The sequence below is a fragment of the Epithele typhae genome, assembly GCF_022376455.1.
Source record: "Epithele typhae strain CBS 203.58 chromosome Unknown BXZ73scaffold_142, whole genome shotgun sequence".
Taxonomy (NCBI): domain Eukaryota; kingdom Fungi; phylum Basidiomycota; class Agaricomycetes; order Polyporales; family Epitheliaceae; genus Epithele; species Epithele typhae.
This window is the reverse complement of record NW_025954333.1, coordinates 1-64651: the sequence shown is the minus strand read 5'-3', so window position 1 is coordinate 64651 and position 64651 is coordinate 1. Positions and strand designations below refer to the sequence as shown.

Sequence of the window (64651 nt, the reverse complement as noted above, 5' to 3'; positions counted from 1 at the left end):
TATCCCATCATCCTGGTTAGAGGGCGACCAATTTCTGACGTCGTAATGCGGCAGGCGGAGACGAGACCGAACCATCTGTGTTCCGCGCACGTATGCAGCATTGCATCCGTCTCAGCAATATATACAGGCTGGCGCTTTCGCTCGTATCTGCGCGTCGAGCGGATTGGGCACGACCAGCCCGCCGTGCATGCCTTGCGCGTCGTCGCTCGTCTTCGGCGGACTGCTGTCGGCTGCGCGGTGAGGAGCGGCTTGATCAGTGAGCAGGGTTTCCAACAGGTCCGTCGATCGGGAGACTCGCACTGCGACCACGCACCTCCGCTGTGGACACCAGGGGTCCACGAGATGAGGCTCCTTCGCCGTCCTCCACAACCGTACACGGAAACCGTGGGCCGCAATAGCGAAGGGGCGCTTTGGGGTAGATGTTTCCGGGTATGGACCACTCGGACCAAAGCTCAAGAGCGGTGGGCGCCGTGCGGCGTGGAGGGGGCGAGGACGGCGGGCACGAGGGGATAGCGACTTGACGAGCGGGGACCTGCCGGGACCTGTAGGGGCCCACGACCGTCTCAGGTCGGCCGGCCGGGGAGACAGCCAGAGGGTCGTGGTAGGACGGGCGCCCAGAGGCGTGAACGGATCTCTAGGGCAGGAGGTGCAGCAGTGGCCCGAGCGAATGTCGCGGGGGACCTCTTGACGAATCGTCGCGGGATAGTAGCCTTGTGGGAGGGAAGAGAACGGGGCCGAAGGAATCTTGCGCAGGAAGGGTTGGTGTCGGTGTGGAGGATTGGGACGTACAAATGTAGCATGGTCTTCGTGGGACGGCGTCGATCGAGGGCGGTGAGCGCCGTGCGGCGTGGAGGGGGCGAGGACGGCGGGCACGAGGTGATAGCGACTTGACAAGCGGGGACCTGCCAGGACCTGCAGGAGCCCACGACCGTCACGGGTCGGCCCGCCGGGGAGACAGCCAGAGGGTCGTGGACGTAAGACAGGCGCCCAGATGGGGACGGAGGCGTGAAAGAATATCTAGGGCAGGACGCAGCAGTAGCCCGAGTGAATGTCGCGGGGGACCTCTCGACGAACCATCGCGGGGTAGCATCCTTGTGGGAGGGAAGAGGACAGGGCGGAAGGGAACTTGCTCAGGAAGGGTTGGGACGTACCAATGTAGCATGGTCGTCGTGGGACGGTGTCGAAGAGTGCGTACTGCTCAGTGGGTGCGCTTTCCGGAGAGAAGTTGGCAGTGTGTTGCACCCCCATCTGGTGGGTGACACGTAGATCACCGGACGTCCTTGAAGGCCCTCGTCGAGTGTGGTGGGGTGAGGGCGATCTGTACAAACGACGGCAGGGGCAAGCATAGATCGTCGAGCTCGCGAACAGGGTATGGGATGCACTTGAAGCGAGAGTGCAGACGGGGGAATAGAGGGAATGCAGATGCGAGCATCGTTTTATTTGTTTTGTACTAAGAGAAAAGTCCCAACCACCCTCGCAGGGGCACACCGCCAGTCAGCGACAACCCCGGAGAGACATCCCCGACGAACTCCGCCAATATTGTGATTGTCGAAATCAACGTACCACGTGCTGAGCCGGTCAATCTGAGAGCAGGCGTGGTGCCTGGAGAGCGATGAAAGCGAGGGCTTCGTTGTGCAATGTTTTTCTGGCGGCCTGTAGTCCGTCGCGACTGCTGTGCTGCTCGGGCACTCTCAACATGTTGTATGGAATCAGCCATCTGCTGCGCCGTAGATTTCGAAGATGGACATACCACGGACAAGCACGCTCGCACCGCGCGTGCCTCGCGTGTAGGTCCAAGCGGGATGATGGGTCTCCAGCGCCCAGAACTCCAACGCCCGCGGTGAATATCGCACCTTGGGACAAGGCGTACGGGTCAGGACAAACGAAGCTCATGCCGATCACATACACGGGGTCAGTGCGCGCAATGAATGGCCCTCGCGTGCGCAAGAACGTACACAAAGCCGCCGCACCATCGATGTTGTCGGCCGCAAGCCGTCTGAAGATATCCCGCTGGGTGCATCGACAGCCTTGACCTCGAATCCTTGGTCGCCAGCGCGGTGAGCTTGCCGAATATCCTTGCGGTAGGGTTAGGGTTTATGCGGCTGGGACATCTTCGATCGCCATCGATGTAGCTCAACCAAAGAAGAGCAGGACACCTGAACTTCGATGAGCTCGTGTTGGGCGGCCCGGCGGGGGACATGCCGGCATTTGCGCGGCCGGGTGACGAGCGGAGGACGGGGAGCGGTGGAGGAATGGGTTGGGAACAGTGGCGAGCATCCGAGTGGCGGGGATTTGGTGAGTGCCCAGTCCGTGAGGAGCGACGGTTCAAATGGGTGGATCAGAAAGAAGATCGAGGGCGGTCGACGAGACCTCCACGAAATCCAGGGCGTCAAAGGCGGCGCGCGTCGCCCCGAGCGAATGCCTGGGCGTGCTGCGACCCATAAGCTGGGCGATATCTTTTCATACATGAGTGCTCAGGGGATAATACGTTACTTAGACAAGAGCAACGCACCTGCAGGAAGTTGAGGTCGTGTGGACATACAGAGCGCGGCAGTCCGGAAGCGAGCCTCGCGAACGTGCCCAAGCCGCGGGAGCGAAAATGCACAGAAAGCGTGCGTCGCAGGGTCCAAAAGCGCATTTGCTCGCAAACTTCGTCGTTCCAGCGCGAGAAGACTGTCGATGTCCCGCGAGTAGAGTCTGAGAAGAGGCTCGAGTAGGCCAAAAAAACGCGCGCATACATAAGGTGTGCCAGATACATATACGAACCTACGATGTGGGCGGGTCTCCTATCTTGCGCGGTGAGGCACATCCTCCGTTGGGTGCGCGGAGTTGTGTGAACACTGTCATAGTGGGGCTTCGTGGATGGGATCGCCCGATGTGCTCGAAGGCTGGTTCTACGTGCCGTCGGGAATGCTTCATGCGTGTATGGAGCATCGGGACGCGGAAAACAAACGAAGAGCAGGGAGCGTGGTGAAGCGTTCAAAGTCCTGGACGGGCGGAGCTTCGCGGCGGATTCGCGCACGCAGCACTCTGGAGGGTCCGGTCGGGTGAGGGTGATGGCACTGGATGGAGGACAGGCGACGATCCCCTCTGGTTCGCTGGTTCAACCTTCATGGCAGCAGCAGCGACACGTAGAGGCAGCAGGGGGATAGCAGACAGGAGACAGGGGGATGTGGGCGAAAAAATGCGTATATTGCAAGAATGCGGCTGCTACAGGTGTGCCACATACCGGCCCCGACCACATGCCTTCTCCGTCCTTTCCATGGCGTATGCATATGTGAGACGCTCCTCCATCCGGCCAGTCCAATGATTTGCAGGGTGGGAAGTCGGATAGATGGCCAGTCGGTGGTGCTGGCAGTGGGAGACTCGGGGCGGTGGCGGAGTGGGGGGCAAAGGATACAGTCGGCAAGGAGAGCGAAGACGAGAGAAGGGCGCGGGGGGGCTCCAGGAGGCAAGCTCGAAAGCCACAGCCGGAGGTGGAGGTGGTGGTGGTGGTGGTGGAGAAGGAGGATTTGGCGGGGCAGCCGCCGTCGGAGGCTTCCGTTCCGACTAGTCCCGACGCCCGTAGCGCGTCGCGGATGTCGCCTGTGTCTTGTACTTCGACTCGAGCCATCGTGCTTGCCGTGCGCAGCGTCCCCCGAGCAGTGCGTCGTCGTTGTGTGCATGCAAGATTGATGCTCCGATAGGGATTCGGCGGCCATCGAGTGCCGGTGGGTGCTTCGGTGTTGGCAATTGCGGCGTTGCATTTTTAGTGCTAAAGCTCTTCGTCCACAGCGCAATCACTAAGAAGGCAGGGAGTATCGCGCAAAAGAGTTCGCCTATGTCCTTTCAAGTCTTCGGTGACATTAATCATGCCTACATGAATTGGAAGACATGAATTAACTCCTTTGGTCGCCGAAGGCTGGAAGGTCGGTCGTTTCGATCAAGCTTAAGTGCGGGCGACTGCGTGTGTGAGCGTTCCCTTCACCAACAGCGATATCTGATTATGCTCTCGAGATTCCGTAGGTTGAGTTGGCTGAGAAGATGGATCAGCCCATGTGGTCCGGTACGGAGTAAGGAGTCTGAGGAGGTGTACCGGCGAAGAGTTCCGATCAGTTCATATATGTATACATTGGCCAAAAACCTGACGTACCTCTCTCTCCGCAGAAGCTCAACGGAACGGAGGGAGCTCCGCAACTCTTTGCGCCCGCTGTCTAGGGTGCGGGGGCATCCCAAGGCAATGCATCTGAAAACACGGTAGAAGGTTAGCACGTCCTCCACTGAAACTGCACGGAAAACTCTCACTTGCAGGTGGAGCACAGACATAAGCAATCGTATGGCTGTGAATACAGCCTCCAGTCAGAAGCAGGCTGACGATATTCTAGCCTGCAATTCCGACTTGCCCCGGTGAGCTCGCCGCGCGGTTGGGAACCCGCAAAGAGCTTACCTAGCGCAGTACGCCTCGGGCGTGGAAGCCACAGCGCACGCACGTGCATCGTTGGAGGTGAGTGGCACATCGCACTTCCGTTCCTGATATATGGGAGTGGCGAATGGTTCCGCAACCTCGGCCGTTGCACCTCGAATCGTGGTAGGTGCATGCGTACCAGATCTCCCTGCCTCCAGAACTCCGTAGGAACTCCATGGGATGTTCTTGAGGTTGTCGAGGTTGGCGATCGGCATGGGCTTCTCCACGCTTCGAGAGGCAACTTGCGACCAGTTCTTGGGTGCCATTCCAGAGGCCATTTGTGGACGAAATGTGGTCATTGGTGGCCTCCAGAGTGCGCTCAGCAGGACTGGGGCAGGAGCATCAGGAAAACCCCAAAGTGCGAATTCGCACTAATGGCACTAATTTAGCTGATTATCAGCTATTAGCGTGGATTATCGATTAGTGTCTAATTAGATCGGTCCCCTGCGAATTCGGACCATTAGACAGAATAGCTCGACAATTAGCCATGTGCTACTCCGGGTATTTGGGCATGTAGTGGGGAATTAGACACACATTGGGCAGACATTAGGGGTGATTATCACCCTTAGACACACAATTAGACGGAATTTAGAGACAATAAGCACACAGGTAGTCACGCATTTGGAGAGCTCAAAGCAGATATATTCAAATGTAGGGATATAAGTACTATGCTACGGTGATGCGGGCACGACGGGCGAGGTGGACAAAGCGCCATGTGGGGACAAGACGTGGGTGAACACGGGCAACGCGGGGGCAGATGGACAACACGCCAGACAACGCACCGGGCGACGCAGCGCAGGCGACGCAGCGCAAGCAACGCGGGGGTGAACGCAGGTGATGTGGCGACATGGGGGGCAAGACGCGGGCGACGTGAGGACGAACGCAGGCAAGATAGGCGACACAGGCGATATGGGGAAGAAATGTCGGCGACGCGGGGGTTAGACGGGGTAAGGTGGGCGACGCTGACCAGGCGGTGATGCTGACACGAGGCATGCGAGATCAAGGTGGGTGACGTGGGCGACGCGGGAGGCGAGGGAAAGACGGGCGAGGTGAGTGACGCGGGCAAGGGCGAGACAGGCAAGGGCGAGGCGGCGGAGGTTGGTGACGCGCGTTAGGGGGAGACGGGCAAGAGCGACGTGGGTGACGCGGGGCCGGGCAAGGTGAACGAGAGCGAGACGAGCAAGAACGAGGGCGAACAGATGAGAGGGACACGGGCCAGAGCGAGGGCAAGGTGGGCGACGCGGGCCAGGGCGAGATGGGCCAGGTGGGCGACACGGGCAGTGCAGGCAAGGCGGACGGGGCGGCGACGAAGGCGAAACAGATAAGGGGGACGCGGGCGACTTGGACGACACGGGCAAGAATGCATGAGTGGGTGAGCGCAGAACAGGCGAGACGGGAAAGGCTCACCTCTGAGCACTGAGGTTGTGCCCTCCTCCGTACCCTGTCGTCCGAGGGCGTGAACCTTCACGCGCGTGACCGCTGCGGCGCAGGCCTCTTTCCCCTTCATGACCCACTCGAGACGAGGAGACCACCAAGGTTGCATACGGGGCAAGCGCAGGTGAACGGCGTTGCGGTAGACGGGGGCTAACGACGGCGTCCTACGATCACATCGTGAACGAGCGTCCCAAGCATGTCTGTTGGGACGCGCTGGTTGCGGGGACGGGGACGATGGCGCGGGCAGGACCTGGGGAGGCGGTGGGTGAGGTAGGAAGCGCAAGAGGGTGGAGCGGGGGACTCACCGGGGCGGGGCGTGACCACAGACGTCGTTGCGGTTGCACATTGTGGGGTCAGGAGGTTGAGACAAAGGGCGCAGAATATGGGCTGGGGAGACGAAGGGGTCCGGGATGTGGAGGACGGGGAGGACGAGCTCGGTGTCAGGGAGACGACAAAGGGAAGGACGACGTGCTGGCAGCCCCGGACGCGTGGGAATCGACGCGCGTCGCGTGGACTCCGGCGCTTGGCACTGGCTCTGCCAGCACCATTGTCGTCCTCATCGTCCTCACCTCTCCCCACTCGTCTCTCCCCACTCGTCTCGCCCGTCTCGCTCTCGCCCGTCTCGCTCTTGCCCGCGTCGCTCACCTCGCCCGTCTTTCCCTCGCCTCCCGCGTCGCCCACGTCACCCACCTTGTCACCCACCTTGTCCGCTGCGTTGTGCTCGCCCTGCTCACCCGCGTTGCCACCTCGCCCACCTCGCCCACGTCACCCGCGCACCCACATCACTGACGGCACGACGCACAGCCCTCCCTTATCACTCTCCATCCCATCGATTACGAGCAGGACTCCCAGGATACGCGTATTCAAGCACTATCGCGCCGGCATAAGCGGGAAGCAAGCTCCCGCCTGCGACGCCGACGTTCAGCCTGTCTTTCTAAGTGAGTATTCATTCCGTCTCTGTTTTGTTTGCCACAGGAGTCACCCGCCTCCTTTTGCCCGTCTCGCTCTAGCCCACGTCGCCTTGTCTCGCCCTTGCGTCGCCTGTATCACCAACTTCATCTGCCTCACCTATCACCCACCGCGCTCTCGTCGCCCCCATGTCGCCCCCGCGTTGTCTGCGTTCGCCCCCTTGTCGCTCTCCTCACCCAACACGCCCGCGTTGCCCACGTGTCGTCACCACGTCGCCCGTGTCTTCTGCGCTGCCCCTGCATCAACGTCTCTGTCACCCCCGCATCGTCCACATCTCGTCCTGCGTCGTCTATCTCGCCCTCATCTACCGGCGTGTCTCTCACCACCCTTGCGTTCACCTACGTCTCGTCGCCTCGCCCGCGCGTCGTCCACGTCTCACCTACATTACGCCCTCATCAACATTGCCCGCGCGTCACCCGCTCGTGTCGCCCGTGTCCCCGTCACCCACCCTACCCCCGTCTCGGCCCCGTGTTTGTATCGTCCCCGCCTGCGTCGCCCCCACATTGCCCACCTCACCTGTTTTGCCCGTTTTGCCGGTGTGTCGTACCTACGGCGTCGTCCATATGGTCCCCTATGTCGTCCTTTCAATGTTACTCTAGTTAGCTGCAATATATCTGTGTGACGTTCAAATTAGTGACATGGGAGATCAGATACCAGTGAATTACACCAATTAGTGAGAGAGCCGCTAGAATTATTGAGAATAGATGATCAATTGTACTGCTAGTACCCAACTATCACACATTAGTTGTGACTAGATCCCCCGATTCTGTTAGCCCGATTAGACGAGCCATTAGGACTAATTTCACGCTGTTAGTGCTAATTCGCATTTTGGGGTTTTCCTGATGAGTTGTGCCTTCAGAATGCAATCGTCAGCGCGGAGCGCTGTGGGAGGAAGAGAGCAGATGGGACTGTTGACTCTGCCGGAGTCCACCACGCGGGTAATGATCCTCGCGGTCTCCGTGTACGACCCAGAAGGTCCTTCGGAGGCTCAGAGGCGCGGTAGATTCGCGCAGAACTCGCCGAGTCTCTGTGAGACACTTCGGGCGTAGGGGGAATATGTGCGAGAGACAGACGGGAAAACGCACCGTGAAGGATCCGCGTCCCTACCGCCGTCTCACTCCGAACCACTGTGATGAGATAGTTGAGGAAAGTCGTTGGATACCGGGCGGTCGCATGACAGTATGAGGAAGAGCGGAGATAGAGTCCTGCGTCGCTGCAACAGCGCCCTTGTTAGTTTGCATGGGCGATCCGGTGGACACGGGTTCCACAAATCCCCACAGCGCTGCGCCACTGTGTGGTACGTAGTCTGGGGGGCAGTGATTGTGGTATCTGAGCTTGCTGTATCTTTCTTTGTCGGTCCTTTTTTTGTGGAAGGTGTATGCACGTAAATGGGGAGGTCAGTGTGGTGGGAGCCATGAACGCCCTGGCGGTGCGGGACCTCACGGCCTCGATGTCTTCCCCACTTCACGTTCTATCTGCGCCGCGAAGTCAGAAACAGCCTCGTCCTCGTCTTTGAGCTTACGTGGATCGATTAGCGGATGAAGTACGTGTTATCGGAGTAACATAAGGTGCGAGACGTGTTTGTATGCTCCTATTGATGGCCTCGTGCAGGTGCAGACGCCGGGCGAAGTTCAACTCGCGGGCGTGGGTCCCGCGCTCTTCCTTCTTCCATCCTCGCGTCGTCGCCCCGTAGTTCACACTTCACTAGCAAGACCTCGCTACAATATCCAAAAACTACTCTGGTTATCTTCCCGTTTCGTAGGCTGTATACTGCGACGCCGTCGATTCTCAGGTGAGTACATGAGCTTCACTTCACCTTGCCATGATCGCCGACCTCTGTGGAGTCCCCCCGCGTTTTTTGTGTTAGAGCGCACTTCTGAAGGCCACGAAACGTCAACGCGGCTGAAGATGAGGAAGTCCACCGTGCAGACCGCCCAGGGATTCGCCAAAACAACGACCAACTACGACAACTACGACAAGGAGCGAGGGCGACTTGCACCCTACCCCTCTGAACAGCCAGCTCACTCAAGCGGATGCACACTCCCCTTCGTCCACGCATATTCTGTTGCCGCTTCCACCACTAGTACTGCCGTACCTGCACCACACGCTCACAACCACACGTTCCACAACCTCAATCTCCACATTCTCGCTCCGCCGGAGCCTCCTACGGCATGTGTAGCTCCCGCTCAAGGCTATACTACTCTCTTCCATAACAGTCCTGATGACTTCCAGAGGGCTGTATCTGTGGATCAGTGGAACGTGATAGTTGGACATGCGGACCAGGGCGCGCCCGCGTTGTACACGCCGAACGGGATCGAACTCTCCGGCTCAAGCACTATCGATACAACCGAGCAGCTTCCACTCGACTTCTGGGAGAATATCGTGCAAGAATCCACGCAACGTATGGCTGAAGGAGGCGAACAGCACACCGTGAACGTCCTCAACGATCCCATTCAGGAATTCGCGTTTTCGTCAGACTCTTTCGTTCCGTACACTCTCCCGGCACCTCCACCCGCACAGTTCTTCCCCGAGTTTCCGTCGATCTCCTTCCACCAGGAAACCTTTCCTCCTGTTCCATCCACGACGACAACACCCTCTCTCTCGACATCGTCGTCCTCTCCCGGATCCTCCGGCATTCCTTCACCCGCCCCTGACGCTTGGGAAGCCCTCACCGCGGCTCAACAGCTCCCCCCGCCCTCTGTCAAGACCGCCACGCGCACTCCCCGCACAAGCCGGAAGAACATCAGCACCATCGCCTCCAAAGCGATCCTCGACCCATACGTGATGAACATGATGACGTGCACCTGGCCGGGCTGCTCCCACAACGGCCTCCTTCTCCCGGAGCACCCCAAGCACGCGCTCAGCCACGTCAAGTCGCACTTTCCCGGGGGCGCGACGGCGTGGACGTGCATGTTCTCCGGGTGCAAGGTCGAGCGGCCGTTCGAGTCGCTCAAGGGGATCATGGACCACATCCAGATCGTGCACCTTGGCTGGCGGTTCTGCTGCCCCGGGTGCGCGCGGCACTTTTCCCTGCCGGGCCATGTGACGACTCACGTCAAGAAGGGGGAGTGCGTGCTTTCGCGTGAGTGCATGCGGTCGCTCGAGGCCTGCGACTGCCGGCTGACGTGCTTTCAGTCTCGGAGTACACCCAGAGGATGAACGAGCTCAGGAGGGACGCCCTTGAGCGTAGGATGCGGCGGTGAATGGGATGAATTGCCTTGGAGGGCGCAGGAATGGTGCGCCATTCTCGCCATGACTACTGGTGTTCAGCACTGACGTATCGATCTGAAGGGATGAAGTTGTGTGGGAGCTTCCGGCCCCTCGGGCAAAGGCTCGATCGCGTAGAGGTCGACAATAATACACCGCGGCCACGCTACACTAACTTTGACGTCTCCACTCACGTCCTGGACTTTGTTCCACGTATAATCCTCACCATCTTGACCACAACGATCCCACACATACCAAGGATTTCGGTCACATAGTGTACATATAATATAAGAGTATCTGTACTCCCATATCTCTATGCCTCCACTCGTGTATACTACTCTGAAATCCCACATCTTTGAAATACCCCACTCCCATTCGTGCCGGTTAACAGCTCTGCACATTCGAACCGGCGAGCACGAACCGTCTCGCGTGCGCTGGCTGCTGTGAAATCTACAACAGGCTCGTCCGGCGTGACCTGGGCCAGCATCTCTGAAGATTCTTTCAGTTAGTTTCGAACGAAAGCGCAGTTACAGAGCACGTTGGCTAAGTCTCGCTGTCCAGCGCTCGACGACTGATCAGGGCGCCGGGCCGGTAGCCGGCACGTATATCCCGCAATTTTCGAAGCCCATCCTCCGACTTCTCGTGCGCAGCATGTCCCTACAGCCCAGGCCTCGCGTCAGACAGGAACGATTCAAGAGGTACACCCGCTCCGAGGTCCGAGAGTGGGGCTCTGACGCAAGAAGGCGCGACGATTGAAATATTGACCCCTGTCCTGCGGATGGGACGCGAGGTGCACGACTTCCATTCAATTTAGCGTGCGCGCAGGGGAAACTATGTGCGGGTGGGACTGTAGTCTCGGCGTGCCAGCGAGGAGCAGTTGTTCGGCGGTAGTAGGTTCGCAGTGACATATGCCCTGCGCGTGCGACGACCTGACAAAGAAAGCTCGCCGATAACCAAGCGACGCACTCACAGTGCCCCAATGCCTACGTGCCGGAACGAGGCGGATGGAGAGAGAGCGACGGAGCGTATGCGGCTAGGTCGGCTTAGAGGCACAACGACGGGCGGGGACGCAGGTGTCGCTGGACCGTCTGTGAACAGGAGGGTGCTCATGCGGGAGAGCATCAGAAAAACGCTATGCAGTCACGATGTCGACTCTACTCGTGGGCCAAAAGGACGGTGCTACTCGAAGCACAGCACAACACGGGCTATATGCGGGGAAGATTGGAAGAGAAAATGCACATATTGGGGGGAACGGGCTACTACGATAGCAGTAACGATGCGGAACATACCGGTTACCCATTATCCTCCACTGTATTCTTTCGGCACCCGAGCACATCTACCGATTGTGAGAACGTCCTTCCTCTAGATATGATGGGTGGATTGCCTTTGGTGAAGGGAGGGTCGGTGTATACGGGGGTGGCGAAAACAACGGTGTCCGGGACAGAGGGTGACGTGGCGAGGAAGACGAGCACGTCGGCGGCGAAAGGGGGAACCATGCAGCGCAGATGGCGTTCCAGATGTGGTGAGGTTACGCCCGGAGAGAGAGAGGAGGAAACGAGGACAGGGACGGGGGATATCCGGGGTGGTGGTGGTAGGAGGACAAGCAGGTTGGCGCTGCCGCTTGTTGGCACGGCTTGCCCCGCGACTTCTCATCCCTCTCCATCCGGTCCAAGTCTGCCTTCTGAGGATCCTGTGACATATCTACCTCATACGTGCGTCGTAAGCGGGTTCTGAGAACGAGAAGGATCAGGTGAGTTTTCGAAATCGTCTCTCTGGGCGCTACTTACCGTCTGCGTGAGCCGTTGCAGTTTGCAAAGCTGAGCAGACCTTGGATGCAGCTAGGAGGTGGTGCACTTCTGCGGCGAACGAGCAACGTTGACGGTAAGATGGGCTGAGTTACTCACAGGACTCCGACATCCCGAAGGAATCCCAACAAAACATGACCCATTCCACACTGAACGGCCTGGAAGCTCGGTGGAACGGGTTCGCTCGGGCATGTTCATTGTGGCATAACGGGGAAATTACTGTGGGCATTGTCGTCAGCTGTTCGTTCTTTCGGTAAGCTATATTGACATTCCTTCGGGTTTCTGGCCTCCAGACTAGACAGCAAGAGCCTCTGCTCGAGATCTGGCCTGGCTCTTCGGCAACAAGCGTCGAGTTGAGAGCCGTCCGATGCTTCGGTCGAGACAGTACTCACAGAATACTTTGCAGATACTGCTCCTCCGGCGCGGTCTGATGCCACGCCACACACCCCTCGATGCTATCTTCTGGTAGCGGGCAGTGTTGTTCAATGATGTTCGATGTAGATGGTGAGAATCTGCTTTCCGCTATTTAACGGGAGGAAGATGCGAGTTGGCTCAATGGGGCTCTGTGCAGAGGCAGCGGTCGAGAGACCGCTGTGTCTGCTCAGCGAAAGGTCTAGAGTCTGGAGGCGACATACCTCGCTTAGGATCCCGCACATGTGGGTCTCCCGAGATTGTACGCCAGTCGAGTTCTATGTGCCCTATGGTCGCGACTTCGGGAGGCGGCGGTCGCGGCCGAGAGGAAGGGCAGAATCTGTGACGCGACGGCCCTGTGCGCGCGTGTCCGGATAAGGAGAGGCGGGTTCGCCGCACCACGAGGCGGAGAACAATGGTGAATTTACGCACTGGGAACTCCGCCACTCGCCTCTTCCGTTGACTCATTCGTCCCTGATGTCATGGAGTAACAGGATTTTGGGTGTACGTCCGGATGGGGAAGCTGGAGAGGCGATGACGATAGGATGCTATTGTGGCATGACATCGTCATTGTCCTCTCGGGTGGGCTGGTTGGTGCGGGGTCCACGCTGCTACGACAGTTGTATCCGTGGCCTCGAGCGCACTCGAGGGTGAGAAGATGCGAAAAGATCGCAGGAGTAAGGCGGGGCCACCGAGAGGAACCATGTTTTTGGTGTTCATGATTGTGGTCTCGGAAGTCGTGTACCCATTTTGATGTGGTACGGTCTGCTTTGTGACAATGTTGTTTGTCTGGAGTAAAGTGGAGGCACAGCTGGAACTCGCTCAGTAAGGCGCACAACACCAGCGCAAAGGCGCAGTCTAGAGCGGACGTGAATATGTGAGTCCGTCGATGGTCATGTGAAGAGGGCCCCCTTGTCGTCGATATGCCACTTCTAGGCCACAGTTTCTATCCATCGGAATGATGTAATAAGTCGATGTGGGAGTTCTATTAGAGTTTTCACGTTCTTCTCTACTTTGAAATGCGAAGAAATGGTCATTGAATGGTCATATCTTCACTAAGAAGTGGTCGAAATATTGTTCGAACACTGCACGTGTATATTCGGTCAGAATGGCCCTGATGGCACTGTGCTAGACAGTTGGAACTTGGAACGATCACGTTACTGGACGCTCCTCGACACGCGTAAGTTGGCAGGCTTGACGCCCTTCGTCGCTATTTAACCTTCTCTCCCACCCCCACTCCCCAGTACCCGACGATTTCCACCGTTTACCATGCCCTGCGACTTCTACCGCCACCCCGGTCACGAAGCAACGCCTGACTCTAGGATCAATCATCCTCAGGACGACGTCGACGGGTTTCCCCACATGTCGGGAATCGATAGCGGCGGGTACATTGGCACTTCTATGTCAGAATGGAAATTTGGTACGCCGTCCATTGCCTCATCAACCTCTCCCGTTAACGTCAGTCACCACTCGACTAGGCCAACCCTTCCCCTCCCCTCCTCCCTCCTTTGAGCCATACCTCACGGATTCCGAGCTCGAAGAAATCCTCAACTCCAATTTTGACGAACCACCCATTGGATCGGTCGGACCGCTCTCCCCAACGCCCACAGAAGTCCTCACTGTTTGCCCCCGCGACCTCATGCTATACAGCCCACCACACTCCTCAGAGTCTCCACAACTGTCCCCAACCCCTGCGCCCACGACGCCGACCCTCCGTCCTCGCCCTCCCCAGAAACCACCCCACCTTCACCCGCGCCCGCCACCCCCGTCCAGCCTCCTCGCGCGCCCACTCCGCCTCCACCAGCCGGGGCGCAGGCGCGACGTTCCCGACGGAAGCACACCGCGGACAGCGACGACGAGGAGTGGGTGGCCAAGCGTCCGCGAACGGCGCTGACGGACGTCGACACGAACTTCGTGCGCCGTTCCTCCCGGTTCGTGCGCCGAAGCATCCCCCCGCGAGTGGCCGCGAGGTCGTCGAGCTCGAAGGCGGGACCGTCTCGCGTGCTTGACGCGCCGGTGGTCTGTACGTCCCGGTGATCACTGCGGATGACTGGGAGGGGTTCGGGGAGGACGAAGAGAAGGAGAACGGGATCGATGAGCAGGAGGATGATAGCGAAGCCGAGGTCAGTTGTTTTGAATCTTGGTTCGTCTGGGCGGTCACTGACGAAGGACACAGTACGGGGAGCCTGATCCCGCCGACAAGAAGGGAAAGGGAGTGGCGCGCGGGAGTGCGCGCGCTGCCGCGGCCACACGCGCGTTCAAGGGTAAAGGAAAGGTCACAAGCACCGCAGCGAAAGTGGTGGTGAGTGTCGAGTTTCATCACCGAATCCCATCGAGGCTCATACACGCATCAGAACAAAAAGAGTCGCAAGACGCACACGATCTGCCGCGACTGTGCCGTGGTGGGTGATGTAGAGTGCCCCTTCTACGGATGTAACTTCGTCAACTCCGTCAAGAACATGGTCGACGTGCGCAAGCACCTCGCCTCGCACTACGGCGCGAAGGAGGGCATGAGGGCGCCGCCAACGATCCAGCAGTCGGCACCGAGCGCTCCCTCCCAGAAGAAGACCAAGAAGACGAAGAAGGGGACGCGAAGAAGGATGCGCCGGCACCAAAACCACTCTGGCCGTGCAAACTCGAGGGCTGCCAGCGTCAGTCGAGGCCCTACTCGGGCTACGAGAGCTTGCGGCGGCACCACGAGGAGGTCCACCTCAAGTGGATGTTCTTGTGCCCAGTCCAGGGCTGTTCCGTCACCTGTACCCGCGAGGATACCCTGAGGCGACATGTCCTTCTAATCCACAAGGAGCTAAACCCGGAAGGAGAGAACCCGGAGTCGCCCGAGGATGACGAGAATCCTACTGCGGGGAAGAAGCCGCCGCGCCGCACTGGGCCGTCGAAGAAGTGATGCACGCCCAGCAGATCTCCAAACACGCATCCTGGAGTTAAACGTGAGTGGTAAGCTCGTTGGCTCTGGCGGCGGTCAATTGACTTCAGAAAGCTTACAGATCCAAGTTTCCGTCATTTACTATACCGGCTACCTACTTTGTAATGTCGTTGTCAGGTTGTGTACCGCTTTCCTTTCTACGATCATACTTATTCGCCGCACGTACTTTATTTCCCTCTCCTCAGCGTTGGCCTTCGGTGTATGTCTTTGTAGTTTCCACTGAACGTTATCCAAGTTATTTGAGAAAATGAAGCGCGACTACGAGCCGCGAACACGGGCCCATTGTACCGTCGAGTCACTGTGCACAACCGGCTCCGAATTGTGCTCGGAGTGCTCTCGCACCTTCCTCTCGTGGCGCAGTGCGGAGGCACTGTGCCCGAACGCCTCAGAAGCGGTACCGCTAAAGCTTCTTTGGCTCATTGTCACGGGCGCGGTAGTCGCCAAGGTGTTTGAGGGCGAAGCCGGAGTTGTCGACGTGCAAGCTCGCCGGAGTGATGTTGGTCGCCGTAGGCGGGAGCCTCCACACTCCACTCGCCTCTTCGCTAGAGGATCATCCGGGGCGATGGTGTGGCCGGCCGTGGTGAGCGGTGGACGGGCGGAACTTGGTCTGACGAGTAGCCATGGCTGCGAGTCTGAATAGACATGATACCAGCGAGCCTTTGTGTACGTGCTGCGTTAAAAGGTGGATCTTGCACACCTCGAAATCGCAGTGCTGAACGTCCGATGATACGCTGATGAGCACCGCGTGAACTTACACTCAACAAAGGTCGTCGCCGCCGTCGAAGGCGCCAACAACGCAAAACGCCTTCGCAGCGGCCGCGTGAGGGAAATCGGGCTCGAGGCGTGCCGAGCGCGCGCGGACCCTTGCTCTGCGCGCGCACGCATCCCGGCGCGCGCGCACCAACCAGTACGCGACCTTCGAGGCTTTGAGCCCCACCGCAATAGAAGTGCATGTACAGAGTTCCCGGTGCCTCAGAGGCATCCCTGCTCGGTATCGAGACTCCACGCACGGCGAGCAAAGGCTTGTGCACGCCAAAGAAGCGTTTCGCCGATGAGACGTGGTCGTAGCATCGCATGTGAAACCAACCTGCAAAGAGCAAGCTCTGGGTCAACTTCGCGGAACAGAGCTGAGCAACCGGGGCGTTACTCACCGATGTCCAACTGATGCCCTCGTAACGCGGCGGGGAAGTGTACGCTGCAACATCCACTGGCCTGGGCGCGCAGCTGGACGCAAAATGGGACCATGATATGAGGGAGATGTTCTTGATGCCGTGGCTGGGGACAGGACCGCCTGATCCAGCTCTGCATAAAGACCCAGGGCATGCTCGGCCAAGGCCAGGGGCAGGGAAGTCGCCGTGGAAACCACAACGACCAACTCCATCCATACCCAACAGACCATAGTCTGCTTGGCATGGCCAGGAACTCGAGGGGCGGGGATTGAAAGGGGCAAAAACATATATTTGGGATGACGAACTCCACAAGGCGTAGACACACCGGCTTCCCGCTCTCTTCCACAGTACTCTTCCCCATCCGGGTATCTCCACCCATAATGAAGGCGTCCATCCCCTCGAGAGATTGGGAGAGGTGGCCTTGGAGATGGGCTGGTGGGTAGGATCCAGGGGTGACGACGACAGCGAGGTCTGGGAGTAGTCTTGATGTGTCGAGCATAACTAGCACGTCGGCGGGGAAAAGGAGGAATCCGCGGAAAGAGGGCGTACCGGAGATGTACAGACAGCGCTGGGAGTAGGAGAGGAGGACGTGAGAACACCGGGAGGAAGGGGATTCGAGATGGTGGTGGTAGGAGGCAAGCATTGCGGTGCCGCGGCAGGCCGGCAGCGCGCGAGTCATCCGTCTTCTTCCACCCGCCTATGTCTGATCGTCGCGCCTACCTTCTCTTGAACGGCGCACGCATAGTTTTCGATGTCATAGACGAGTCTTAGACAGGAAGAGGCTCAGGTGAGTCCGCCAGAAGTCGTATCTCCGGGCGCTACTCACCACGGTGTACGCGCGTCGTCCTAGTCCACAAAGTCGAGCGTGCTGTCGGTGCAGCACGAAGACGATGCCTCTGAAAATTTCACGGTCAGCTGGATATAGAAGAGGGCGAACTTATGGAGGTGCGTACTGACCCCGCGCGACGCTGGACAGCGAAGCTCAGTGCCAAGTGGCGTCGCTTAATCGAACCCATTGCGGGTGTCGCGACCTTCGGTCCTTTCATCTCCGAAGGAATGATTTCGGCTTAGGCAGAAGCCTGGTTTCTCCCTGCAGGTGTTCTCGTCAGCTCATCCTATGCTTTATGAACGACCCAACATACCTTTCATCAAGCCGCCAGACACTCCCGTCCTGCAATAGGAGAACAAAGTCGGTAAGCATACAGTCATTTCATCACAAGAAGATTGATCGATACTCACTGGAGTGCACCTGAAGCATCATGTTCTGGGGCAACATTGCGTCGAACCTTCATAGGCCATCGGTCAGCGGACCGAGGTATAACTCATCCGCTGACAGTGCAGGTACGTACGTACTTCGAAAGGCGATACGGTCAGAGTCTGTTTCCCCAAATAATCCGAGTGAGCCCACCTTGGTGTTTGTGTGTATCAAGAGGCGCACGCAATGACGACGACCGAGGCGAAGGTTGCATGTGTCACCATTCCCGCGGTATGAGATCTGAATATGCGCTGGCACCGATGAAGGTGGGATAGAGTCTCCAGCTGTCCCCGTCGTTCCATCAAGAGGCGGTGGACTGCACTCTGGTCAGGAAGATAGCGCTTCTTGCACGTCACAGAGGTTTTAGCGGGTGATAAAAGATACGTTCGAGCAGCGGTATACTCACTACAGTTTTTGCAGAAACCGCGTCTAGATCAGGCGCGTTTTGCGTTGCTATGCGCCACGCCACGCCAAATAAACGCTACCCACCGATGTGTCATGCACAATGTGAGTATCCTTTTCTTCAAATCAGAGAGAAGAAGAACGCACCGGAACTCTAAGCAGACGCAGCGGTGTCGTCGCCACCCGTGTCCCCCGCGCTTGTGCGAGCCCGGTGCATCTTCATTAAGACCTAGAAAAGTCGCCAACCAGACGGACGACGTGCTTGTGAGTTTCGCGCCGGTCAGAAGGTATGACGTGCACTCACCGTGGATCGGAAGCAGGACCAAACAGCGCACTGTGCGTGACTCTACGCGCACGGGAGAACAGCATGGTGAGTGCCACGCTCATCGCGTCCCGGCACCGAGCTTCAGACTGTAAGATGAGGGGGCGTAGCTGTATTTCTTTGCCTGCGAGGGAGATCGGGGACCGTCCGTTGTGTTGCAGCTCGAGTACCGGTGTGCGGTTTGTTTGGGTTTGGCCATCGTTGCGGGCGCGTTCGCGGTGGAAAACCCGCCACGCACGCCTCCGCACCAGTTCCATGAACGACCGCGACTCTGCTGGTTCGTGGGCTTGTCGGTGGTGGTTGCGCGCGATGTGGCGGGAGAGAGAACGATCAGCCGACCTCCTCAGTGCAGAGGCGAGTCGATCTGCATGCGGAGACGTGCATCATCAGTACGCGTTTGACGAACCGTCCTCCGCGGGGTTCCTCGGTGGTCTGGCGGACCGCGTGGCGCAACAAAGAGCGCGCGCAGTCCGCCCCAGACTTACAGAGTCGCGTGCGGGGGATCAAAGAGCCACTGGACGAGGCCAGACGGGGTCGCCTCGAGGTTGACCGTCTCGCGTCGCTCGCGTATGAACGCCGCGGGTGCATTAAGACGGACCGAGGCGCGTTGGTTTCAGGAACGCGCACCGGAGATGAAGGCGGGGTGTACGCGGTTGCCGCGTCGGTAGGGTGGCTCGAGCTAACCGAGCCGACGCCATACCGCAGCACCGGTGCACGCTCGTTCCCCGGCTTACGGTCCATTGGCGGAGATATCGTGGTCGAGGAATGTCGCGGGCATGTGCGAGTCGTTCGCGGGGGACGAGACGGCGAAGATGTCGCCGCATCGATGTTGGTGGATACGGTGAAAGCAGCTTGAGAGCGACGAAGTGCTGTTCTTCCCCGCGGTAAATGCGCCACTCGCCGTGGTATACACCACAGTGGCTGTGGAAATTTTGTGCGTGACGTGCATTCGGGTCGTGAGAGGAACAATGGACCATGCACATCAGGCGAAGAGCACCCTTCTTTGCCATCCACCGCCGGCATGAGGGCAGGACCTGGTGCGCAAAGGCACTCCGTCCTCGGCGGCAAAGGCCATCGATATCGCCGTGCCACGTTGTTTCGTTGGGGCAAAGTGTTATGTTGATGAATATTCCATTTTTTTCGCTTCCCCTTTTTTGGAATGAGCAACCTGTACGCGATAGCGCCAAGCGGAGTTGAAGTAGCCTCTGGCGCTCTCCTCCCCACCACCCACCACCTCCCCGCTCCGCTCCTCTCTCTTCTCTCTGCTCTGTGGTTCACCACGAGTGCTCCAGCACCACAAAGTTCCCTGGACACATCGCGGACCACAATGGCATACCAATCCACGTGAGTACCTCTGCGCTCATCCTCCCCCTTCTCAACCACCGACGCCGATCATGCAGCCCCCTCAAGCGCACCCGGGAAGAGTCGTTGGGAGATGTGGAAGAGAGGCCATCGAAATCGCTGCAGGAGCTCGCTGTGGACGCGATGCTTCAAATCATGGAAAGCGGCGAGGAAGGGGTCGAGACGGTAAAGGGTCTTCTTCTACCCGTCCTGGAAGCGTCTCTTGAGTTTCGCAACGCCGTCATTGCCATGCACATCGAACATCCTCTCATTGCACCTGCTCCCCCCGTCGCCCCTACTCCCCCCGTCGCCCCCCCCCCCCCCCCCCCCCCCCCCCCCCGCCCCCCCCCCGTCGCCCCTACTCCCCCCGTCGCCCCGGAGTCACCCGCGTCGTTGACCCCGAGGAATTGGTGGACTGGACCAGTGCGCGCCTCCCAAGGACAGCGGCGTCCTCGACCAAGATCCCGTCGGCACCCCCACAATCGCGACTGCGCGCCCGACCTCTCCCCAGCCACCCGTTCTTACGTTTGACGACATTGCTTGATGTCGCCCGAGGAGTTATCGCAAATTTTCCGGCAGCTCCCTCAGCCCAACACCACCACCATCTCCCCCGACCAAATGCACCTCACCACCCACCCCCTACGTCGACCATCCGGAGATGCCAGGTAGCGCGCCGTGGAACGCGGGACCACAAGAGATCTTCCAGTCGCCACCACAGCCGCGCTCTTCCCCCGTTTCGCCCTGGACGACGCGGGGACTAACACCCCGGCGACCTCGGCCGGCCCCTCGCCGGCGCTCACGGACCTCGCCTGCTTCGAGGCCCCGCCGCGCCGCATGCGCTCTTGGCTGCGCCCCCGCAAGTTGCTCCCCCGCGTATCCGACGGAGTTCACCTTCACCTATCCCGTGCACGCTCCCGCGGCTCCCGAGGCGACCTACTTCCTGCCCTATCTCATACACGCGGCGCCCTACTACCCCGCCATCGCGAACGCGCCAGCTCCGGCGCCCTCCCGATGCACATGCCCATCCACTTCCCCTTCCCCACCACGCACATCGGGCCCGCACCCGCCGCGCCGCTCCCGCTCTCGTCACGCCTACCCACTGGCACCCGGCGAAATCCCAGCAAGGTACCAGGGCTCCACGAGCACTCCACCGTCAGCACCTCGCCTTCCGCATGATCGCCCGGGGGAAGCGCACTGCGGCTGGAGCGGGTGCACGCGCGCGAGCCCGCTCCGCGCAGAGCACCTCCCGGAGGCGCACAAGCACGTCCGCGCGCACTGGCCCGGCCTGCGGCGCAACGGCGGCGGGCCGCGCGAGGTGCGGTGCGCGTTCGAGGGGTGCGATCACAGACATTGTACACGACGATGCGGGGCTCCTCAAGCACGTCCAGAAGGAGCACTTGAGGTGGCAGTTCGAGTGCCCCGGGTGCGGGGAGCTGCAGGCCCGCTCGACGTTTGTGACGAGGCACGTTGACCGTGGGGAGTGCCGCATTTCGTGTGAGTGCACGCTTCGCTCGGTTCGTTCGAGCGTCGTTCGCTGATGTGTTGTTGTATGGTGCTTTCGCAGCGTTGGAGTACCGGCGGATCATGCGCGACTACGAGCTGGCGGTCGGGCGGGCGCAGGGGCAACGCCAATGAACGGGCCACGGCGGGCATGGACGTTGCGTAAGTTGTTATTCCTAACTTGATTGTGCATCCGTTGCACTTTGGACTTCTTGTATGTCGTCATTGCTATCTACTGTACAATCTCTGGTGTCGCATATGTTGTTGTTCCCGGCTCGATTGTATGTTCCTTGCTCGTTGAACTTCTCGTCGCTATCTACTGTAAATGCTCTGCTCGCCCTTCTGTGCAACTCGCTGTTTTACGACTCACGCCGTTATTCATGGACTTCGATCTTACGAACTGGATGATGAGTGCGAGCCGCGCGGAGTGTCTGGTTGTCACACCCACCGAAATCGCGGAGGTTGGACGTGGCTGGCAAGGATGCGCGACAGGCAGAAAATGTGATGGGGCGCGCTGCGATTGCGCTTCTGCGCGCGCGTCAGCGTACGGGTTCAAGGAAGAGACACGCTCGCGCGGCCGTCCAGCAGGCATGGCAGTGCGTGCCTGGAATGGGTGACGGATGCGCAATGTACAGTTGCTGTTCTGCGCGGCGCGCGACGTCGCTTGCAGGGTGCGCGCTATTGTTCGTGCGCGGGGGTCGGGACCGAAAGCAGGAGAACAATGGGCGGGACTGAATGCATCCGTGACAGCGCGGACCAAATGCGGGACCAAGGCTGGACGAACAGAGTGATGGGGCGCGTCGCGATCGCGCCGCCGCGCGCGCGTCTGGGCAGGGAAGCACGCTCGCGCTCCTGCGCAGCAGTAACGCGTAACGGCAGTGCGCGCCAATGGAATGATGAGGCGCCGCGCGACGTGGCCGACGGGGTGCGCGCCAGTTTTCGTGCTCACCAGCCAGGATCCGAAACAGGAGAACAATGGGCGGGATGGACTGGTCCAGGCGACTTACCGCCGACCGCTTCGCGCGTCGGGACGGAGATCTGTCCGAGACTCCGTCGCTCCAGGCGCGCGTACCTGCGGCCCTCCACGCGCCGCCAGACTCACACAACGTTTACGTTTCGATCGGCGCGATCGCCGCCGGATCTCGTGCGTGCGCCAACTCTCCCCGGGCGCGCGCGCGGGCACCCCGGCGTGGGTCTACCCGAAGCCGGGGCGACGCTGCGCCCGCGTCCTGCCAATGCGACTTGTGAGCATGTGGGCAACTGGATCGGTTGACAGAAATCCACAAACGAGATCGGAGCAGAGCCTTTGGGCGTCCCTCGAGGGCGCATGACAGAGCTGGTTGATCGGGACACTTCTCGACACGGCGTGCCGCGTGCGCATGGGTCCCAACCGGCACTCGAGAACGGCGCCATCGGTCCCATACATGGCTTCAGAAACCCATAGATGAATTAGGTAGACATCCGAGCCAATCGAACAGCAGAGCGCCCCTCTAATTGGTATACTGCACGAATCGTCCCGCAGCAGATACAGAGCGAGCAACGGGAACCCATGTGCAGTATCTGCTTATCAGTCAGAACCATCTCGAGCGAAGGATGACCACCACGACTCACCAGAAATCGCAAAGACGCGCGGGTCCCCAGCTGTTCCACGTCCACAGCACGCGTCGGGACGGCGCCGCCGTCCGTGTTCTCTGTGAGCCGTATGCGCTCCCCTGCCAGAAGGTACTGTGTTGAGTCCTGTTCCCCACTTCCTACTCGCGCTCTCCACGGTCGTGTGTGCGCACTGCGAGGGAATGGCGAGGAAATGAGCGCGTACAGCCTTGTGTGCGGCGAGCAGTCCGTGGCCACTGCTGTCGACGAACTCTTGTCAGGATGTGGGCTTGAATCCGAACCAGACGCACGTGTACGACTGGGCGTCGGGAAGGATGCGCTGAGGGATTCGATGACGCAGTAGAGTACACAGAAAGAGCGACTCACTGGAAAGTTGATGCCGACCGCCGAGAGTACACGGGCGTTTGCTCTTCTCGACAGCCCCGAGTAGGCGACGATGCCTCGAACGCCTTCACTTGATAAAAGGTTCGTGACGGCGGGTGTATAGGGGGAGCGGGACGATGCTTCTTCGGCAAGCTTAATCCCAGAGATGGGCAGAAGGCATGCTGGGGGCAGTTCTTGTACGAGTGGTAAACTGAACCCTGGACAAATAAAGCAGGTGGTTCGCGACACTCTGATTGGGGGATAGCCACGAGAGGAAGTATGACGCTTGATGATTCGCGCGACTTGAAGCGTGTATTTAGATGTCAGCTGGGCACCGATCTCAGCATGGGATGCCGGTGCCGACCACGGAATCCGTAATAGATTTGCTCATCGCGACGCGATGCGGCAGATCGCGTAGATCGTGGTCGATCTCCTGTTTATGGACGAGGTTAGGCGAGCCGTGCGCCAGGTGTGTGCTTTGCGTCTGGTTGATCGAGAGTGATGTGTAAACAAACCTGAAGTCGGACCGTCATGTATCAGTATGAATGCAGAGGCTTTGAAAGGGCGGAGAGGGGGACAGACGCACCTCACCGACGACGAAAGGAACGAAGCGAGGTGTGGGAGTCGTTGCCTGCTGTGAACACTCTGGAACGCGAGGAGCGCTCTCCAGCGCAACCATCATGCTCGGATGGCATCTTTGACGGCGGTCATGACCTGAGAGGTAACACAGGCCATGGCCGCGGCCAACGAGAGTGGTTGGGGGTGTGTCGAGTCGGTCACGATGGCAGACGTGGTCGCAAGATCATCGTGAACATGACCGTGATCGATGGAGAGACCAGTCTGCACGAAAGACAGAGTGGCGTGCGGCGACTTGAGACGTGGTGGGGGGAATGAAAGGGACATCGCGCAGAGGGAGCAAGAAAGTGGGAATGCAATTGTATATGGGCACGGGGCCCCTGTCCTACACGTGCACGACATACCAAACACCACCGTTCTTCCGTCGGCCCAAGCGCGGTGTCCACACGCAACCACGCATGAGATCCTCCAGCGTCTCCGCATCCCTGAGGCCACGAGGGGGGAGGTTGACGAGAATCTTGGGTAACAGTCTGCGTGATGATGAGCGCAGAACAGCTCGAGGACGAATCGTGATGTTGTCGTTTGAGGAGGGTAACAAGGGGAAGAAATGACGGGAGAGAAAGCCCTGAAGAGTTTAGATAGCCGAAGGAGAGCGACGTTGGCGGGAGAGGGGCAGGCCCGGGCAGCCGTGGTGGGAGGAGGGAGCAAGGCGCGTGTTGGTCGGCGCGCAATTTGCGGATTCAGCGAAGCGGTGCCTGACGAGCTCGTCTGTGCATTGTTTGTTCCGACAAGCACGTTATGGGCCTCCCTCCCTTAGAGACAGAAACTTGGTCAGAGTGAGTGGTTGCTACAATTTGGAGATACTTACCATTGGCTTCTTTCCGCTCTCAAGATAAGAAAGAGCCATCTCGCTCTTCTCGACACAGCCGACGGCTTTGCTGTTTATCGTCTCCGTGTGCCGTGGCAAACCAGTATGCAAGATGCAGGCCGTTCCACTACTAGCAGCTGAACGTGTTCTGTATTCTACAGCAGAATAATGCCGTCAGCACTCAGCACATCGATAAAACGAACGGTTTCACCCACCTATGTCAGAACTTCACCTGCACGTAGCCCCGCCTCGATCAGGCCGGATGTTCGAATCCGTACCGACGCATATTTTCCGGACGGAATATCAGGTGATACCCGCACATCCAGCAACCTATATGAACATCAACAAAAGGAGTCCATATAACGTGAGTTTATGGATAACTTTAGAGGGGTTTTATGCTTACTTTCAAGGTGCTGTACGAGGATGTCGTGGATAAGAGCCTCCTGCAGTCGGGCAACAGACGAGCCATCCCCGGGGACAGCGCACGGCGATTCAGCGACCTATGTCATGGGATTAGCTGCGCTTGCAGAGGTATAAATCGCCCACTGGATACTGACCACCCCACAAGACAGCATATATCGCATCCGTCCTGCCATCGATGATGGGTAAACATGCGACGTATCTGGGTGTCGCCCTCTGCGGCGGCATAGGTACGCTCCGTCGCTTGGAATGCGGAACGACCGTGCGTTGACGGGAGAGGCGAGCGCGAGTTTCGCGTAGCACACACGCGACGGAGATGCCATCGCGTCCGCGCTACCCGATGCTGCGCGGCGGCATCCAGGAGCAAATGGTCAGAGCTCAACACACGGCTCTGGACACTGAAACCGTCCGAGAGAGGTCTACGCGTTGTCACTGCGCTCTGATGTGAACTCCGAGATACGGGTCCCCACCAGAGGCGAGGACGAAATGCGCGGCCTGTGCACCATAGCGGCGGCTGAGTGGTGTCTGAGATCCGTCTTGGACACACCCAGCCGAGTCTATTGAAGCGAACAAAACGGACGCACCAGATTGTAATTACCCACCGTCTGGAGAGCTGAGGGGCTCGTGGGATCATTTCAGCGCCGGTGATGTTTTGGAGAGAGAGGCTGAATAGCATATCGGGGCGTGGGGCAACATCGGAGCCGTATTGCGCGTGGGTCTACGTTCCCCAGAGTCTCGTCGCGGCCGTCAAGACCCCGAGAGTCAGAGCCTAGAGTCTAGACCGAGCGGCGGTCGAAGACGGAGATCAGACGCGGGCGCCACTGGGCATGATCGGGCATAAAGCAAGACGCGTCGCGGGCTCGACAAGTTGCACGTGATCGCGTCCATGTCATTGTCCCCGGGCGCAGTGCCCTCGTTTTATGACTTATCGCAATCACGAGGAAACGTAGCGGAGCTCGAAAAGGAAAAAAGTGAAGATACAAAAAAAAGAAAGCAGGTGACCTTGATGTAACAAAAAAAGATAAAAATAGTAGCGATACAAGAATATTAAAGTGATACTGTGTTATGTCGAACAAGGTGGAGAAAGGTCACCTTAGCTCCTGTTTTTGTGCCTTGGAATGTCATCTCTCACAGTCTTTTTCTACGCATTTCGAGCTCCGAAGCTAGGCCGTGCCCGTCGTGAATGCACATTGGTTGGCTCGCTAAGCCAATCGTGCTCTCAAGACGTAAACAATGACAGAGGGATTCGGCTCCCGCTGTACTGGCGCCCCTTGCCGTGCCGACCCATCCTTTGTTCAGTTGTCCCCCTGCTTTCTGCGACGCGACGACCTCTCCGGCAAGACTCTGCGCGGCGTGGCATTGGCCGGCGCAAAACGACGCGCGACTCCTTTGCCCTTCTGATGGACGAGGCTCTGCACTCCACGCACCGTCAGCTCTCGCGTAATCACACCTGGCCAATACGAGAACAGAACTCGCCTCATTGTTCTCTTCGCCCACTGCGCGCCCGTTCCCTCCGTGGTCTTGAGCGCTGGAGGAGGTCGGCTTTCCATCCGTGAATGGCGGAAAGTACGACCCTGGCGCCATGAACGGCCAGCCAGACGTCGGACAGGCCCGCTCTTCGGGCTGCGGCACGGGCCTCGGACGCAGAGGCCGATCGCGAGACGGCTCCCGCGGGGAGCACAGGTACCGTTGATGCTCTCCGTCGCCGGGAGCATGCGGAGATACGTGTTCTCGGCGTCCGACAGCAGCCCTTTTGCGTCGAGGCGCTGGATGAGATCGCGTATCTGGCTCGCAGGAATCTTCGAGATGGCCGGGCGGACATCGGGGACGCCGGCGGGGATCGATGCGGGAGGCAGTGGAGTGTACACCGCGCTCGCGGCGTGGTGAACAAGGTCGCGGCTGATGGAGCGTTTTGGAGACCGCGAGTGTTCGGGGAGAAGAGGACGAAAAGGTGGGCGGGATTCTCGCAAATCCTGGAACCTGCTCGGTCTGCGAGGAGTGGAAGATTTCGACGCTCTCCTCCACCGAGAGACGCGGAAGGCGTTGGGGCCTTTCGGTGATATATTCGGGATGTGGCTCAGAGGTATCGGAGGGAGCTGGAAGAGCGGAACTTCAGTTGAGAGACGGAGGTGAAGTGCATGGATAAAGATAATGTTACCTGTGAGCATGTAGTGTACGTCGCGTTCCCCGTACAGGTAATCTTGCGGCGGCCCAAGCCCGATGTCGTTGGCTTGACCCCATGGGTGGAGGTAGCTGCACAAGTCAGCGTCGGTGGGGAGGTCGACGGGCTCGAGCGCCCAGTTGTCCTCCCCCTTCGTGTTCCGATTCCGGCGCCCGTTGAGAGAGCCCATGTCTACTGTCGCAGATAGAGACGGGGAAGATAAGGTGCGGACGAACTTGCGCCTCCCATACTTATATGTTCCGCTTTCTTTCGGAAAACCTTTGCAGCGTAGTCCAGTGTCAATCACATCGTTTGGTGTATTCAAGCTGTTCGTCCATTGGGTGTGAGAGAGCGCTTTCGTAAAAGCTTCATCAGCATTCTGTGATCCATGCACGAAGCCTTCGGTGGAGTTGGTACACGTCTAGACAAAGTGGGCATCTTTTCATCCCTCCCACGAAGGGTGGCACAATCGAATACAAAGAGCGTACGTGTTGGACCTGTACATATGGAGTGCACATTGTTAACCTTGATAAATCATAATGGAGCGTGAGCGTTGCGGATAGCTATGTACGAATAGATAGGACAGTGGTAATGTGATATGAATCCAGAGCATGACAATTCGAGAGCAAGGACGACGGGGAGTATGGACAGCGGTACAAGTGGTAGATGACAACAAAGAGGAACGAGGCGTATATGAACAGCGGAGTGAAGTTAAGGGACGAGGATGTACGTGAAGTGATCCGTAAAGAGCAATGTTGCGAGGGTATGTACTGGAGTGATGTGTGGGATAAGGATACGCGATGAAACTATACAAGAACGTGCATGGTACTGTAAGTGGTGATGTCGCTAAACGCCTTCTAAGCGATGTGAGCCTTGTACTGAGCAACTGGGAAAAGACTTATCAGTTCGCGTGCCACACCCACGAAAGGCAAGGGACCACTCACCGGACCAGTGGGTTGTGGTCAAGCGTTCCTCGCGCTCAAAGTGCTTCTTCAATTGGTCCGAGCGCGTGTAATGCATATCGCATTTTGGGTCCGGGCACGCGTAAAGCCATCCGAAGTGTGTCGTCTTGATGTGCCGGCAGAGCGTTTCCCAAGACCCCCACCTCATGTCTACGGCCGCCTCCTTGCAGCCTTCGACCTTGCACGCCCACTCGCCCTCCAGCTTCTTGGCCTCTCTCGTCTGCGGTGTCAGGTCGTAGTGCACGCGGGCGAGGTGCTCGACCGCGGTGTCGCGGTTGTCGATGGAGTGGACCTCGGTGCATCCCTCGATCCGGCATACGGGGCTGAGATCGCTCTTGACTCCGTTACGGAACTGAGCGAGGCATCGATCTACGTCGTTCCGACGACGCGCCGCGGGGACGGAGGCGGGTGCGGGGCAGCGGCGAGGGCGACTGGAGCGGGCGGGGCGGTAGGGGGGCCGGGGTGGTCAGCGCCAGTGGCGGCAAGTCCGGGGTGGTCAAGATCGGCGTCGGGGGCGCGGTGGACAGCGGGGACGAGAACGGCGACGGCTCGGTCTCCGGGACCGACGGGCTCAGGGAAGGAGTGGATGGTGCGCATTCGGGAAGCGTGACGCTGGGAGGGTCGGGCGCGACGGGGGTGGTGGGGGCGGGCTCGACGAGCGGAGCAAGAGTGGAAACCGAGACCTTGTCACCGTTTTCAGTTTCGTTCAAGACTTGCTCAAGAGTGGCCATGAATGCCTCCGGGGATGGGACGGAGTGTGGGATGGGGGAGTGTACGTGAAGGGCACCACGCCAGAATATACCGCTTGGGGAGAGATTGCAACGAATACGGCCATGCTAATGCACTTCTTTGCGGCGGGCTGGTATTCTTCTTCGTTAGGATCGCATTCGCGGAGATGCTTACGCGGGCTGCCGCGACTGGTCTGTGAGAAGATCTGGGGGGACGAGAAGGGAAGGACTCACCCTTTTCCGAGCATGTCGTGGAAGGTGTGGCGGCAAAGGGGGGCAGTCACAAGGGCGGATGGGGAATGGTGCGAGGGAAGCCGCGATATGAGGGAGGCGGATGGATGTGGGGGGAAAGGCAACGGGACCGTCGCGAAAAGCGCGGGGATTTATACGGGCGAGCGCCGGGCTCGAAACGAGGCAGGTACGATGCATGCCAGCTGGAAGTCCCCGTCTAAGCGAGGTAAACAAGCGTAAACTGAACGCAAACCTGCTCCTCTCCTGCGAACGACCACCATCTGCATGGCACAGATGGTGTAGGTCGGGCAACACTTGATGTGTCAGACCCTCAGCTCCGCGTTCGGCCCCTCGTGAGCCACTGACAGTGGTTTCTGCGATGGATTTGGTCCGTCGATGTCGCAGTAACACGAACTCGGGGGTTGGGCTCGGCCACAGGATGTGTTTGCAATCGATCGTCGATGTATATGTTCAGAGCCCTTTGAATCCTCGGTAGATTTGCAGCTGCACGCGCATGGAAAGCGGGAAAAGTCGAGGATGTGCTGGCATGGACGTTATCTTGCGGACGTTTGCCCGTCCCGGCGCCGGTAGACGCACATCATCGTCACGATCGGTCGGCAGGAGAGGACGACGCGGATGGTGTTGGCGGCCGTGGTCGAGATTTCTGCTGGCAAATCGGCCGATGGGGCTGAGGTGGAGGCGGTCGTCTAAGTGGGAATGGGGTCGTCGGAAGATATCGTGGCGCGGTAGTTGACTGCGCTTCCGCCCCTCGAAGCAGCGTCACGCCCGATGATAGACTCGCGCCCCCGTTCTGCAAAAGATGTGATTGCAGTGGAGATCGTTACTGGGCCGGAAGTGACAAGGGCGGTGGAGTGTTGGCTGCCGCGGGAGATTTGGCGCCCGTCTTGCGCGCATTCAGTGTCGGCAAGTTCGATACGTTCAGTGCGGGAGGATGCCCCGCAAGGGGACAGTGGTGGGATCCCCGAACTTTGCGAAGAGTGGGGGTCCTCCGCGCCCGCCCCGAGCACATTGAGCACGACCACGGGAGACGACCGGCCCCTTCGCGCGCGAATATCGCGGCGCTCGCCGAGCAGTATGCGGCCTGTAAGGGCCTGAGCTCCTGCTGCGCGATGACGCGTACGGAAACAAAGTGTCTGGCACCCCTGTGGTGAATGCGTGGACAACTGGGCGGCGAAGCGAGCAGCGGACGCCGGGAGCCCTCATCCGTACGTGCTCGGGAAAAGAGGCTTTTCAGTTCCCAGCGGTAACCCGATGTTTATGTGCCTACAGAGAACGAATATTCGGTCAACTTGTGCCGGGATGGAACATGAATGACCCGAGCCGTGCTTACCGATGACCAGCACAGGCCTTCACAGCATCCCAGCAGCGGCGTAGGGACGAGGTGGGTACGGAAGAGAGCATGCAGCCTGGTGGGCACAACTACCTCTGAGTTTTATGCAGCGGACGAGCGCAATGTCAGGGGGAACGACTACTATCTTGATGTCTCTGGATAATGTTGTATCCGAGCCGTCTGCTGCAACTCTGCATCGAGGCGCAGAACATGCTGGGTAAACCCCCGAGGATAAGGAAGGGCAACCGTCAAACACCGACTGTATCGTTCCGAGGAGAGCAGCATCCGCGCGGATTGGTGCAGTACGCGCAGCAAGCAGGTGTTGAGAGGGGAAACGCATATATTTCGCAAACGGGCTACTGCATACGGGGAAATACCCACCAGCTGCCCATTCTCTTCCACCGCACGTTTCCATCTCCAAGACACGCCCACATGTGTCGAAAACGTCCGTCTCCTCCAAGAGTTTATCGGCGGTGGAAAGGCTGACAGGGTGCGCCGTACGCTCCGAGACTAGTCTTGACGTGGCAAGGAGAACGAGCACGTTGGCGGTGAAAGAGAGGAATCGGCTGCAAAGAGGGCGTGGCTGGGGTAGAGAGAGGACGCTGGGGGTACGAGAAGACGAAACAGGGGCCGGGCACCGGGAGGAAGGGTGTTCGAGATGGTGGTGGTAGGAGGGCAAGCGTTCAAGCAGTGCCGTGGCAGCTGCCCGCGCGAGTCATCCGTCTTCTTCCACCCGGCCATGTCTCATCGCGAGCGCCGTCTCTTGACCTGCCCTTTGCTGTGACATACGACGTGCGCACTGTTTTCGACATCATAGACGCGTCCTGGACAGGAGGAGGCTAAGGTGAGTCTGCCAGAAGTCGTCTCTATGGGCGCTACTCACCCGTCGTCCCAGTCCGCAAAGTCAGTGCACCACTGCGAAGACGATGCATCTGCAACGTTCATCATCAGCTGGATATCAAAGTCGATAGATGTGCTCACTTGCCCCGCGCGACGCTGGACAGCGAAGCTCAGTGAAGCGGCATCGTTCGATCGAATCCATTGCGAGCGTCGTGGCCTTCAGTCCTTCATCTTCGACGGAATGACTTCGGCCTAGGCAGAAACCCGGTTTCTCCCTGCAGGTGATCTCTTCAGCTCGTCCTATGCTTCATGATCGACCTCACATACCTTTCATCAAATACTCCCGGAATCACTGTGTCGGGACTCCTTTTCTTCGGGCGAAGAAACTCCCAATCCGAAGACTGTTCGAAGCTCGATTTCGAGGGATAATTTTGCCGTGCGACGTCCGCAGGTTCGAGCTTTTTGACCTATACATTGCAAATGAGAGTGATGCTTATCTGAGTTAATTCACACACCCACCTGACAGCTACAAAGCATCATAGCGATGTCCTAGTTGTCCATGACATGTTCCGCGTGCCGTTGTGCGGTGTCCGGAACTCAATGAGGAACGCAGCCGGTAAGCACCCAGTCACTTCACCGGAGGAAGAGTGACTGGAGTGCATCCGAAGCATCTCGAAAGGCGAGACAGTCAGGATCTATTTCCCCAAATGATCCAAACGAACTCACCCTGTTTCCTCGGTGCCTTACGAAGCGCATACAGCGGCGACGACCGAGGAGAAGGTTGGGCGCGTCAGCATGTCCGCGGTAGTAGACCCGGGTATGTGCTGGCACCGATGAAGGTGGGATTGAACCTCCAGCCGGCTTCGTCGTCGCGTCGAGGGGCGGCGGTGGATTGCACTCCAATCAGGACGCTGACCGCACGCCGATGTCTGCACGACAAGAGGTCTAAGTGGGTGAAAAACGATCCGTTCGAGCGGCGGCATACTCACTTTAGAGCTTGCAGAAACCACATATCAGGCGTATTTTACGGTGCTATGCGCCACGCCACTGCGCTGAACAAACACCACCCACCGATGCGTCGTAGAGAAGGTGAGTATTCTTTTCCTTAAGTCATAGAGAAGAAGAACGCACAGGAACTCTGAGCAGACGCGGCGGTGTCACGACCCCTGCGCCTGCGCGGGAGGTTCTGGGCCCAGCGCACCTCAATTTCCATCTCGCACGTGGAAGCCTCCCGGCATCGTACCAACGAGAACCAGAAGTCCGCGCTTTCCGGGCTCTGTCTTCTCCACGGTCGCGATTTCGAGTGGCGGGGGAGACGAAGAGGTGGAAGAGCGGAGAGCGCGACGCGACGGCGGGCGCGCGTGTCCAGATCCGGAGAGGCGGGCCCGTCGCGTCACGCGTGAGGCAGAGCACAATAGCGAGTTTGCGTACTGGGAACGTTGCCACGTGCATGCACGATCCATTGACTTCTCCGTCCTGGTGGGTTGATGACATCACGGACAGTTGTCTAGCCGTTTCGTCCGGTAGATTGACAGATACGCTGCGTACTCGATCGAGGTCTTCTGTATGAACCATCTGCATCCGGCCGAACTTTGGGGCTGTTCAGATGGTGGAAAGGAGGGAATTGCGTTCTTATGGAGATTTCTGACGTTCCCGAGGCAAAGACAGGGTGATTTATGCGACGGCGTGTAAATCCCGGAACATCGTCGAGGAAGGTCGAGGAGAGGTCGAGGGGGTACTTCGTCTTCGATGTGCCACCTGTCGACCACAACCATAACGATGTGGCCCATTTTTGTGTGTTTCTCACCATATTGAAGCATCCATTGGCCTTGTTTTCATGTAGCCATGCCACAACACAAACGCGTCTTTGATCGGAGCGCGTTATCTACTGGCCGCGTGACCGTTCAGTTTCTAGACGCCAACCCTCCCGCGTCTCATCCTCTCCTTCACTCCTACCTCCTCCCTACACAACCGCACTTATCCAGTACCTCAAGGCCGCATGATGCATCCCCCACAGGACGACGAGAGCAACGCGCATGGGAATGAGTGGTGGAATGAGCCAATGGACGAGCCCATAGACCTCGCCATGTACACCAGCTCCCTCGACCTCGACGACCTCCTCCCGCTCCCAGATGAGACAGGCCTGGGTACATTCTTAGAATGCAACCGCTGGACAGGGCAGGGTCGAGATGCAACTACAGGTATGTTGCCTGCCCTTCCGGTAGCTCATACCTGACATTCACTCCCCCGCCCCGGTGAAGCCACCCCACCCCGTTCACGCATCGCCAATCGCCAGGCTTGCTCACACTGTCTCAAGATCAAATCCCATCGAAGAGCGCGTCGAGGCTCCCAACCGGCCGGAAGCAACGATACCCGCGGGTGGAGCTAGACCACCGACTGCGCCCGTTCAACGCTCTCTCTCTCCATCATCCATCCCTTCGCGTGCGCATACACTTCTCCTCTGTCATCCGACGCGACTGCCTCTACGCACATCACAACCCCCTCCCCCTCATCCCCTGCGCCGTCGACGGACTCGTCCACTCACAAGATAGATCAAGCGTCCGCGCCCTCTCCTGCTGCTGCGACGATCGCCGTGCAAGAACGGGAGCGCAAGCGGAAGTCGGACGACGAGGAGCAAGACCGGGACGCCAAGCGTGCCCGGAACACTCTCATCGACGTTGGTACGAACATCCCCCGCAGAACTGCACGCCGTGCATATCCAACCGCCGGAGCGGGCTCCGCGAGCGAAGCCGGTTCGTCTCGCCAGACCGCCCCGTCGACAGGCCGTACGTCCAGTATTACGGCCGAAGACTGGGAGGCCCCCGAGGACGATGACGAGGACAAGGAGAACGAGGTTGGCAGTCCCGACGAAGCTTCGGACGACGGCGAGGTGAGTGTTTCTGCTACTCGACGCGCCTTCAAGGTCACTCACGATGAAAACAGTACGAAGAGCCGACGGACCGCAAGGGCAAGGGTGTCGCGCGACGCAAGACGCGTGCTTCTGTGGCCGCCAGTGCGTCGAAGGGCAAAGAGCAGACCACAGATTGCTCGTCAGACGCACGGTGAGTGGCTTTCGTCTCCGTCTCGCAGGACCGCCTCTGAACACGGGCTATAGGTGCAGTCACAGACGCCTCGAGATGAAGGTCCCGAGGGAACGACACGGACCGATGACATGACAGTCACCATCGACCCAGAGCGCTGCATACTTACCGACTCGAAGTGCTGTTCGACGGCTGCGACCACATCAACTACGCGAAGGACCAAGATGGGATGCGCAACCATTTCGGACATCACTATGGCGCAGAGGAAGGCGCGAAGGCGCCGAAGGCCGGGCAAAGAATCAAGCCCGAGGCAACCGCGGCGGCAGAGGCGTGGAGCAAGGCCAATTCGAAGAAGATCAGCCGCAAGAAAGCTGGGGGGTCCAATCCGTGGCCCTGCGAGATCTGCGATAGCGGCTTCTACAGTTTCACTAGCCTGCGACGACACCATGAGGAGTCCCACCTCAGCCGGGAGTTCTGCTGCCCGTTCCCGGGCTGCGCGAAGACGTTCACCCGGCTGCACAGTGTTGATCGTCACCTCCAAGACTTCCACAAGATGAAGCCGCAACAGATCCTGGAGAAGAAGTCTAATGTGCCCGTTGGCGAGAAGCCCGCTGTGAGGAAGAAGACTCGGCGTGGCTCCGGGCCGTCGAAGAAGAAGTAGTACTGCAGGCGCACGAAATGCGCTTCTTCGGATGATAAGTGAGTAGCCTCGTTGGCATGGTTGATCGTCCGTTGACTTCTTTTTCACCAGTGCCCGACGTTATATACTTATACAGTTGTACCGTACATTTCCACCCTTCCGCCTTGACGAATCTTCCCCTCCCTGCATTTGCCTTCGCTCCGCCGACGTTGCTTGCGTTGATCTTTGGGAATCATCGTCGCTGTGCGTGTATCCTTATTAATTGACATATAGTTCTTTTATCCCAGCTGCAATGTTCACTGTTTCAATGTACCAGTCCGTTGCTCTCCACCCAATGTCATCTACATGTATTTGCAAACAGAGCGTGCTATTATCCTCGAGGGTGGCCTCGCAGTCCAAATGCGCATGGGGGCTACTTCGAGAGCTCTGATTTTTCGCGATTATCCAGCAACGTGCGCGCGGATGCCTATCTCTAGGTTGTACCAAGTCATGAAGCATAGTCATCACGATAAATCAGCTTCATAACATTCGAAACTAACACAGATACAAGTACAACGCGATCCAAGAGGGCAAGACGTCGCTCGTCCAGGCCAGCTTCAAACGCTTCTGGTTAAGCGGCTTGGCCTTGGCCTCCTTCTTCTTCGCCTCTTCCTTCGTCACCTCGTCCTCAACGAAAAATCTCGAAACGAGCGACTGGAATACAAAGGTCAGTATTCGAAGCACAAGCGCACCCAAGCGGACACTCACGATCCTAGTGCTGCTCATCCGCTGTGCGCGCGGCTTCCGGCCCCTTGCCCGCTCCCGGATCTCCTTCGACCGCGTATACCACTTCTCACACCCGGGAATCGGTCACCGGGACTTGCGCACCACGTGCGCGATGCCGACGCACGGACGACTTGACCGCGTACTGGCTGTTGCACCTGCCAAAGCGGCACTTAGGGCTGGGTAGAACTCGAGAACGCCCACGCGGAGGGCCTCGTGGTGGTCGGCCAAATGTTGCGGGTCCTTCGCTGGGTCGAGCGTACGCGTGCAGTCTCCAACCTTGCACTTCGTTAGGGCGAAGCCGCGCATGACGCTGGTCGCCGCGGGTGGAAGCTTGGCTTTCTCCTCCGTCTTCGTCGCCGGTTGCTTGTTCCGCCACGGATCAGCAGGGGTGGAGGTTGTGGGGGAAGGGCCTCACGAAGGTCCGACCGCGATGAAAGAGAATTGAGGACGGGATGCGGCGTTTGACTGCCGGGACGCGATGTCCGTCCATGCGTGTCTGCGTAGACGAGCGGGTCGGCATTGTGCTTCCAGATGAAGGCACTGTACATGCATGGTCGATATCTACTTAATGGGTCGCGTCCCAGTGGATGCGTTCGCGAAAGGAGCAGCGAGAGGCGGTGCGCGCGTGAGGCAGGGGAGGGAGCTGGGCGTCAATTGGCTTAGATCAACACGCGCAAACTCATGCTCTCAACTAACGCGCTCAACATGACCTCCGCGCCCACAAAGCGACGCGTCACGCCTTCCCTCCTTCGACCTCGGACACCAAAGGCCACCGATACCACAACGACCACAAGTGCACCGAGTGGTCGCCGACAACTGCCCACCCATGACAAACATTCCACCTAGCCTCACTCCCTCAATCCTGCCTCTCGCGCTTCAAACACATCGCACCCGCGTGCAGAGATGGAGCGATGGCGGTGACCTCCATCGTCGTAGCGACACCTCGACACCTTCTTGGATGAAACCTCTCCGCTGACTGGGCTCGTTTAAGCCGACCTCGACAAGCATGTCGGAGTCCCTGTCCGGTGCGTCGTCTCGTATGTTACCTCCCGTAGGCCCAGTTTTTTGTGCATCGAAACGGCTGGGAAGGTGGTCTAGAACTCCACTTGGTCGTCTCGATGTAGCTCTGCTTCCATACGAGCCATGTCGTAATTCTGCTCTCGAGCGTGCCAGGTGAAACTCCCATACGTTCGTTGAGTTTGGCCAAAGGCAGCGGATGTCTCGAGGACCGAACCTTCACGGACACGTCTGTGCACGCAGAGCAGATGAGATGGAATTTCCGTCCTATCTGCTCTGCCGTCCCACCTGCTTTGCGAGAAATCGGACTTTCGAGATGTACATGTGAAGGAGAAACACGATCGTGACATCACCTTCCGAGATTCAATTCGGACCGCGCTCGTCTCGTTGCAGATCTGCTCTGCGCGCGTAGAGGCAGTCGTTCGCATCTCGAGCCACCCACGACAACTGACTGTGCAGATATCTGCGGCCACTCAGTCATCGCGGGGCTTTTATCGTTCCTGAGTAAGCGTGAATCAGCATCGTTTCATGACTGAATATGGCGAGCGGAACAGGAGAGCTGCTCCGGTATTGGCTTTTCTCCCGTTGTTGACGTCTGCGACTTCGACACTGCGAGAAGCCTTTTGCCAGGGACGCGAGACCTGGCGTCCGCCATGATTCACTGATGGCCTGGAGGCAATCTACGGTTTCAAAGCTAATACGGAGTGTCATTTATCGGCCGCGCATATCACCCTATATCACCGTGGCTCGAAAAAAGCCGGGGCACCAAGCCCCACGACGCCACTCATGAGTTCGAATGAGTCTCCGTCAATATCTCCGAGATAGATCTTCAACTGGTACGCACCTTTTCCCATCGTCCCATGGACCACCGGGGTTATCGCTCACACGTCCCGTTCCTCCAGATCTCGGAGAAGGTACGAACTAGCCACTCACTGGGTCGTCGAACACATGCAATGGACGCAGTCTCCGGTTTCCTATGGGCTTCCGCCCCCATAGATGGTTGCATTCAATACGGTAAGACCCTGGCGGATGTTCTTCAGAGCAAAAGGCTTACCGAAACGGGACCAGTGGACTGGCACCCCATGCTGGACCCCTCGACGAACGGCTGACAGACCTGCACTCCTCCATCTTGCAAGGGGCAAGACCTACATACGAAGGATGGGACACTTGGGGCAATGCGCGCACGACGGGCATGAGAGATCGAGGGCAAGGGCACCGGTCACCAGTCACCCAGTGGCGACCGGCGCGGTGGCGATGCGGCGAGACGGAAGCCGACTTCGCCCGACTTCGCCCGACCTTTCCCGGCCCGTCTTGTCCTCCCATCAAACCCGGGCCCTGGCCTGTTTTACTGTCCACTTTCCATCACCGCCCCGCCCCACACATTTCACGGTTATCCTCGCTGTTGTACCCTCAGTGGACGACTTGCCTACGCCTCGCTATCATCCTCAACCCCTGAACTCTCAACAACAGCTATGCTGCATCTCCCCTACCAACACTCAGGCGGGAGATCATCCTGGATGGAGATGGGTCTTGTGTATGAGCTGTGGAGGGGACGGAGCAGGATGGCAGGCGCACCCGGTATGTGGTACACGTGTAGCGGTCTTCTTCTTTCGCGAATCGCAATATACATATGTATAGGCACCCCCTTGTCGTCGCGTGTTGGTCGCCTATTGCCGCTTTGCTGCACTTGCGGTGAGCCGTCATGTATGTCCGGACCCTCGTACCCGTGCAGCAAGGACCTGCCCCCACATTGGATGCCCTGGAAACACTTTTCCCGTCCGCCTCTTGTCGGGACCTGGTCCGAGACATCGCAGACTCGACCTCCAGATACTTGGGTTTTGCGGCGGCTCGCGAACACACGAGCCGTCGGACGAGGGCCATCCTCGACTTTGTCGTCACCCAAGCCACCACATCCGCACGCTGCAGCGAGTCCGCACATAGTCGCTGCGACGAAGCTGCCTTTCGATGGCCATCGTGCGCGGCGCGCGCTGCCTTCATCGCGGCGGGCACTCGCGCACCTCGCGTATATGCGGGCTATGTCTCGCGTATTTCACGCCAACGGCTCGCGTTCCCCTCTGCGAACATTATGTACTTACCCAGGTCCCACATCTTCCGACGCCCGCGCGCTTGTTGCGGTCAGCCCAGCTTGGCTCTTACACGCGTTTGCTTGGCGCACGGTCCTCGCGTACAATGATGTCGCGCCCTGCGAGAACTGCTATGGGCGCATTCTCCCTCACCTACGTGTTCAAGTACTTCGATGTCTTCATGAAGTACGACCTCTGCACGGAACGCCACCTCCACCATCCCCCTGAAGTAAGTGCGTACTTCCCATCACCGCCAAATAAGCGACCTGATACTAGCTTCAACAGCAACAGCCACACCTGAACTGACCACCATGACAAACGATGATGATGGGATCAGGATATACTGGCTGACGAGGTCACGGAGCGCGGACCCGCTCCTCCGCAGCACAAAGAGCTATTTAGCTGGCTCGAAGTCGCGGTCGGCGTTCCAACATACCAAGTCACGGCGAGCCTCTTCAAGGATGTCGAAGATCCAGGCCATTCTTCCGCTCCTCGCTCTAGCAGCGTCGTTCTCCAGCTTGGCGACTGCCGCTTCAGTTTCCTCCAACAACTGTCGCTGCCTCTTTGGCCATCCCTGCTGGCCCTCCGACTCCGACTTCTCCGCGCTCGCTTCAAGGCTCTCTCAGCCGCTCCTTCGTCCCATCCCCCCTGCCACTCCCTGTTACATCGACGGCCCGGATTCTCCGGCATGTGCCGAGGCCAACAGCAGTTGGTACAACGCTGTGTGGCGCGCAGACCAGAGCGGAGCCCAGCAGAACACCCAGTTCGAGACCTTCAGGTTCCCGAACCGTACGATCGACGCCTGCTACTTGAACACTACGCTTGGCGTGCCGTGCGGCCGAGGGAGCGTGCCTGTCGTCGGGGTCGACGCCCGCGGCGCAGCGGATGTCCAAGCAGCCGTGAAGTTTGCGGCGAAACATAACCTGAAGGTCGTCGTCAAGAGTACTGGGTATGTATCCCTACGTTCCGCGTCTTCTATGATCCAATTATCTGACGGTGCTTTGTTTCGGCCAGACACGACTACTTGGGACGAAGCGACGGTCGCGGAGGTTTCCTCATCTGGACGCACCACATGAAGAATATCACAGTGCACCCTACGTTTTCCCCCGCTGGAGCTCCGAGCAACGAGACATACGATCTTGGTACGTTTTTGCGCTTGCACCCCTTCAGAAATGAGCTTACATCTCGTGACGACCCACGAAAGCTATTACGCTCCAGTCCGGTGTACAGTGGCATGAGGCCTACGACGCCGTCACGGCCGTCAACCGCACCATGATCGGCGGTCTAACTAGGGGCGGTACAGTCGGTGCCGCGAGTGGTTGGCTACTTGGCGGAGGCCACAGCGCCCTCTCCCCGAACTACGGCCTCGGTAAGGCCTCCCGCCTGCATGTCGAGCTCCTACTCACCACGCGTTTCTGTAAAACCTCAGGCGTCGACAATCTCCTCGAGATCACCGTCGTCTCCGCGAACGGCACCGAGCTCACCGCCTCCGCGCACCAGAACGCCGACCTTTTCTGGGGGCTCCGTGGTGGCGGCGGCGGCTCCCTCGCCGTCGTCATCTCCGCAACGTACCGCACCCACCAGAACCCGCCGATCCTCGCCGCGTTCCTCAATTTCGCGACCCTCGGCACGAACGTGCCCTCGCCCGGCGCGCGCGACGCCTTCGGCGCGTTCATCGCCGCCCAGGGAGCACTCTACGACGCCGGCTGGGGCGGCTACGCCAATGTCGTCCCCACCGCGGCCGCGTGGAACTTCAGCGCGTTCATCATCAGCCCGTCCGCGGACCTCGCCGCCGCGAACGCGAGCGTCCAGGCCGTCTTCGCCGCCGCACGCGCGGCCGCGGCGCAGGACCCCGCGCTCGTCCTCTCCCGCGCGACGACGGTGCCGTTCGCGAGCTGGGCGGCGTGGTACAACGCGCTCGGGTTCAACGCGACCGCCGCCGTCGGGTCCGTCGGGAACCCCACCGCGCTCGGCTCGCGCCTCCTGCCGCGCGCGCTCATCGACGCGGACCCGGCGCGCGTCGCGGACGCGCTCCTCGGCATGGACGCGCAGATCGAGTACTGGTGCGTCGCTGTCCCCGTGGTGTGCGCTCCGTGGAACGCGGCGCTGATTGTGATTGTGGCGATCTCTGGCAGTCTTGTCGCGCCCGGGGGCGAAGCGGCGGGCGTCGCCCCAGACGCGATGGCGCTCAGCCCGGCGTGGCGCGGCGCGCTCGCGCAGGTCATCGTTGGGGAGGTCTGGACGGAGAGCAAGGGGGACACCGCGGACGAGGTCGACACGATCATGGGCCGGATCGAGGCGAGCACCCGGGTCCTGCGCGAGCTCGCGCCGGACTCGGGCTGCTACTTCAACGAGGTGAGCGTCATTGGCGGGGCGCGCGCAGGCGAGGAGGCTGACTGTCGTGCGCGATCGCAGGCGTCGACGCTCGAGCCGGACTTCCGGCAGGTGTTCTTCGGGTCGAACTACCCGGCGCTGAAGAAGGTCAAGGCGCGGTACGACCCCCATCAGCTCTTCGTGGTGAACAAGGGCGTCGGGTCGGAGGACTGGGACGCGGACTTGGCGTGCCGGTGTGATGGGTCGCGGGCTGACAATGGAGAACTTGCGGACGCACGCCGGGATATCATCTAGTAATACGACCACTATTAGCGCTTTAACACCAGACTTCTCGTCGACCTCTGACAAGTAACAGGCCGGTCCGTCAACACACATAGCGCCGATGAGTCCGTACTGAGAGCTCAGAGGCTTCACTTACACGCCTGAATGGAGACTCGCGTTAGGGATAGCTGCGAGTGATTGCGTTGATTTAGAGTAGTCGATTCAATCGGGTGCAGATGCCATCTGTCCGTCGACGACGGGAAATCTTGGGAAGATGCCAGGCGAAAGCTTCCGTCAGGGAGTTGGGCTCTCCTGAGGAGTCCCAGTAACTGTGTCATCCGCGTGTGTATGATATCCGGATTTCAGCGCCCACTGAAGCGGTCGAGAGCGGGCGAGACGCTGGGGAAGCCGGCATCAGTTGGCCCCCGCAACGAGCCAGAAGAGTCCACAAGTGAGCGTCAGAGCCTGTGGGCTGGTATCAAGTCCGCATTTCACAGACATGCCGCGGAACGCGTGTCGAACGTCAACCGGCCACGCGACCACGCGGCGGACGCGCGTGCTCCTGTGACCGACTGAGGGTCCGAACATCATCAGCGCAAACCTCTCCGGGGCGATAATTCTGTCCACAACGCGTGTCGAACGCGGCGAAGCACTGCGGCTGTCTTGCCTGTTGCAACGGTATGTCTTGTGCATGCCGGGGATTGCGCAACTGACTCATTTATCTCAGAGGTGTTCATCTCCGAGAACGGACTGGCACATCATGTACTGCTCCGCCCAATGGCGAAAATGCACGATATCAGAGTCTGACACGTTCGTAGCAGGGAAGGACGTCATCTCGCCCTGGGAGCACGAAGCCGGCCCACTCTATGTCCACCTTTGTTTCTCAGGAGAAGCATCGGAGGCGCTCCAACGCTATCGCATGCGTGTTCCGCATGGTGGACCGTACGGTGGGCGTATGAGGCTGGGGTCGCTCTCGCAGCAACTTGGCCTCTTCCGCATCGCCCTCAACCCATCCGACGTCTCCTCCCGTCTACCTTGCGTCTCCTCCCAGCCATCGACTCCCTTTGTTATATCAGGGTGACCATCGCAATCACTGTCGCGGATACTCTCATCGTACGTGCGCTCTTCCGATGATGTGTATCGCATTTGCTCATGCTCCCGAAGTGTCTGTACTCCTCCCGCGAATCCTGCGCCTCGGATCGAACCCGGTATTAGTGCCTACCCTTGCGTAACACTCCCGTGCTAATATTCGTGATAGAAGCGATGTGGCTCCTGGGCACCGCGCGCGCGAACCTCGTCTTCTTTCCCCAACCCGAAGACGTTCCTGGAGGCTATGCTATCCTGTCGCACACCTGGGGAGAAGAAGAAGAGACGTTTCAAAAGGTTCAAAAGCTGAACGAAGAATCCAACAGCCCCTTCTCCCCGGAAGAACAGCTTCACTTGTCCCGAGCTGAGCTCCGATCTATCATCTCCCAGGCAGTCTCTGAAGAAGCGGTGACTCGCAGAGACTTAGAAGATGCTCTCCATCGAGTGGAATCCCGGATTATGCAGAAGCTCGAGTTACCACTATACCTGCCCCCACCGCGCCGTACCGAGTCCCCCCCGTTGTTAGCGATCATGCCGAAGGGAATACCCAACATAGGCGAGCATCCGGTACTGAATTCGTGCCCGGCGGTCAGTGTGATTGAAGCTCTTCTTTCTTCCCAACCACTGACATACGAGACCGAAGGCCGCTCGACAGATTCAGATACAAGTCCCCTTCCCCCTACTACTGCACCGGTCCAAGGAAGTGCTGAGCCACATCGGTCGTCACCACCATGGTTCAACCCACGCGATCGCCTCACTGCAAAAGTTCGATCATTCCTTGAGCTCGCCGAACAGCATAGGCATGAGTACGCTTGGGTCGACACGTGCTGTATCAACAAGGAGAGCAGTTCCGAGCTCTCGGAAGGCATCAATTCCATGTTCCGGTACTACGCCCTCTCCGATATCTGCTACGTCTATCTCAGCGACGTCGAATACTCAGACACTGATTCAGACAAGATGTTGGTCGCCTTCCAAACCAGTCTCTGGCACTGGCGGGGCTGGACTCTCCAAGAGCTGATCGCGTCCCGCATGCTCGTGTTCTATTCCAAGGAGTGGATATGTCTGGGCACCAAGTACGAGCTCGCCGATCGCCTAGAAAAAGCAACCAAGATCTCCACGGCGGTCCTCCGCTTCGAGAGCCCGTTTACCGATGCGAGCATCGCGACGCGCATCTCCTGGGCGGCGCGTCGGGGCACCACGAGGCCGGAAGACGCCGCCTACAGCCTGTTCGGGCTTTTCGGGGTCAACATGCCGACACTCTACGGCGAAGGGCGGCTCGCATTCTGCCGGCTCCTCATGGAAATCTCGAAGACCTCGCGGGATCCTTCGATTTTTCTCTTGGGAGAACGACTGTATGTGGACGACTTGGATCGCCTCAAATTGTACCTCCAGCGAAATCCCCATAGTCAAACCCGTCGTCATCTTCTCCCCCTCCAGCCTTCGCTCAACCCTCGTTCTGTGTTCTACGACCCAAGTGCACGATCTCAGACAGGACAAAACGAGGTACGCTGGTATGGATATCATTCTACGCTGTTCTACATTGACGACCATTTTAGCACGACTTGGCTGCAAGCGTGATCCCAGAACTCCGTGCTCCCACGTTCTCCGCATCGCCAGGTGGGATCGAGCTCCACGCGGCCGTTCTGCCTCTGGATGATACGAATAGATTCGTCCTCGTCGACTTATTCTGCAGAGAACCTGACGGGCCCATCTTCCTCTTGCTCCAAAGGGTGGACGACGAGAGATCCAATGATGGCGCTGCTCTGCTCTACCAGCCCACGGAGAAACCTGTTGTGTGTATGTGGGAACCAAGCACGGCCATCGACTCACATGGCTGGACGATGACAGACCTGCACGCTGTAGCCCTCCAGCCGTACACAGGTGACCTCTCCGAGGGCGAAACCGCAGAGATGGGGTCGCTGAGGCGCTTCTGCGGAGCCACCACTACCAGCTCCCCCTTTCACCTTGCCTTTCGCGACTTCCTCCGGCTCAGGGACCAGTCCATCATCTTCGACGAAGAAGCAAGCACCCTGCCGTCGCCTTCTTCTACCGAAAACATCTCCCTTTGTTTCAGCAACGTGTTTCATACGTTGACTGTCGTTCTTGGGACATGCTCTCACGGCGAGTCCCCCATCGACAACCACCTGCGCTCATCTAGGCTAACCTCGCTGCCATCTCAAACTGCGACGAATACGCCAGGTCCAGACGTACTGCGCCGACAACACTTCTGCACCTTTCGTGTTTCCTGGCCCTTTAAAGCAACCTCCGCCACCGAGGATGCGCATTCGTGCAAGACGGATCATATCGGCATGGGCGGACCATGGCCAGTGCAGCGCCGAGCGCAGAGTGGGGCCTGGGGAGTCGTGTTATCGTTCTCCGCTAGTCCTTTGGGTAGAGAAACGCTGCAAGTGAGGGTGGAAAGACTGGATTTATGATTGCTGTACATATAGGTTCAGGTTTGGTGGGACGAGATGCAGAGCACGTCCTATTGAGAATATAACTGCGCGTCGTTCGTTCATGTTTTAGAGAGCCAGCCGACAGTAGCATCGCGCATGGAACGTTCGGTCGTGACGATGCTGTGACCCGCTGATGTGACGCCAACTCTGGGGTGTCGACAGAGGTGAGGGCGAAAGAGTGAGAGAGCGTAAGCGCGAAGCTCAGGAGATCGAGTGAGGTGAAAACCGAAGCAAGAAACGACGCGGCGCGCGGACGGCAAACGCGAAGAGAGGCGGAGTGAGCGAACGCGTGGCGCGCGAAGTGGACAAGGACGGAGGAACGGACGCGAGAAAGACGAGCTTGCGCACAAGGGCGCTGGCGATATGATAAAGGATGCGAGGGAGGGCGTTGGCGTGCGCGAGGTCGAGGTGTGGCGAGAAGAAATCGAGGCGAAGGTGGATGACATGCGAGAATAGCCGGGAAGTGAACTATGAACCTAATACATACGGCGCGGGGCGTGAGGATGTATCTAAAAGAAGAGACTGTACTGAAGACAGTAAAGAAGAACGTACAGCTCTGAAGCAAAATGTGAATCCTAGACACAGGAGACGCTGCCGAAGAGGCGAGAGAGAGCGTGGAGATGGACGGAGGGGGCCAATACAGAGAAATGAAGAGGAGACGAAGAGATGTGGGAACGTGTGGTATAAAGAAAATGTATCATGAGGCGATAAGAGAACGTACCAGGACGTCCACGAGTGCAATCGCGAGAGGGAGAGGACGTCGCGCCGTGGGCGGTGCTCGTCTCGTGAGACACGAAAGTAACGGTGAATGGAGTGATGACTCACCCCGATAGAGAAGAACGCAGTCTCGACCTCCAGGAGGAACAGCATTGATCCACCAGAAATATGCTGCGTATCGAAAGGATCGTCGAGTGCGCTCAGTCCTTCCCCGGCGTGACCTCGGCTCTCACGATGTAGAGGACGTCGACAGCGTCAGCGAAGTGCACGGGACCGTTGGCCTGGTCGAGGTGAGAGAAGACGAGAGGCGCGGGTGGCTGCAGTCACAGCGGGGTGATCTGGCCATTGGAAACGTTGAGGACACGTGTGCCCAGACTATCGATGCGGATGGCGGGGGAATCGCGCGCTGGGGATCGCGCGCTGGGGATCGCGCGCTGGGGATCGCGCGCTGGGGATCGCTGCCGTCCCAGGCGAGACGGCACTGGACGCGGTTCACAGCGTGAATGGACATCGCGGCTTCCTGCGTTGCTGGATGGCTAGTGGTCGATCTCAAGAGATCGTCGTGCGACAAGGACGGCGACGAGCACCAGTGGTCCGTTCCAGTCGCAGTCACACGCGTGTGTGTGATGTAACGTGCCTCAAAGCTCGATCGAGCTTCAAGTGTACATGACCGCGTCGCGCTTCGGTCGGATGCCTTCCCAGTCTGTCGAAAAGGTCATACACGGGAGATGGACGATGCTGAGCGCCGAGCGATCAGGCGTCGAAGTGCAGGGACAGGCCAGAAAGCCGGCACGGAGGAAAGAGTCGAAAGCGCCGGTAATGGTGCTTTCTCGCAAACCTGAAGCCAGGTGAGTCGGAAGGACCTTAATGCGCCTAGGTACCACTTAGACATGCAGAGGAAAGCCTAACGGGGCCGACCGTTAGAATTTGCTCAGTGACGAGGTTACTCGTCCGAGCCTGACAGAACGAGCGAATCAGCAAGAAGAAACAAGCAGCCGATTCACGAGAACGCACCGCAGAATCCTGTTTCAGGTACTCTCGCCCTCGCCTTCGTCGCCTCTTCCCGACGATCCCCTCTGCTGATCCGACGGGTCCACCAGCCTCCCACCACCTCGCCTTCTTCGTCGATCGCTCCGTTCCGGGGAGGTTCTCCGAACATGAACTCCGCATCGACGTCCGCGTCCGTGCCCCGGGTCGCAGACGGCGCCAAGATGCGCTTCGACACCTGGCGCGGCACTTCGAGCAATCCATCGTCCTCCGTCAGAGGAGCGCCCGCACCCGCACCATCCAGAACGGTGGGTAGCGCTCCACCACGCACGGTCGAGGTCGATGGCGCAGTACGTGGTCTTGAGCTTGAGAGTCTCGAGGGCGGGATGAGGGGCAGGCGTGCTGGAGAAGTGGTCGGCGAGGAGGACGGGGAGCGCGTCGGTGAGGGTCCTGTGACACCAGGAGCGTATGGAAGGGGACTCGGGCTCGCCGTAGATGATGGCGAGGGTGCGTAGGCGCGGACAGCCGGTGAGCGCGCCCAAGGAACGACGAGTGTTTTGATCTGGGAGTAGAGCGCGTCAATAACGAAACAAGGGGTCCGGAAACGATGGTGTGCATACGTGTGGCATCATCGAGAGTGGGCCGGTCTTCGGGAGAATGACTGAGGAGGACGGAGAGGTGCTCGAGGTTGGGCGTGGATGCCATTCCACGGTCGACGAACACCGGGGTACATGTGCATGTGCATGTCCAACGTCACCAAGGTGTCCCGCGAGACGACACCGTGGCCAACGAGCAGGTCAAGCAAGTAGCCAAGGTCGATGCATGCGAGGTATGCGCCTCTGCTGCCTTCCGCATACGCGTTGTGATCGAATTCGGCGACGAGATGACGGAGACCGCCGCAGGGGGGATCGTCAGGTATGTCCCTAGGAGGGTGGTGACCAAGATTTTCGGGAAATTACGGAAGGCACCGAGAGGACATCTGTGAGGGGATTGAGGTCTGGATCGCCATTGCCGGCAGACTAGAGCACAGTTGTGGAGGGTAGGTGAAGCGGAACAGCGTTTATGATCGCACAGCTAGGGTGCCAGTCTGGATGACATCGTGGAGGAGAAGGACAGCCAGTGCGAGATGAAAATCGTCGCCAGCCGGGACGGTCCGGGTATCGCGGGCCGTATGTCGTGCACGCAAGCGCCAGTGGCGGCGCCGACCGCGTACGCGCGGTGTAGACCGCGAGGGCACACGGCAGGTGCCGCGGTGCGTTCACATGCGTCGCACCCTGACGGTTCTATGCGCTGCGCTGAAGCGGTTATCCTGTGGTATCCGCGGGCGGATAACGAAGGGTGCGCGAGGCGGAATAGATGAGATGCACGAAGACGAGGACAAACGCGCGCGGAGATGATCGCGCGGGCGTTAGTGAGGCGGTGAGCGCTCACATGATCATTCTCACGCTCCCTGATAGGGCGCCTCTCACCTCGTACTCATATTCCTCTCCGCTTCCTTCTTCAGCTCTCCCGAGCTGACTCCGATACCGTACATATGACTCCTTCTGATTCTTACCTACGGTATCTCTTAGTATATATAGTAGCACAGATGTAGGGGGCGACCCCCAGTGTTCCTCAGAACCAAGACTTACACCTGTCTTCTCTCGTGTGAACCTCTTTCCTTATCCGTGTCGCGTCACCGGCTCTTCCCGACCGCGAACGCGACATATTTTTGACATCTCGTCTTCTTCTACCACCCTCTACATCTCTCTCCCCCTACTCTCCCCTCTCTCTCCGACTGGGCAACAACGAGTCTGATCAACTCGTCATCCTCTCGGAAACAATCACCCCTCAAACACGACTAGTCAACCTCTCCCCCTCGATATGGCCACATCCTCCTCCCGTTACAACCTCCGCCGACCTCGCGCTGCCGACCCTACGACAGCCCCGGTGACGGTACCCCTCGACGTCGAACCAGGTGAGTCCCAAGTTACTACCATCCCCGAGGCTGAGATGCCTCTCCCTCGTAGCTTGGCGGGCTCGCCTCTCACTCCCGCGCCTTCGGAACGCGCGATGGACAGTAGTGCTACTGCTGTCGGCGTCGGCCTGTCCGACGCCCCGCCTATCACGACTAGTGCTACTAGTCAGGCACCCCAGTCAGTCACCGGTGCTACCGGTGCACACGCGACGTTTGTTGGTACTACCAGCACGTCCGTTACTCCCGTTGCTGGTGCTACCAGCTCGGGCGGTCGCTCCGCTTCACTTACATATGCGGATATAGTCGCCGCGGGTCTCCAGTCGACCAATCAACCGCCCTCGGATGGACGGTCAGGTATTAGGTCACCCACAAATATATCTGTTTACCATGACCCTGTTGGCGAACGTGAGTTCTCCACCTCGTCTCCTGCATTGCGGTACAACACTGCGGAGACGGTCCCCAATGAGGACGATGGAGGCGGCCCGTGGATTCAGGTCCAGCGCCGCTCCCGGCGGAACCCTTTCCGCGTTTCGACCTCACCATCCCCTGCGCCCACCATTCAGGCGCCTCGACCTCAGCTGTCCGCGCAGCAGGCGAACGCTGTTGAGCGTGCGTCCCAAATGCTGACAACGGACGAGTTCCTGCGCATTGGGCGTCGTCACGATGCCATGCAGCATGCGGTCCCGCCCGTGACTGTGTCTACCGAGTCGCGCGGCGAGGGACCTTCTCGGATCCCTGCTGAGTTGAAAGGAAAGTCCGTGGACCCGCGCAATTGGGGCGCGGCCGGCATTCCTCACGAAGAACTCGATCCGGAGGCTCAGAAGCGCGAGTACGAGCTGTATAGCAGCATCAAGGCTGCTCGCGCTAACAGCCCCGATCACGATGACGAGCTCGCGCGGCGAGACCTCATCAACCAGTGGAGGGAGCAGACGCAATCGTCGCCTAACCCTAGCGTGGCGAGCATGCGACGTCTCTCCTCCTCGACAGTATCACTACCCGTTCCGGAGGTTGCTACTCAACCTGTTGTGGGTAGCTCGAATGTTAGTCTATTCGAAGTAACAGTACCTATGTACACTGCACTAATGAAGCAGCACAATAAGGTGCTACAAGAGCTCAATGACCTCCGTGGTATTGACACGGCTAAGAACTCTTCACGGAAGCGTTCTAAAAAGCCCAAGACGGAGCGACGAACCATCGAGCTAGATGAGTTAGGCATGCCCAAGGACAGCGTGCCCGCGGCTCAATCACGCGGCGCGTCCCTACGACCGGTCGCGCAGATCGAGCCAGGAAGTTACCTTGGACGCGCATTCGATGACCTCATTGGAGGCGGAACGGCTGGCGAACCGTCCGACTCCAGCTCATCTAGTGATAGGAGATTAGCGAAGGGTCATCCGACGCGCCCGCAACGCACCCAGGGTAATCGCGATGGCGCCCCGCCTTCGTCTTCGTCGTCGGATTCGGGCTCTTCTAGCTCGACTGACGCGACGACGCAGCCCCGCCATCGAAAGAAGCTCCGGCTCAAGCCAGAGAAACCTGAGTCGTACGACGGCAAGGCCGACGCACAGGTATTCCATAAGTTCATGAGACAAACTGTGGAATACTTGTCAGCGTTCGATATCAAGCCCGAGATGCTACCTTCTCACGTCTCGAACTTCTTGAAGGGACGCGCATATAGCTTCTTTGTAACATCCGTGTCCTCTTCACCGCGCGACTGGACACTTCGACGTCTGTTTGAAGGCCTATTCAACTACTGTTTTCCAGTAGACTATCGTCTGCAAATGCAGGATAAGCTCAATAAATGCAAGCAGAACGATCGTACTGTACGAGACTTTGTGCACGAGCTTGAAGGCCTGTTCTTGATGGTCGGATTTGTCTCGCCTCGAGAACGCGTCGACAAGCTATGGCACGGCCTGCGATTGTCAGTCCAGAAGGAGTTATGGATGCGGAATCTTACCCCAAACTCGTCCTGGGCCGAGGTCGTGGAACAGGCTGAGATCGTCGAGATCGCAGAGCGTGTTGTTGGTCGCGTTGGACGATCTTCTGCTCCTGAGAGCGAGCGACGTCCTGCACGGCCAGACACGGCACGATCCTCGGACACTCGTACTGCCGGGCCTTCCCTGCAACGAAGTTTTCGGCCCCGCAACTTTCGCGGAAACTTCAGCAGTGGCAACGGCGGATCTCAGGCTCAGAACGGGTCAGCTCCGCGCCGCAATGACAACCGAAGTTCGAATCGGACGTACCCTTCGAATTCGCGCAAGTCTCCGACTAGCACTCAGCCTCAGCTCTCTGCTCAAGAGAAAGCCGAGCTGAGTGCGGCCGGCAAGTGCTTCGTTTGCAAGAAGGCCGGTCACTTCTCACGTGAGTGTCCGCAGAAGACAAATGTGAAATCTGATCGCAAAGGCAAACCGCCCGGGATCAGCACGTTCAGCGTCGAGCCGAAGCTGAAGAAGCACAAAACAACTCACCCGAAGAGCGCAAAGATCGGGCACGTTGAATCTACGGCAGGTCTCGGCCTCTTCAAGATTCCCGACTACTTCCCCGAGCGGGGGGAAAGGCCTTTCCATTCTCATGGCAATTGTCCGTATCCGTTGCCCGTGGATGCGGACGAGCAGCAGGTGCGCCCGCCTGTCGGACCCCGCTTCCCCCCGCACCGGTCGCGAACCCGTGCCCCGCATACTCACCCACTTCTTCCCAGCGACAAGAAGGGCCCCACGAGTCCGTCCGCAGGCTCGTCGGCGGCCCCGTTGTCCAGCTGGTGAAACAGATCCTCGCCTTTGCCCCTGGCGCGCAGCTCCGTGTCCTCGATCTCGGCACTGGCATCGGCCAATGGTTCGTCCTCAGCCCATGCCTCCGCTCCCAGAGCTCACACTCGTCCCGCAGGACGCTCGATGTGGCACAGCTATTCCCGCACGCCCGCTTCTACGGAGTTGACAAAGGTCTCTCTCCCCGCTTCCGTCTGTCCGCGATCTGACCCGATGCCGTGCCTCAGTGCCAATCGCGGTCCGCTACCCGCCGGCGAACGTGATGGTCGAGATCCACGATCTCACGCAGCGCCAGGTCGGACGCCGGTACCGGGAGCTCGAGGCCGAGCCCGCCTCGTCCGTCACCCTCCTCGTCAAGGCCGGCAGCCGGTACGAGACCAAGCCCGGCCTGGCGCGCGTCTTGAAAGACTACGCGTTCAAGGTGCGACTCCCACTGCGTTTTACTTCTGCCCGCTGCCCACTGTATATATGCGCAGAGCACCGACAAGCGTTCGACGCCGGGCGCCATCCGTGAGGCCGACTCGCTCTGCGGTGCCGTCCTCTCATCAAGCCTCTCGAGGGAGCACCCCTCCGTCACGGCCGACTTTTTGGAGTGAGTAGCCCGTACCATGTCATGCGTCGTGCGTCTGTAACAACCGCCGCCCTCTTCCTCCCTCCTCCAGGGCGGTTTTGGTTGACGTCCCCGCATCCCCCCTCGCCTCGCCCAAGCCCACCGGCTACGAGCTCTCCGAGTGGGTCACGCCCACGTGCGAGGCCGAGACTGCCGTCTCGCTCGCCTTCCGCGCCGGCCTCGGAAACTCGCTCTTCGGCCCCGCGCACACCCACGTTACCGCCGAGGACGTCCAGGCGTTCGCTGCCTCCGCGTTCACCGCTGGCGACGTCGCCGTCGTCGGCTCTGGCATCGACGCCGGTCCCCTCGAGCAGCTCCTCAACAAGTCCCTCGGGAAGCTCTCCCCCTCTTCTGCGACCTCGTCTGCGGGCGCCTCGAAGGACTTTGGTGGGGAGTCCCGCTTCGCGGCCGACGGGCCGCAGACGGTGTTCATCGGCTTCGGGGAGCAGGGCGCGTCCGCGCCGGGGCTCGCCGTGCTCCCCGCGCACCTCGACCCGAGCCCGGCGGTGAAGTGGACGAAGGGGACGTCGCCGCTCGAGGCGGCGGCGACCCCGACGGCATCCGTCCGGATCATCATCCTCCTGTATAGTACGGACGCGACGCTCTTTTGCGTGCTCGTGCGGGGCGCGACGGCCGCGGAAGTCACGGCCGCGGGCTCGGCCGCCGTCGCGGCGCTCAAGGCCGCGGGCTGCCTCGGCGCAGAGGAGCTCCAGAATGCGGTGGTGAACGCCAACTTCAATGCGGCGGCGAGCTCGTTCGACTACCAGGTACGTGGTCTATTTCCGTCTGTCTACGTCTGTGTGCTGAGTAGGCTGTTGGTGTAGATCCTCTTTGGTCCCCCTGCGACTGTTGCTGAGGCTGTTGCGGGCTCCGACATGGCCACCGCGTCTGGGTATTCGCAGGTACATCTCGTTTTCTGTTTTCCCCGCTATACCTCCCTGTCACTCATGCGCACGCCATGCATGTCTCGCGGGCCGCCTCTGCGCTACTCAAGAGCAAGCCGACGTTCGTAGCTGTCGGCGACATCGCGTCTCTAGGTGCAACAATAGACCATAGCCACTGCCAATAAATTCTTCTATCAGGGGAGCTTATCGTTTTGCCATCTCAAATAATGGATGTTCTGCTGCTGGATAGAGTGCATTTATTTCGTGTGCTCGCACTTCTTTCAGAGTCACCGTGCAGTTGTGGTTGACCGAACTGGAACTCCAATATCAGGTTCGGCTCTGCTGCCGTACGGCTGGGATGCAGACTCGACTCCGATGGCTGGATACGGTTAAACCGTGCCCACATCTCTGCGCCCACCGTCCTCCGCCTTCTCCCCTCTCTCACTGATCGCCAACGCCTGCCGGCTTCCGAAGGCGGCGAGTTTTGCCAATCACCCGCCCGCGCACACCGCGCGCGTACCACCGCCCTGCGTGCGAACAGGTCAGTCTATCATCGCGCGCAGCGTCGCACAGACTCCTCACCTCGACGAGTATATGCACGTGGAGACGCGCCGCCAAAATTCGCCAGAACCTGTGGAAAAAGCTCGGCCTAGTCCTGCGTAAGCTCAACCCGGGGGTGTGTCCCATCCCGCTCCTCTCGCATCTCAGCACGACCGTGTAAACGTGCTCGTACCAGGGACCAACCGGACGGCGTGCCTGCCTGACCGGTTTGTCCGCGCTTCGAGGGATTGACTGCCACACTGCTAACACGTCCCGATCCGCCAGTGACTCGGCTGTCTCACGCATGGGGACGCGGACTGTGAACAGGTCTGTCGCGCGCCGCGGCAGCGTCCTGAGGCTCTCCAGGAAGGCAGAAAATGGTCAGTTTGATGCATCCTCGCAGTTTCTGACACATGCTCACCAAAACGAGTTTGTGCCCACAGCCTGGCTGTCATTGTCGGCCGTACCAGATGCCTCGCGTGTAGATGGCAGCACCGCCAACACGTATCAGAAACCTACGGAGACAGGTCAGTTTTGTCGCCTAAAGCACACACCGAGCGCGTCCCGTCCCGCCCCTCTCGTGTACCATATGTAGAACCAGAATACGTACCGGGGGGCGACCGCCGGACGGTATGACTGCGTGCCCTGAGCATGTCTCCGCCTGGCTTGCGCGCCTGCGCTTTGAACGATCGACTGCACGTCCCCTCAAGCGACAAGGACTTGCGTACCAGGACTACACGGTACGCGCGAAAGGAATCACCCGACTAACACTCACCTGACACGGTGCTCAATTGCGCAACGCGCATCCCATGCGCACCCCGCAAGCCGGGCCGGTGCTCCCTGGAGACTCGCATTCGGGGTCTTGAGTGTGTTGTGGGCGTCGTGGGTGTACCGTCGCGGAGCTCGGACGTGAGAGTCGGCCTGCACTTGGACGACGTCGTTCCCATGTGACTCCACAAGCTTCTCGGCTTCGCGTCTTCCCACCTTATCTTGCAGTAAAGTGCACGTGGACGACTCTGGAGAGGCCGCAGAGAGGGCGAACACAGGAGAAGAGAGGTAGAGCACGGACGGGAAGAGACATTCACGTGGGCGATCTGGGAAGAGACAGCGGCCACAATTTCGAAATAAGTATTCACTTGGGGGTGTCCTGGTGGGTCGAACGGTGCCGTGGCGATCACCTGAAACAATTCAAGGTAATTAACAGTGACGGGAGCGAAAAAGGTGCAGTGGGTGGGCGCGAGAAATGGATGGATGGTATTGTAAGACGACGGAAGACGGCGCGAGCACAGATAGGCGCCTTGGAGATCGAGTCCGGCGCCTGAGCATGTTTTCCTGCCTTCACCATCCCCATCCACTCCGAAACACAACTGGACAATCGTGCCCCCATGGAAGAAATACCACAAGAGCTCTTCCGTTTGCTATTGCGATGGATCATTCAGAGGCCAGGCCTCAAGTCGTCATTTACCCACCTAGCCGAGTATGAGCCCAACCCTGGCTTCCACAGTTGGCTCCCCCTACGCCTCGTGTCCCGCCGCTGGAACGAAACCATCGTCTCCGAGAAGCGTTTCTGGAGCACCATCCTAGCAAGCGGGCCCCATGCGCGGGAGTGGTTGATGCTCTGTCTCGTCCGCTCGGACGGAGTTCCCATCGATGTCATCCTCCCGCTCGATATGTGGCTCGAGCACGAAGACACAAGGTCGTTTCTCGCTGAAATATCTCCACACGCACTCCATCTCCGGTCCCTCGCGGTTACTCCCCTCAACCGGGAAGACCGCGATCCTCTCAACGAGTTCTTCCTATCGACGACGTTCCCCGCCTTGACGACACTCGTCCTTGAGTCGGACGTTTCCAACCGGGAGACGCGCCGGAACACCCTCTTGCCATTCACATTCGAGCAGCACAACGCCCCCGCTCTCACGACGATCTCGGTCAACGCACGCTGGCAAGTGCCGCGTCCAGCGATCTTTGCGCGCCTCAAGTGCGTCTCGCTCACCACCCTGTTGAAGATCACGCCGACGGAGGTCCTGGGGCTCCTCCGCACCGCGCCGCAACTAGAAGAGTTCCGCCTCGGCTGCGGATACCAGCAAGAAGGCCACCTATATTGGTCGAACGACATGTGGTTCGCGCACGTCGGGCTCACAGAGCCGGTCACCATGGCCCACCTCCGCATCCTCGAGCTCACGGAGGAGATCTACCGCGCGTCGGACACCGCCTGGGTGCTGCAGCGCCTCCGCCTGCCCCGCACCCAACTCGTCCGCGTCGTCTGCAGCGGCAGCGAGGCTCTGGACATATTCGGCCACCTTCCCCACACGCTCGCAGACTCGCTCCCCGTCCTCCGCTCGCTCGTCGGGCTGCGCGTCGTCGCCGCCGACTACTCGTTTGGCATCGAAGGCTGGACCGCGGACAGGACGCACCGCTTCGTCGTCCGCTGCAACACGACGGACCTGTGCGACTCTTATGACACCGAGGTCTCCTCCGTGCTCGATGGCCTCGAGCGCTTCGTCGACCGCACACGCTCTCCCGACGGTCCCTCCGCTCTCGAGCTCGGCGGCGCCTCGTTGTTCACGGAGCGGGCGCAGTGGGCGGCGCTTCTCCGGTGCTTCCCCAAGCTCACGCGGCTGTCGATCGCGAGCACGGACGACATGCGCGCAGACCTGAGGTATCCGGTGGAGTTGACGGAAGCGCTGCGGGAGCACGGGAAACCGCTGGAGGAGCTGGTGTTCGTTGGCGAGCCACCGTTTGACATTGAGATGTGGAGGGAGAAGATGAAGGCGGCCGGTGTTGGGAGCGTGACGCTAGTAGCGGGCATAGAAGGAGGATCGGACGAAGAAGATGACGAGGAGGATGAGGATGAGGAAGGAGGAGACGAAGAAGGAGGAGACGAAGAAGGAGGAGACGAAGAAGGACACGAATAGATAGTACATTTTTCCAACCATGGCGACATACGAAGCATAGGGAGAGCCTCTAGAGATAGCCAATCTACGCCCGAGGATTACCCACGAGCTCGAGGTATCGGAGGAGTCCAAGGAACATTTCCTGCTGCACTCGGCGGAAATGTGATCCATATACCTCAGTACGCCTATATATATACCAATACCTATTAGGTGTCGGGTCAATGGGCATGTGCCAATTCCTGGGGCATGCGGGTAGGCGCGGGCCATGCGCGCACAGCGGGCGCCTAGAAAAGACTTGCGTCTGCCGAGATTAGAACCCCGGCCTAGCATAAACAAAGCGCAGCTCAGCTTTACAGCTGAGCTACGCGTCCGTACAAGGTTCCCCATATACGTTGTTATGGATCTACTGCACCCACGGACATATTATCAGATCTCCCATCAGTTTGTGTCATCTCTCCCGCTTGCACCCACGTTATCTCCCACGCCCACCTCGCGCGCTTCCGACCCGCGCCCCGTGCTCGTCGTCCCCGACAGCGAGCTCGCTGTCCCGCCGCCCCGCTCTCCCCTCTCCTCCGTTTCCCTCCATTCCTTTTTGTATCCGCTTGTATTTAAAATGCGCACCTAATGGTATATAATGCAATACCCTCACTCAGCTGGGTGAGCCTGCATTGAGCCCTTATACCCCCAAAAATGCGTGCAACATAGGAACTTATACAATGGATCAATCGACTGGCTATTATCTGCATCTGATAGGATTATGAGAACTCGTTTTTCATTTGAAATCGCAGGTGGATAGCTGGAAGGGTGCAGGTATGATGTCATATGTCATTTCAGGATGACATATTCCACAGTGATATGGTATATACATTTATCGTTATATGGACACCTAGAATCATACATAGAGATCAATCAGAGCGCAATCACAAAGAAGCAGGTGAAACGACGATGTTTTGGCGATGATATGACATGTGCTCAGAAGGGAGGACTACATTGAAAATGCGGCCTTCATATGTTCTTGTGCAGACGTCTAATCACTGTACCATTTGCTTCATTGCGTTCCTATACATTTATAGAGCTCAGATCGTCATTTTCGTGCTTATCGGTGCAGGATTGAAGATAGGGTATGGTATGTCATTATTCTATGACATAGTGTATAGCAAGATGAAATGTGCTCCGATTACTTTTCTGAAAAGCGGAATAGAACAGGGGAGTCTTCTCCTACACGATGAAAAAGTAATCTTGAAAAACGGCCAAGAAGCGGTGGAGATATGCCATAGGAGCTCAGAGTGTGCCAAGCGGTGTGGGTGGTTCAAGAGCGTCCTCTGCACAACCTGCCATACTAGGCTCCTCTAACATATCTCCACCGTTTCTTGGCCGTTTTTCAAGATTACTTTTTCATCGTGTAGGAGAAGACTCCCCTGTTCTATTCCGCTTTTCAGAAAAGTAATCGGAGCACATTTCATCTTGCTATACACTATGTCATAGAATAATGACATACCATACCCTATCTTCAATCCTGCACCGATAAGCACGAAAATGACGATCTGAGCTCTATAAATGTATAGGAACGCAATGAAGCAAATGGTACAGTGATTAGACGTCTGCACAAGAACATATGAAGGCCGCATTTTCAATGTAGTCCTCCCTTCTGAGCACATGTCATATCATCGCCAAAACATCGTCGTTTCACCTGCTTCTTTGTGATTGCGCTCTGATTGATCTCTATGTATGATTCTAGGTGTCCATATAACGATAAATGTATATACCATATCACTGTGGAATATGTCATCCTGAAATGACATATGACATCATACCTGCACCCTTCCAGCTATCCACCTGCGATTTCAAATGAAAAACGAGTTCTCATAATCCTATCAGATGCAGATAATAGCCAGTCGATTGATCCATTGTATAAGTTCCTATGTTGCACGCATTTTTGGGGGTATAAGGGCTCAATGCAGGCTCACCCAGCTGAGTGAGGGTATTGCATTATATACCATTAGGTGCGCATTTTAAATACAAGCGGATACAAAAAGGAATGGAGGGAAACGGAGGAGAGGGGAGAGCGGGGCGGCGGGACAGCGAGCTCGCTGTTGGAGGCGGTGAGCACAGGTGGCGGAGTGGGGAGGCGCCGGCGAAGACGCGGCGGTGCGGAGCGTCCGGAGATATCGGGGCCATCAAGGCGGCGCAGCGGCGCGGGGGAAGGCGCTGACTGGCGCAGCTATCAGAAATAGGCGCTGGTGTGTGCCACACGGCGTAATTGGCAGATGCACAATCAGTACCAAGATAAGCGCCATCCAGGAGCGTTTTGTGCAAGTGCGAAAAACATGCCCTCTGTGAGGATTTACAAGTGTTCATACCTACCATTTGATGAGGCTATAGCACATCAAGTTTGAGCGCTATTAACAGTCCGATGGTGCAGTTGGTGGAGCGGCAACTATATCCCGGATGCCCGTGTTCGAAACAGATTAAATGCAGTTTGAGTTTTGCCGGGCGCTTCGCGCGTAGCGCCCTGCGGCCTATCTCGTCACGTGGCGGTTTCTTTGCGCGCGGGTATATGACACATGCCAATTGATCTGACACCTAATAGGTGTCATTATATACTCTAGCGTACTGAGGTCCCTCATGTGATCGCCTCGTTGTTCTCATGAAGAGCGTCGAAGGTATGTAGGAAGATGCCGCATGAGAGCTTCTTAAGTCCAACTTGCAATCAAAACCCGAATCGGCCACCACCGACTGGCAGTACGCGGGACAAAAATAGTATACAGCGGAGAACCATAGTACAAAATAGCATACTGCGCCAAACGCTCCTTCTCGACACACAGGGTGTGTCAGACGGCCGTGGACGACGTCGCGTTCGACAGCGGGCGCGACCTCCTTCTCTCCTCCACAATCGTCACGGTCGTGGCGTTGGATAGCGGGCGTGACTTTCGCTCCTCGTCCACGGCGGTGGCCCACGTCGCGCTCGACGCCGGGCGCGACTTCCCCTTCTCGTCGACGAAGCGCACGGGGCCCTCCGCCTTCTCAAGCTCGTGCCCCCCGCCGTCTGGGACGTAGGCCTGTCGGGTACGGGTAAAATCTGTGTACCCGTACTCGACCCGTAGAATACCCGTACCCGTCTGACACGTGTACGGGTATTCGCGGGTAGGAGGCTGGAGGATACGGGTATGTGCTCGGACGAAACAGTACAATAGATAGAAGAGACTCCACGAGTGAGGAACATGTATAATAATTCTACACATAGTAGGAAGCGTCGGAATCGTCCTCAATAAACTCCTCAGCGTCGCTATCGTCCTTGTCAGCTATTTCAACCTCCTGCAGCGCGGCCACATGATCAATGTCAGTCGAATCAACGAAGCCCTGCTTGCTCCAGTCTCCAAGGCACAAAATTGCTCGAGTTGAAGACGCAGATAGCCTATTTCGTACGTGCGAGAGGAGAATGCGGCCAGTACTGAAAACGCGCTCGGGATCTATGGATGCAGCTAGATTTAATGTAAGAACGACTGTAATAGGTGTCCGATAATGTGTCAGACCCACCGGGAATAGATAGATAGTCAAGGGCCATCTGAGAGAGTCTTGGGTAGTCGAATCTGTGCTCTTGCCACCATTGAAACGCGTCCTTGAGGTTCTTCTCTCTCGAAATGCGCAAGTACTTGTCGAGCTCATCTTCCTGACGAGACCTCTGCTTGGAAGAAGACGCTTGAGAGTCCAGAAGCGCATCGAATGTGTTGACAGGCTTCTCGGGACTCTGAACCATAAAATAATGAGTGCATATCCACGAATTAAACAGCGTACTATACTGACCTTCTTCTCGGCGCTGCCCACAGCCGCACCATCATCAGACGTGTCGGACGGTTCTGGGACGTCAATAGAGGCGTAATTCTTCTCGAATTCCGCTCGAACCAGCTGTCTAGTCTTGGTGACCCATGATTGGGTGTATTTCAGGTCCGTTTGCGCGTACGAGAGCTTGTAGCGTGGATTCAGTACTGCGAAATATTCGTCAGCAATGACAGAACTCCACAAAGAAAGAAACACACCCATTGCGATGCGATACAGGTCCGACGAGTCTGTCAGATAGTAGTACTTCTCAAACGTCTTGAGACCGGCCTTGAAAGCCATGGAAATGGCGGGACTGTAATTCTTCTTGTCTCCCTGGAGTGTCGTCCGGATGTGTTCCATGGAGGCGAGAACGTGGCCCAAGTTTGCTTCTTTCCGAGAGAAAAACAGTGTCGCATCTTTCAGTATCTAGCGCATATGTAAGTACAGCATAAAGAGTGGCAAAAAACGTAGGAGCTGACCTGAAGAGCGTTCTTGATATCCTCAGCCATTGTCCATTCGGTTGGGTCAATCTCGAGGTGTCGCAGATCGTTTGTCTTGTCTGAGGTCAGCCGGTCCACAGCAGCACGATATTTGAGCGAGAGATGAATCATATCTCCAGTTGAGTGCCACCTAGTGCGAACATCTCGAGGCAGCATCCGGGGAGGAAGCTGGAGATCTCGAAGAATCTCGTTCCATGCTGGAAGAAGCTTCGTCGGAGAATTTATAATTGCGAAGGAGATCTGACGAAGCTGCTTGAAAGCGATTAGAACTGAGAGCTATTCCAAGGAGTAAACCATACCTTATGTATCACGCTCTTGGCAGGCTCAACGCTTGCCCGGAATTTCTTCACCTCGTCATCTGTCATAGATGAAAATATGTCGGCGAGGTGTGAGTCTTCCTCCAAGTCGTCATCGGACTTCTTCGACTTCTTGTCCGACTTCTTGACACTTGGAGCAGTGTCGAATACAGAGATGATAGACTTAGCAACGAGATTGACCACATGGCAGAGGCACCGGACTCGAGCACGGCCACCAAGGAAGGAGTCGATTGCTTCTTCCATTTTCTGTATCATGACATTATTGTTGGACGCATTGTCACAGATAATAGGACCCCCTTCCCCCTCTGTAGCCGTCGGTAACGGCGGTACGACCCCCTCATGTTGCCGTCGGTAACGGTGATACGAGCTCGTACGAGCTCCGGTCATGTAGACCGTCGGTAACGGTCGTACGAGCTCCGATCACGTACCCCGTCCGAGACGGTCGTACGAGCTCCCTCAGCTGGCACGCACCGAAATTGCGGTAATGCATGTAGTACGTAGCCACAGACGTTCTGAGCACATACTGACTTGTTTTAAGGCCATACGTGCGGTGGTTACCCCACGGCGATGCAAACACTGCCGGAGCTCGTACGAGCGTGTACCCCGTCCGAGACGGTCGTACGAGCTCCCCAAAGGCGGCACACACCGGAATTGCGGTTATCCACAGCAATCTCGGCAGTGGCCTCGGTATTGCAAATGCATGGACAGGTGATGTTTCCCTAAGGGCTTCCGTGGTGGTGGTAATAAAACGCGACCTATCAGTAGCCGTATTCAAGTGACGAGTAAAGAACAAGTACAGCTCTACAACCAGGAAATCCTGGTTATTACCCGAGGTTGTACGAGTGTGTCCCCTGCCCAAGACGGCTGTACGAGCCCCGTCAGCCGGAAAACATCGGAATTACGGTGGTGTATGGAGTACATTGCCGCATATTTCGGTTGGTCCGTTGGGCTACGGAAAGTACTGCTGCCTGCTCGATCCCCTTTCATTATCCTGTATTTTGAGGCTAACCCGTAGCGATAAGACTAGTGTACGCCATGCTCCTGTGTCTTCTTCAAGTGCGGCTCCTTTCCGGGTCTTCCACAGGTTCAAGTGCGCACATGGTTTTGAGTAATCATTGATACCGATAATGTGTTCGGTATTGCTCGTCATACGATTGAAACATACCGTCAGACGTCAGGTTCTGTGTTCACATAGCTAGTCCATTACAAAATACGAAAGCATATTCGAAACATTGCAGTACTCCACAAACCAAGAAAAAACCCAGTGTCATTTAACCTCCGTATCATGAGTCCGCGCTATGTTCACGCTCGGAAACGTGCTTCAACAAGCGTTTGAAGGCGGGAGGAGCAACTGAATGCCCAGGCTCCTCGATATTCATCCTCTCATCGGTGGGACCCATGGTAGGATTCGCCAGCTGGCGCGTGAAAGCCGGGGGTGAGGACGAGGAGGTTGAAGGGATGGCCAGCCTACGTGCGAACACCGGTGGCATGGGTTCCACAGCACTGGACAGTGTGCGAGTGAACACCGGTGGTGCGGAGGTCGGTGTTGGAGGGCGGGCCAGTTGCCGGATGAATGCCGGTGGCGAAGCGTCGGTAGGTGCGAGCGTTCGCATGAATACCGGCTGTGACGACGTCGGTTTGGACTCGACGGCGAGCCCTCGTGTGAAAGCTGGTGGTGGGCCTGGGACGGTCAAGGATGCCGACGGCGACTCGAGTGTGCGGGTGAATACCGGCTGCGAAGAGGATGTCGTCGACGGAATGGCAAGCCTTCGGCTGAATACCGGAGGCGACGGTTCGGCAGTCACGGGCATGGTGAGCTTCCGAGTGAATTCCGACAGTGGAGAGTCGGGCCTGGAGGAGCGCGCCAGCGGTCGCGTAACTGTGGACAGGGGGGAGGACGACGAGACACCACCCATCAGGCTCTGCCCTCCGGGGGGGTAAATGGCTTTGATGGGGCGGTCGAGGAAGACGACACTGGTTCGAGTGTCCGCGTGAACACCGGCGGCGATGTGGAAAGGGTTGTCAAGGGTCGCGCCAGTGTCCGGGAGAAGACTGGCGCAGCGACCGAGGCGGATTCCGGCGGTACTGGGCGGTCATCACTCCTGAGTGAAGTGTCCAGTTGGCCCAATCCACCGAAGAACCCAGGTATCATGCATGTGACCTCCTGTGGGGGCGTAAAGGGGTCTACTAACCCGCCATACAGGTCAGAAAGCCGCTTGCCACTCTGGAAACCTAAGGCCCAAGGTGATGTAGCGGTCGAGGAAGACGACGGTGGTTCGAGTGTCCGCGTGAACACCGGCGGCGATGTGGAAAGGACTGTCAAGGGAGGCACCAGTGTCCGGGAGAAGGCAGGGCGGATTGGGGGGAGTACCGGTGATACCGAGTGGTGATCAGTCTGGTCGGAAGTGGCCGGTACTAGGGTACGCGTAAAGACTGGGAGTGACGGAGGAGGCGCCATATCGCTCGCCAGTGTACGGGAGAAGATTGGCGGTGGGGAGGGGGATCCTGGGCCGGCGGAGCCTACCGAGTGCGATACCGGTGATGCCGAGCGGAGATCTTCCCCATCGGAAGTGGCCGGTAACGACCCACTCCGTACTGTGTCCTGCGACTCCCACAGACTCAGCTTCTCATCTTCCAAGATGACCGGATTCTGAAAATGATATCATGTTTAGAGATGTAGGAGTGACTTTCATCTAGGCTCACATGAGGGTGGTGGTCCAAGATGGCAAAGAGGACTTCTATGCGATGTCTTCGTGCTGTTTCGCTCGAGAAAACCGTCACCCCTTCCAAAATGTTCTTCAAAAATCCTACAGCGATAGCAAGCCCAGAGAAGACGGAGGCTTCTTGATCTTCATCCCCACGCAGATATTCGCGCACTATCCAGTCGGTGCGAGTCTGGCGCACCGACACTTCCACCGTGTGAGCGATCCGGATCGCAGTGCGCATGGCGATCTCGAGTAAGCCATCGTGGTCGTGTTGGGGGATGCAATAACCGATTCTGATGTCATCACTTGCCATGTTGATGAGTACGAACACCCACTCGCCGCCAATATACCACGGGAGGCAGATGATGCTGTCAGTGGCGAAGTCACCTCGAGCGGCGAGTTTGCCGAAGAGGTCGACCAAGTCTACCGGTGACAGTTGCGTCACGATAGGGGAATAGACGTGGAGGGGACGGGTGAGGCGGTCGGTATGACGCATCACGATAGCGATGACTGCGTCGATCAACTCGTCGTTGAGGTCACGGTCGTCCGTGGTCAGATGCGAGAAGAGGTCGCACCATGGGTGCAGCAACGCCGGCAGGTCGAGCATTCGGGCAGTCTGTACTTTGACGACCGCTCTGTCAACTTCTTCTTGTCGTCCAACTTCGCTGAGCCACTCCAGTCCACGCTCGACATTGGACCGAACCGTATGGACGTTGCGCAGACGTCGCCACAAGTCCAAGAGCCAGAATGGTAGCGGGGTGCCGCGATCGCCGGGATGGATTACCGAACGGAAGGTGCTCGGTAATGCCAGAACGGCATCATGCTTCGGTATGTGGACGGCAGTGTCGGCAGAGTAGTGGTCCACGCAGAAGACCCAAGGCGGCAGGTCTTCCGCGGCGACCGGTGGGGTGCTTGAATACGAGAGCGGGCTCCCGGCAGCCCACGGCCGTGGGGCCACCCC

General features: G+C 58.4%; 13 protein-coding genes across 13 annotated transcripts; 7 read left to right on the top strand and 6 right to left on the bottom strand.

Annotated features, from left to right (window-relative positions):
• Positions 1–8086: 8086 nt before the first annotated feature.
• On the top strand, positions 8087–10050 carry BXZ73DRAFT_82890 (uncharacterized protein; the record flags this gene model as incomplete). The annotated part of the gene is made up of 4 exons (XM_048023805.1): positions 8087–8144; positions 8610–8639; positions 8715–9929; positions 9983–10050. The coding sequence occupies 4 exons, from the start codon at positions 8087–8089 to the stop codon at positions 10048–10050; spliced, it is 1371 nt and encodes a 456-aa protein (XP_047871361.1).
• Positions 10051–13539: 3489 nt separating this feature from the next.
• On the top strand, positions 13540–15175 carry BXZ73DRAFT_82889 (uncharacterized protein; the record flags this gene model as incomplete). Its single annotated transcript, XM_048023804.1, has 7 exons — positions 13540–13690; positions 13734–13852; positions 13921–14289; positions 14328–14393; positions 14447–14572; positions 14625–14738; positions 14786–15175. 7 exons carry the CDS (start codon positions 13540–13542, stop codon positions 15173–15175), a joined length of 1335 nt encoding a protein of 444 aa, XP_047871360.1.
• A 439-nt stretch (positions 15176–15614) lies between these two features.
• BXZ73DRAFT_82888 (uncharacterized protein) lies at positions 15615–19311 on the bottom strand (the record flags this gene model as incomplete). Its single annotated transcript, XM_048023803.1, has 16 exons — positions 15615–15756; positions 15912–15945; positions 16116–16301; positions 16366–16438; positions 16709–16951; positions 17210–17229; positions 17526–17554; positions 17623–17669; positions 18045–18119; positions 18188–18257; positions 18345–18386; positions 18702–18726; positions 18769–18794; positions 18848–18924; positions 18990–19041; positions 19097–19311. 16 exons carry the CDS (start codon positions 19309–19311, stop codon positions 15615–15617), a joined length of 1356 nt encoding a protein of 451 aa, XP_047871359.1.
• Positions 19312–26336: 7025 nt separating this feature from the next.
• BXZ73DRAFT_82887 (uncharacterized protein) lies at positions 26337–28895 on the bottom strand (the record flags this gene model as incomplete). The annotated part of the gene is made up of 5 exons (XM_048023802.1): positions 26337–27151; positions 27200–27481; positions 27691–27699; positions 28147–28516; positions 28728–28895. The coding sequence occupies 5 exons, from the start codon at positions 28893–28895 to the stop codon at positions 26337–26339; spliced, it is 1644 nt and encodes a 547-aa protein (XP_047871358.1).
• A 4421-nt stretch (positions 28896–33316) lies between these two features.
• Positions 33317–35016, top strand: BXZ73DRAFT_82886 (uncharacterized protein; the record flags this gene model as incomplete). Its single annotated transcript, XM_048023801.1, has 4 exons — positions 33317–33515; positions 33867–34204; positions 34258–34376; positions 34509–35016. 4 exons carry the CDS (start codon positions 33317–33319, stop codon positions 35014–35016), a joined length of 1164 nt encoding a protein of 387 aa, XP_047871357.1.
• Positions 35017–35529: 513 nt separating this feature from the next.
• BXZ73DRAFT_82885 (uncharacterized protein) lies at positions 35530–37101 on the bottom strand (the record flags this gene model as incomplete). The annotated part of the gene is made up of 5 exons (XM_048023800.1): positions 35530–35688; positions 35863–36123; positions 36652–36778; positions 36807–36994; positions 37066–37101. The coding sequence occupies 5 exons, from the start codon at positions 37099–37101 to the stop codon at positions 35530–35532; spliced, it is 771 nt and encodes a 256-aa protein (XP_047871356.1).
• A 2221-nt stretch (positions 37102–39322) lies between these two features.
• Positions 39323–41489, top strand: BXZ73DRAFT_93454 (FAD-binding domain-containing protein; the record flags this gene model as incomplete). Its single annotated transcript, XM_048026661.1, has 6 exons — positions 39323–39810; positions 39876–40003; positions 40066–40230; positions 40291–40924; positions 40997–41216; positions 41277–41489. 6 exons carry the CDS (start codon positions 39323–39325, stop codon positions 41487–41489), a joined length of 1848 nt encoding a protein of 615 aa, XP_047871355.1.
• A 1230-nt stretch (positions 41490–42719) lies between these two features.
• Positions 42720–44120, top strand: BXZ73DRAFT_57224 (HET-domain-containing protein; the record flags this gene model as incomplete). The annotated part of the gene is made up of 2 exons (XM_048021550.1): positions 42720–42935; positions 43326–44120. 2 exons carry the CDS (start codon positions 42720–42722, stop codon positions 44118–44120), a joined length of 1011 nt encoding a protein of 336 aa, XP_047871354.1.
• A 1795-nt stretch (positions 44121–45915) lies between these two features.
• On the bottom strand, positions 45916–46226 carry BXZ73DRAFT_108122 (uncharacterized protein; the record flags this gene model as incomplete). Its single annotated transcript, XM_048017080.1, has 2 exons — positions 45916–46032; positions 46092–46226. 2 exons carry the CDS (start codon positions 46224–46226, stop codon positions 45916–45918), a joined length of 252 nt encoding a protein of 83 aa, XP_047871353.1.
• A 432-nt stretch (positions 46227–46658) lies between these two features.
• Positions 46659–47407, bottom strand: BXZ73DRAFT_108121 (uncharacterized protein; the record flags this gene model as incomplete). The annotated part of the gene is made up of 4 exons (XM_048017079.1): positions 46659–46672; positions 46730–46951; positions 47034–47264; positions 47323–47407. The coding sequence occupies 4 exons, from the start codon at positions 47405–47407 to the stop codon at positions 46659–46661; spliced, it is 552 nt and encodes a 183-aa protein (XP_047871352.1).
• Positions 47408–51683: 4276 nt separating this feature from the next.
• Positions 51684–53100, top strand: BXZ73DRAFT_57222 (LuxS/MPP-like metallohydrolase; the record flags this gene model as incomplete). Its single annotated transcript, XM_048021549.1, has 4 exons — positions 51684–51842; positions 51898–52013; positions 52084–52838; positions 52934–53100. The coding sequence occupies 4 exons, from the start codon at positions 51684–51686 to the stop codon at positions 53098–53100; spliced, it is 1197 nt and encodes a 398-aa protein (XP_047871351.1).
• A 1740-nt stretch (positions 53101–54840) lies between these two features.
• On the top strand, positions 54841–56370 carry BXZ73DRAFT_108119 (uncharacterized protein; the record flags this gene model as incomplete). Its single annotated transcript, XM_048017078.1, has 1 exon — positions 54841–56370. The coding sequence occupies one exon, from the start codon at positions 54841–54843 to the stop codon at positions 56368–56370; it is 1530 nt and encodes a 509-aa protein (XP_047871350.1).
• Positions 56371–60931: 4561 nt separating this feature from the next.
• Positions 60932–61372, bottom strand: BXZ73DRAFT_57216 (uncharacterized protein; the record flags this gene model as incomplete). The annotated part of the gene is made up of 1 exon (XM_048021548.1): positions 60932–61372. One exon carries the CDS (start codon positions 61370–61372, stop codon positions 60932–60934), a length of 441 nt encoding a protein of 146 aa, XP_047871349.1.
• Positions 61373–64651: the final 3279 nt, after the last annotated feature.